This window comes from Malania oleifera, chromosome 4 (genome assembly GCF_029873635.1).
Source record: "Malania oleifera isolate guangnan ecotype guangnan chromosome 4, ASM2987363v1, whole genome shotgun sequence".
In the NCBI taxonomy this organism is placed as follows: Eukaryota; Viridiplantae; Streptophyta; class Magnoliopsida; order Santalales; family Ximeniaceae; genus Malania; species Malania oleifera.
Window position 1 is genome coordinate 72,910,123 of NC_080420.1, and position 72,089 is coordinate 72,982,211.

Below are 72,089 nucleotides of genomic sequence, written 5' to 3' on the forward strand. Positions count from 1 at the left end.
ATCCAAGGGGGAATATGTTTTTAAATTTTTATGGAAAAAATGATCTTATAATTTCTAAATTTTAACTCTTGCTTGAGAGCTTAAATGCATTCATGACATGTTTTACTAAAATTTGTTTGTGTCATGAAATTTTACATTTTAAGGGCTTTATAGTTTTAAATGGTCTTCTTTTCAAAGGAGATTTTTTTCCCCCTTTTGCTGATGACAAAAGGGGGAGAAGGTTAAATAGCAAAATTATATTTCATTCTCCTACCTTTATGTTTCAAAAATGAAAAATGAACTTTGTGCTTAATTGAGTATTTTTTTTTTAAGAAACCTTCAATATATAAACTGCGCATTTAAACCACTGAGCTTAAATGCATAACTTGGAAAATGATGAAGTCTTCATGTTTAAATTGAATTATATTGAATATCATTTTGAATTATCCATAATGTGAGGGGGAGCCTTTTCAAGCTAACCCAATTTCGCTCCTCTGTTTGTCATCATCAAAAAAAGGAAGATTGTTGACTTTTGGAGTCCGATCCCTATTTTAATTATGACAAACCACATCTCATGTGTGCATTTAATCTTTGAACAGATTTATAATGTAGAAGGTACAAATGAGAGATGGAATATGGAAGCCTTGAATGCATACCAACGATCATATTCCAAGGCGTATTCCATGGATAATCAGAGGAGCAGAAGACTTATAAACTTTATTTATTATCTTCTTAGTTATAATAATTATTTAGGTTTAATGTGTGCATGCATATCATATGATCTAAATTGAAGCTCAACCAAGACCTTAGATTGAAAATAGAACCTCCAAGTAATATGACAAACCTTTTTTCATAAAATACCTAACTTATACAAAGGTTTTAAAATGGTTTTGAAGTAAAAAGAAGGCAAAAGCTATTTTTTACAAAGGGGTCAGTCGATTGGCCAGACGACCAGACAGTAGAAATAAGCATTTTTCTCAATCCATAACTCTTTTTCTTAAAAAGTGTTAAACATGAAAGTTATTGGATTTTCTCCTAAATTTCCATTGATACTAAGAACGTCTAATTTGGAGTTGTATATAAAAATTTATGACCAAACCACTGAAAGGTGTCTGTAGTAGAAAAATTCCCTTCATGTTTCTTTTGTCATAGTGATGGGCGTTTTTCTCAATCCATAACTTCTTATCTTAAAGATTGATGAAAGTTGTGATATTTTCTCTTAGCTTTCTATTGATACCAAGAACATCTAATTTCGAGTTGTATAGACAAAGTTATGACTCAAACACTGAAAGATGTCTGTACAAAAAGCTCCCCAACGGCCGAAAACAGCTAGTTTTCAAATTAAATCATTTTTTAATACCCCAACGGCCATAAAATGGCTAGTTTCGATTTTTTCTTATAAATACAAGCCAAAAACACTTGAAAAATTGAGGAGAAACATCTTGAAAGCATATATACATAGTTTTTGTTTCTCCCTCATTTTTTATACCCCCTTTGTGCATTAAATTTCATATTTCTCCTACTCTTTCACTTTGAAAATTCTTTTTGGGAGAAACTATTGTGGGTTATTGAAGAAGCTTGGAGCATATATCTTGTAATGACCTAGAAATTAAAATAATTAGGAAGCATAAAAAAGGACATGGATTAATGGATAATAAGGAAGGATTTTAGAAGGAACAGCAGGTCTCATCGACGAATGTCCTGTCTTCATCGATGAGAGTCCTTCTAGAGATTGTCGATAAACTCAGTCCTTCGTCGACGAAGAAATCTCGAGAGAGTATATTTGAAACTCTGAATTCATCGATGAAAGTATCTTCTCATCGACAAAGTATCTATAGCAACTCGTCGACGAACCCACGTGTCTTGTCGACGAAGTCCTGCCTATAAATAGAGTTTTCTTTCATTTTCAGCAAGAATTCGCGAACTTTCTTTTCTCTCTCTCTCTCTCTCTCTCTCTCTAAAATGAACCTCCAGCCTTCTCTCTTCCATTTTGGGCCGGATTTGACCCGGTTTGACGATCCAGAACCACCACGAGGTTTGTGGGATCGTTCTCTGCAAGGCTGTAGGAGCTGATCATTGGTTTAAGAGGTTTGGGAAACATCCCAAAATCAGGGTAAGTGAATTATTTTGGGATTTTCTTAATGAATATTGTTATTTGGAGCCTAGAAAGTAGTAAATAAGTGTTTTTCTTAAGATTTGAGTCAATTGGAATTTATTTTAATTAAATTAGGATTTTTGGTTCAGGGTCCAGGTGAACGCCGTCCGTGGGTATCGGTTCGAGGATCCTACAAGCATAATTCGAAAGTTAGGTAAGAGGAAATTATATATTAAATCAGATTTTATGAAATAAAAGGTAATAAATTATGTTATATTATATATATGTTTTGGTGTGAATTAAAAAATGTCAACCATGTAAAACTATGTTTTCTGAGCCTATGACCACTTATTTAGCTATGTATATGTGGAAATGAACTGAGAAAAGTGAAAGGAATTTTCTAAGAAATTAAGGAAGAAATGAAATGTATTTTCGGCATATAAATGTTAAATGTGGGTTAACCTATTTTACAGGAATATATATATATATATATATATATTTTACTGTTAAATTGTGTGACATGAGATTTTGTGCAAATATATGTTAAATGTATGAGATGCATAAAATATATTATGGACTATGTTGCTTGTGTATGTTAATGCAATCATATAAATGTAAGACAGTTGAAAAGAGTCATGTTAGCAGATTTAGCACATTTCTATGTAGACTAATTGATGACAGCTAAAAGAAACTGTAGACTAACTGATGATGGCTAAAGACCAGCTGTAGTACGAATAGAAGAAAGGAAAATGCAATGAAATGACAATGAAATGATAATGGAATGAAATGAAAAATGTGAATGATGTAATGTTGAAGATTACGTAAAGTGAAACACAATGCAATGTTTAAGGTATGAACATGAACAGAAGCGTATGGTTGAATAATGACAAAGAATAATGTATTATGATATTAGAAGTATCTATGTATATAAAATATGTAGTGATTGGGCAGGGCGTACTCTTCTCCTGAGGGCTTGCTGAGAAAGGCGAGTGCACTAGTAGTTTCAGATGTGGCAGTAGTTACATAACGTACTAAGGCAAAGGGAACCTACTTGTATGGGCGGGTAGATTTCTCTATCCTTAGGGCTTTTGCCGATAAACTTTTGTTGAACGATGTAAGTACGAGATCAATCTAACACTTGAGGGTTTACTGAGTAAGGTGAGTGCCCTAGTATGCTTCAATAGTGACCTTTGGGTTACCTAAGTATCAGAGCAGAGGAGTGCTACTTGTATGGGCGGGTAATCACTCCTATCCTTAGGTAATCTCATGGATTAATTTTTTGCATGTGGTTGATTAGGTTCAGAGAATGATTTCAGTGTTATGTTAATGATTTGCAAATGTATTTAAAATGATATTTATATACCTCATGTTAGTCACATGCTGTTTTAATATGTATATTTCTTCTCTTACTGAGATGTGTCTCACCCAAATATGATTATTTCTTTTTCAGGACATCCTCGAGGTCAGGTTGAGGGAGCTTGAGGGTTTATAGTCTTTTGAGAATTGTAAAGAGAAAGGGTATATTTTTTATATACTATGGGGTTGTATAAAGTTTAAGTTTATGTTTTATGTTGTTATGTTTTAAGTCTGTTGAGGATGAAATGATTGTAAATACTGAATTGTTTTGGAGACATGTGTATATATGGAAATGCAGGTGATGGATGGTTAACAAGGATTATAGATAGAAATAGTAAACTCTAATATTATGATACTATGTTATATGGAGATTATGTTTAAGTTTTCCGCTGCATATATGTTGATTTATGGATTATCAGGATTTTATCAGGTATAACGCATTGGACCCGGGATTAAGGGTTCGGGCGTTACATATCCACTAGTTATTTCCACTTCAAAGGCTTCTTTTTCTTGAGGTAATTTTGAAAGGGCTTGAGCATATATTCAAGTTTATATATATATATTGCTTGAAGACCTCTACTTTTTATTCCTATTGTTTTTCAAAGATCAAATTTCTAATTTCTCCTACTCTTCTTGAAAATATTTTTGGAGAAAAATATTTTGGGGGTTTTATTTATAAAGGCTTGAGCATATATTCAAGTTTATATATATAGCTCGACAGCTTTTTTATTATCATATTCTTAAAAGATCAAATTTCTCCCATACCTTTTATTTGAAAATATTTTGGAGAAATTTATTTTGAAATTGTTTTGAAGGCTTAAGCATATATTTAAACTTATACATATATTTATAGAAAGCCTAATTGAATTTGTTTTCATAAAGGTCAATCATTTTAAATGAAAACACTAACTTCTCCTATTCATTTATTTGGAAATATTTTTATTAGAGAAAATTTATGGGTTAGTTCAAGAATGCTTTGAGCATATATATTATATTGTGCTTGAGAAGCTTCTTGACAATGACTTGAACTAATATTCACTTTCATATATTTTGTTTGGAAGCCTTATTTAAATTAAATTTCCAAAAGTCATTTTCATAAAGAAAATCATTTTCTATACTCTCATTGGTTTATTTGAAAAATATTTTAAGAGGAATACCATACTCTACTAAGCTTCATTTTAATATCATATGAGAGTGCATTTTAGTTCTTCATTGAGTACATCTTTGCTTAGTTTGAGAAGCACTTATTTGTACGCAAACTTTTATTATTGATGTTGTATTCCCTGCGTGTCGTCGGAAGAGGATTGCACTGGGCTTTAACATGCACCAGATTGGTTCAGACCCAATTAGGAGAACTAGGAACACCATATTATAAGGTGTAGTTATTGGTTGTGACTTAACTTTGAAATTTGAGCTGGAGTTTACCTCGCCCCTTAAAGAGAGGTTGTAACGGTGTTGCTCCACCCGGTAAGTGAGCAAAGGTAGTGGAATCCTCTAAATTGGTTTGGCTTGAGGCGGGGACGTAGGCAGGATTGGTCGAACCTTGGTAACAAATATTGTTCTCTCTCTCTCTCTCTCTCTCTCTCTCTCTCTCTCTCTCTCTCTCTCTCTCTCATTTAAATTTTGCACTTTAATTTCTGCATATTTATGAGTGCTTATTTATTGTCATTCTCATTTTTCATACACACTTTAATTTTTAAATGAGATTTAATGTGGTGAATCGATGAAGTTTGAATTAGCAAAATATTTTTTAAATCCCAATTCACCCCCTCCCCCTCTTGGGATCACACCATAACTCTCATAGACTTATGTTCTTGAATATCAAAACAACTTATATACCTTTTCAAAATTATAAAACATATGAAGCATAACCTACTTTATATTGTTTAAGTGTTGTTGATACAATTCCCAATTTAAAGTGTTTCTGATGTATGTGTTGACTTAAGGGTCAACAATAGGACTAAGTCACCCTCCCTCGTTCGATATCAGTGAATTCCTTTAGTCTCCTTTCCACTCACTGTAATCAAGAAGTCACTTGCTATGAACCTAAGTGATGTAGAGTAGAGGGCATTGCCCCTACTATATGGATTCATGGCTTTCCTAACAACATGTTAAATTTTGGAGTATTCTCCGACACTTGGAAGGTAATAGTGAAAATTCAAGGTCCAATGCCATTATAAATTTCTCTTGTAGTACCATTGAAGAACAAATTGTCATATTTGTTGATTTTTTGAGTCTGATCCCTGTTTTGATGCTGACAAAGTGTCTGTATCTCATGTATACATTTAGTGTGTGAACAAGTATATATTTTAACATGCACATGAGGCAAAAGGAAAATGGAAGCCAGAAGGACCTCAAGATCATACATCTTGACGTATTCCATAGGGCTTGAAGAGTAAGACAGAAGAAGAAGACATCTACTTTCAATTGTACTGCATTTTGTTTTAATTTGGTCTATAATAATTGCATGACATGCATGATATGGATGTAAGATCAAAATGACCATAGAATAACCCTAGGGACCAACACTTTACACAGAAACTCATTTCTTAAATAACTAACTAGTTAGGGTTAAATATTAGGGGTAAAACGAAGTTTACAAAAACTTCGGTTGACCGAAAGTTGAACGACGTTAGGTTTTTGGGCTTAATTAAATGCTTCGGTTGACCGACTATCGGAAGGTCATTTGACCTTGGTCGACCGAACTGATAAAGTTGACCAAAGTCAAAGCTTCAGTCGACCGAACCCTTGGCAGTATAAATGCCTCGGTCGACCAAACTGACTAGAAGTCAACATATTGACTTCGCTCGGTCGATCATTATGAAATGAACGTGTCTTCCACAGTCGACCGAACTAACACGTGTCTGACCCCCAACAACTTGGTCGACCGAACCATTAGTTCAAAACTACCTTGGTCAACCGAACCTTAAAGATTGTTAACTGAACTTTGTCTTGGTTGATCAAACCCATGAAGGGTTCAAAAATTGCCCTGAGACGGTCGACCAAATCCGTAGTTCAAAATTGACACGGTCGATCGAACATAGCAATACGGTCAATCAAACCTTGAATATGGTTGATCGAACCTCTTGGGTTGACGAAATTTTTACCATGGTTAAGCAAGGTTATTTTTCATTTAGCATAATTAATATTTTTAAAAATACCCCTTGTATCCCCAACAGTCATATTTTCACCCAAGTCTATATATACCCCCTCATAACTCAAAATTAGTAAGATGATTAGTTAGAAAATCCTCTCAAATTTTCATATCATATTCTCATCTTTCTAAGCTTATTTTTCATCCTCTCTTTGTTATTACTTTGAAAAATCATTTTCAAGAGAGTGTTTTATTTATCTTGGGAATTTGTTTTACAAAATAGAAAACTATTTACTCTCATATTGCATTTATTTTTCATATCTTATTTTTAGAGTATTATTTTAGTTTCTCTCACTCATTTCATTTGATAAAAATTTTTAAAAGTTAATATCATTTTCTTGCGAATCTTGCACATCCATTGCAAGATTCAAAGGCTTATTTTCTTGTACTTGTGAAAATATTTTTGAGTCATAAACCCTAGATTCTCCTGCACCTTATTCAGAAAAATATTTTTGGAGAAATTTTTTATTTGGGCATATAATCTTTGAACACTGATCATACATATTTTTATTCAAAGATTATTTTTGTGAAAATCACATTCACACATTGAGCTTATTTGCATATCATACGTGAGTGTATTTGTCTTTATTGTTGTACACATCTGCTTGTAGTAGAAGCATTTCCTTGTACACAAAAATAATTTGAATATCTGTTGTATTTTCAACAGGTTGTCAGAAGAGGGAGACTAGTCCTGTGAATAGTCCCAGACTTGCTCAGACCCGGTTAAGAGAGCACCAGACTGGTTCAGACATGGTTAAGAGAATTAGTTGCACCATCTTGGTAAGGTTTTGTAAACGGTGTTACTTCACCCGTGAAGTAAACAACTAGTGAAATCCTCTTACTTGTGAGCTTGAGGCGAGGACGTAGGCAGTATTAACCAAACCCTAATAACATATCTTGTTGACTTTGGTGTATTCCCAAGAGGAGGGTGAATTGGAATTTTAAAATTTCTTCATAGGTTATGTTCAAATCATAATCAGTATTTTCTAACCTAAGGTCTTTCTAAGCATGAACAAATTCAGCAGAAATCAAATTGAGCAAAAATGTAAAGCAATTGAAGCGATCTCAGTAATTCCGAAACATTCACAGTAATTAAAATAACAACATTCAAGTGCATAAATTTAAGTGTGGAAATTAAAGTTGACACAAGAAATGTTATCAGGGTTTGGCCAAACTTACCTACGTCCCAGCCTCAGCTCACAAGCCTAAGGATTACCGCTATTGCTCACTTAATGGGTGGAGCGACACCTTATACAATACCAAGTCAAATTACTAGGGCTGGCATCAACATTTACAAGCAATCCTTACGAACTAGATTATCGCCCCTTCAGGCCATGCCTGGAATACAATAGATTCACAATATAAATTTTGTGTATAAAAATACGTGCTTCTCCAATAAGCATATTTGTACCAGTATAACCAATGCACAACGATATGATAGGATATGACAAGCTTAATGTAGTTTAATTGTTTGCTCTCAAAATAATGCAAGTATAACAATCAAAGTGTGAGAGTGTATGTGTTAGGATCTTTGAATCAAGATAACAATATCAATCACAAAGTGTAGTATCAAAGATCTTAAGCACACAAGAAAATATCTCAAAAATGTTTTTCTCAATAATCAACCACAAGAGATATTTGAAATTGGTTTGTAAAAAATATTTCACAGACAAGCACAATACAAGCTCTTGAGTTTTGCAACAATAATGCAAGCCTCACAAGCTCTAGAGAGCTTTCCCAAAGAAGACTTATTAATAAAGTCACAAGGGAAAAACTCAAAGTTTACTCTCAAATAAAATCAATCTTAATCAAATACAATCAATGAGATTGCAAGCTTATAGTATGATCTTTAAAACACTCTTACTAAATGATTTTAACAAGGAGGATGAGTAAGAATGGAAGTAGTAAGCTTGTATGTGAAAAATGGGTATTTGAAATATTCAAAGAATATATTGCTAATGATGTTTGCTAATCCATTGCTAATTAAACCAAATGAGGGAGTATATATAGACACTCAAAAAAATATAATCGTTTGGGACCCATTTGGTATTTTTGAAAAATTTTAAGTATGGTTAATAAAAAATAACTCCTATTTAACCTCGGTAAAAAATAAGCAACATGAGAGTTTCATTTGACTATATTTGAGGTTCAGTCGACCATATCACTAAGTTCGGTCGACTGTGGCATTTTTGAACTAAGGTTTTGGTCGACCGTATTAAGGTGATTTTGAACCCTTTGAGGTTCGGTCGACCAGGGTAGGATCGGTTGACCATATTCTAAGGTTCGGTCGACCAAGTTAGATTTGAGCTAGTCGTTCGGTCGACCAGGTTGTTGGGAGAAACCCATGTGTCAGTTCGGTCGACCGTGTAGTGCAAGTTCATTTCAAAATGGTTGACCGAATAGTCAACATGTTGATTATGCTAGGTTTGGTCAACCAAGGCTTCTATGTAGGTTCGGGTTTGGTCAATCGAGCACACTTAAAATGTGCATTTAAGTCCTGATTTCATTTGGAGTCACCCCTGTTCACATAATTATAACTTCTAAGTTATAGGGGAATTTTCATGTGATGTTTAGGGACCTAAAGTTAATTTATGACCTTGAACATTAAGTCCAAAAAAATTCGACGTCAGTCGACCGAAGGTGATCCCAACGGTCCTGTGGTTCCTTATGGTCAAACTATGGTCATTGAGGTTATCTATCCTATCATGCATACAATGCATTAATTATTACAGACTATGATTAATATTATAGACCCAAAAAATAAATGCAAATGCAATAAGCAAATGGTTTTTGTTCTTTTTGTTCCTCAATCTCTTTGCTCTTCAAATGCCATATGTGATGTGATCTTTGTGTTCCTTATGACTTCTTTGTGTTCCTACCCTCAATGCACGCAAAGGATGATCCTGTTTCAAGAGTTCGATGCACAGATAAGAATCATTGGATTTGTCATAATCAAAACGGGAAGGACTCGTAGAGTAAACATATCTTGTGCACATTTTTCAATTTCTTCACTTTATATTCCTGTACATGTATGTTGTATTTGATATAATGTGAATGATGTGTATGATTTAATTTCCGCATATTATTTTTATCTACACAATTGGTATATGCTTAGAAAGATCTTAGATTGTATATTACTAATATCTGGTTTAACCTAGGAAGAAGTTTTAAAATTCCAATTCACCCCTCTCTTGGGAATACACCAATTCTAAGAATATTACTTCTTCATATGTGAGACTTGTCAATTCCCAACCTCCTCAAAGTGGAACTCAAGCATACATTCATACCAGACAAGTTATCAATAAAAACTCTAGAAACAATCATTGAATTGCACTTGACTGCAATATATAGAGGATTCACGTGACCACGTCCTTCTGGGAGATGTGTAAAAAATTAAAGGTAGCTCAATCAAACAAAGCACAATTGGAACAAAGATCTAAGCATAAAATCAAGCTGGAAGTTCCATTCAGCATAGGGCATTGCACCTAACCATACAACATGTAACGACCCGAATAATAATGGGATTTAAATAATAAAGAGGAAGGGAAATGGAGACAGTAACAAAAGGAGGAAGTCGACGACATTGCACTTTGGAAGGAATAACCGGGGGGAATCATCAAGGCTATGTGTATGATTTGCTAGCGTGCGGGCTGTGCTATGATATGATTTCTAGGAATGTGAGTATGATACAGATTTTCATAATGGAAAACCGGTGTACGGGCAGAGATTTTTATATGTTTTGCCGGCGTACGAGTCGTGCTATGTGTATGATTTGCCAGCGTAAGGCTATGCTATGGATATATTTTGCCGATGTACGGGCCGTGCTATGGACGTGATTTGCCAGCGTATGGGTTGTGCTATGATATGATTTTCTGGCGTATGGGCCGAGCTATAGATGTGATTTGCCAGCGTATGGGCTGTGCTATGATTTGCCGGCGTACGGGTCAAGCTATGATAAAATGTGTAATACTGGTGTACGGGTCGATGATTTTCATGATATACATATATATGCAAAATGATATGATTGATCTATTAATTAATGATATGAGATATTCATGTATCACAGTTTCAGTATATATATTATATGATATCAGAACCTAATTGGCTTGGTCTAGGCTAGCACTTGCACGGTACCGTTGCTATGTGTCCATGGTCTTCGTGATCATGATATCTGTGTTAACGCCGTTGTACAGAGTGGTGTGAGATTGGATGGTCGATATGGTTTATAAGAAGTGTGAGATCGCCCCTGGTGTACTAACCAGGTCAGGCAGACCCGTCGGACTTACAGACTGTACTTTTGACTTGGCAGTGGTCAGCCAACCATTGTCAAGTCCTGCCTTTGGGCCACACAACCTAGTCATGTGGGGGTAATACATGATAACAACCGGCTAACCTACCATAAATGTTTTTGTGTTATTATTATTATATGAGATGAGATATGTTTATGAAAATGCACTATGTTCTGCCATGTTTTTTTATGATATATATATGTTTTCCCAGATACATAACAGTTACTGAATATGTTCTATATGATTTATGTATGACACGGAATACTCATGTTGCCACACACTAGTATTAGTTTATTTCCTTTACTGAGAGGTGTCTCACCCCTAAAGTTTATAAACTTTTCAACAGCCCCAGATAGGAGAGCGGGAAAAGCCCCGCTGATCTAGTGTTGTTTATTTGCCCTTTTTAAAGGGTAAGTTTTTGTAGGGACAGTTAGATTTTGTGGGAAATGTCCCTAGATCTTATTTTTGGGAAGTATATACTGAGATACTGTGGATATAGTGACTCCGGTATTTGTGGTAATGAGATGAATGTTTTGTGTTTATAATACTGTGATTATATGTTTCCTGCTGTTTAGGCTTTCGTATTGTGGTCTGATGTATCCCTGGTACCCACGGGTCCAGGTGGATTATGATCTACTAAGCTGGAATATGAGATATTGATTTTGTTATTATTATAAAAAAAATATGGAAATTAAGCAGGTCGTCATAGTTTGGTATCAGAGCCTAGGTTGCTAGGTTCTGTAGATTTTAGAAAGCAGCAGAAGCAATATTAGAGTTTAGGAAATGATTTGAGGTTTTGTTCTACAGTCTAGAAGTAGGACTTCCGTAGTAGTTTCTGTGTTTTTCCTGGGGTGACAATTTTATGAAAACCATAGTAAGCTGTTGTCGGGTTATGTTCCTAGAATGTAGGATTGGGGATTAGAAATGAGTTTGAAATGTTGAGATAAGTGGTGAGGATAGGATTTCTGAGTTGTGTTTGTTGTTTTCAGGATGGATCCAGGAGGAAATAGTACCCATGCGAGTGGCAGTGATGGAGCAAGGCCATCAGGTGCAGCTGGGATCGACTCTAATGCGGTATTTCGTAGCGCGGCTCAGCAAGTTATGGCTGAGATTGCTAGGAGCTCGAGGGAGCAAAGTGATTCATCTGCAGGCTATGGGTGCACTATAGAGAAGTTTACGAAGATGAATCCTCTGACATTCTCAGGTGGAGTTGATCTTATAGCCATTGAGAACTGGATGCAGGAGATTGAGAAAATCTTGGTTGTATTGCAGTGTACTGAGGAACAGAGGATCCTCTTTGCCACCTATAGACTGATAGGAGAGGTCGAGAGGTGGTGGACTGCGGTGAGACTATTGGAGCAGCAAAGGGTGACTTCGATAGCCATGACATGAGACCGGTTTAAAGAATTGTTCTTTAATAGATATTTTCCAGGTACTGTCAGGGAGGTTAAGATAGAAGAGTTCCTGAGTTTGAAGTAGGACAACTATCCGTCCAGTAGTATGCAACACGTTTCATCAAGCTCTCTCGTTTCGCCCCGTATATTGTTCCTAATGAGGTGAAGAAGGCGAGGCAGTTTGAGAGAGGCTTAAGGTGGAGTGTATTTAAGCAGGTAGTGGTGCTGCGGATCCAGGACTTTGCTGAATTGGTCGACAGGGCGACCTTGGCAAAGATTGGTGAGCATCTTGATACAGAGGAGCAGGGACAGAGGAAGAGATCTGCATATATCGGCTGCCAGCAAGGTCATAGACTGGGGCAGTGGAGGAGAGAAAATCATGGCAGAGGGCGGAGGCAGGAGATGGGAGGACGCGAGGTGCAGATAGGGCAGGGTCCTCCAGTCTGTCAGACTTGTGGTAGGAGGCACTGGGGGGGAGTGTCGAGCTGGTGGTGTGGTGTGCTATCGCTGCGGTAGATCAGGGCACATGGTGCAAGACTGTCCAACCCCACTAGATGGTGGTGTGGTGTGCTATCGCTACGGTAGATCGGGGCACATGGTGCGAGATTGCCCTACCCTAACAGATGTAGTTCCAGCTCCCAGACTATACCGGGGAGGTTATCAGGCGCCACGTGGGGGCCAGCAAAGGAATACGACTCTAGTTAGGGTGTTTACTCTAACGCCAGGTGAGGCTGAGACGGCAGGTGACGTGGTGACAGGTATGGTGATTATGTGAGACTGAAACACAAACATTAGATATTGAATTTTTGGTATCTACACCGACTGGGTTAGTAGTGAGGTGTAGTAGGGTGCTTTGAGGTTGTCCAGTTGATATTTAACGAAAGGCTTTGTCTGCTGATCTGATAGTGCTAGACATGCATGGGTTTGATGTTATATTTGGCATGGATTGGCTAGCAGCTAATTTTTCCGGCATAGATTGCCGAGCACGAGAAGTGATATTCAGATTTCTGGGGAAAGCAGAATTCAAGTTTGTAGGGTCGCGAGTGCAATCCCCGCCTCAGCTAGTTTTAGCTATTCAAGCTAGAAGACTACTGCTGAGTGGTTGTCAGGGGTTTTTGTGGCTGTTGTGAAGGAGATGTCGGAGAATGAATTGAAACTTGCTAGCACGCCTATAGTAAAAGATTTATAGATGTTTTCCCAGGCGAGTTACTAGGCTTGCCACCCGATCGTGAGGTAGATTTTCCTATTAATCTACCTTTCGGTACAACACCAATTTCTAAAGTACCTTATCGGATGGCGCCAACAGAATTAACAGAATTAAAGAATCAGTTGCAGGATCTGCTTGATAAGGGATTTATACGATCCAGTGTCTCTCTGTGGGGAGCTCTAGTTTTATTTGTGAAGAAGAAATACGGGACTATAAGGATGTGTATAGACTATAAAGAGATTAATAAAGTGACAATCAAGAACAGTATCCTCTACCCCATATCGACGATTTGTTTGACCAGCTCCAGGGTACGCGGGTGTATTCGAAGATTGACCTCAGATCTGGATACCATCAGGTGAAAATGAAAGCAGAAGACGTCTCGAAGATGGCCTTCAGAACCAGGTACGAGCATTACGAGTTTCTTGTTATGCAGTTTGGTTTGACGAATGCTCTTGCGGTATTTATGCACTTGATGAACAGAGTCTTCCACCAATACCTAGACCGGTTTGTTGTTGTTTTTATTGATGATGTATTGGTCTATTCGAGGAGTTATGAGGAGCATGAGACACACTTGAGGCAGGTTTTGCAGACACTTCGGGAAAAGAAGTTGTACGCCAAGTTTAGTAAATGTGAATTCTGGCTTGAGAAGGTCGTGTTTCTTGGGGCATGTTGTATCTGGCGACAGTATTTCTGTGGATCCTAGCAAGATTGAGGCAGTAATGAATTACGCTAGACCGAGAAATGTCCAGGAGATCAGGAGTTTCTTGGCGTTAGCTGGCTATTACAATCGTTTCATGGAGTGATTCTCAACTTTGTTAGGACCTTTAACACGACTGACGAGGAAGAATGTCATATTTGAGTGGGACAACAGCTGTGAGCAGAGTTTTCAAGAACTGAAGTAAAGATTAGTCACGGCACCAGTATTGGTTATCCCATCAGGGGGTGAGGGGTATGTTATCTACAATGATGCGACCTTGAAGGGACTTGGCTGTGTGTTGATGCAGCATGGCAGGGTAGTGGCGTATGTGTCCAGAAAATTGAAAGAATATGAGAAGAACTACCCTACACATGATCTTAAATTAGCTGCAGTGGTGCACGCATTGAAAATTTGGAGGCATTACCTGTATGGCGAGCAGTGTGAGATTTTCTCCAACCACAAGAGTTTAAAGTATTTCTTCACGTAGAAGGAACTGAATATGAGGCAGAGAAGGTGGTTGGAGTTGTTTAAGGATTTTGATTGTACCATCAGTTATCACCCAGGGAAAGCAAACGTGGTAGCTAATGCGTTGAGCAAGAAATCCAGGGAACCAGTGTTGGCGGCTATGGAGATCCTGTATCCGATCAAGATGGATCTAGAGAGATTCGGCATCGAATTAGTTTAGAGTGGTTCTCAGGCTCATATTGCCAGTTTAGTGGTGTAGCCTATTCTGTATGAGAGAATTAAAGCCACCCAGAAGGAAGACCCAGAATTAATAGAGGTGATGGATAGAGTGCAGAGTGGTCAGGGGGAGGAATTCAATATTCAGATGACGGAGCTTTGCGGTTCTATTCCAGATTATGTGTTCCTTCCGATACATAGATCAAAAAGACTATTTTAGAGGAGGCTCACAGATCTTTGTATACAGTTCATCCTGTTAGTACGAAGATGTACAGAGATCTGCAAGAGTTGTACTGGTGGAGTGGTATGAAGAGAGAGATCATCGAGAATGTAGCCCAGTGTTTGACGTGCCAGCAGGTGAAGGCTGAGCACCAGAGACCGGCAGGATAGTTGCAGCCGTTATTTATTCTAGAGTGGAAGTGGGATCATATATCTATGGATTTCTTGTCAGGACTACCAACGACGGTACATGGCCAGAATGCCATCTGGGTGATTGTTGACCACTTGACTAAGACCGCCCACTTTATACCTATCAAGATCAGCTATCCCCTCAGCCGTTTAGCAGAGATTTACATTCAGGAAATAGTTTGTTCTCATGGAGTGTCAGTATCGATTGTGTCAGATCGAGACCCGCGTTTTACGTCATGTTTTTGGAAGAGTCTGCAGGAAGCTTTAGGGTCTCAACTATCTTTCAGCACGACATTCCATCCTCAGTCAGATGGGCAGATTGAGAGGACAATACAGACATTAGAAGATATGCTCAGAGCATGTGTTTTAGATTTTGGGGGTAGTTGGACTCAGTTCATGCCACTAGTAGAGTTCGTATATAATAACAGCTACCAGTCCAACATTGGCATGGCACTGTTTGAGGCACTATACGGTAGGAGATGTCGTTCTCCTTTGTTTTGGAATGAAGTGGGTGAGCAGCGAGTAGTGGGGTCGGAGCTTGTGCAGCAAGCGCGTGATAAGGTTCGACTTATCAGAGACGGGATCAGTGCAGCTCAGAGCCGATAGAAAAGTTATGCTAATAGTCGCCGCAGAAATCTGGAATTTGATGTGGGTAATCATGTGTTTTTGAAGATAGCTCCGTTGAAAGGGGTTATGCGATTTGGAAAGAAAGGTAAACTTAGTCCTAGGTTTATCGGTCCATTTGAGATTCTAGATAAAGTGGGGCCAGTAGCCTACAGGCTAGCTTTACCACCTGTGTTGTCCAGGATCTATGACGTATTCCATATTGCTATGTTGAGGAAATACGTCCCATATCCTTCTCATATCATCAGCTATGATGAATTAGAGCTTAATGATTCACTGGTGTATGGGGAGGTACCAGTACAGATTCTGGATAGAAAAGTACATGAGCTACGTAACAAGAAGATTCCTTAGGTAAAAGTTTTGTGGAGGAATCATGCTATTGAAGAGGCTTCTTGAGAATCCAAAGAACAGATGAAGTAGAGGTATCCGCATTTATTCCAAAAAGTTTGATTGGGTAAAATGTAAATAGTTAGGTAGTATTTATTTTGCAGGTACATGTAATGGTTTAATTAGTGTAGTATTTTAGTTTTGGGAGAAATTTTCTTTTGTATATGTAATCTCCCAGGACTCGGAATGTAACCACGGTATTCCTATGCCATAAGTGAGGGTAAGTAATAAGATGAGTAGCCCTCTTTCTTGTTAAGGGATGACGAGTTACGTGAACAGTAAATTTCGAGGACGAAATTTTATTAGGAGGGGAGAATGTAATGACCCGAATAGTAATGGGATTTAAATAATAAAGAGGAAGGGAAATGGAGACAGTAATAAAATGAGGAAGTCGACTTCGTCGATGAACGTGAAACGACATTGCACTTTGGAAGGAATAACCGGAGGGAATCATCAAGGCTTCGTCGACAAATACAGGGGAATCATCAAGGTTTCGTCGACGAGGGTTTAAGAGAATTCGTCGACTAATACAGGGGATTCGTCATCGAGGGTTTAAGATAATTCGTTGACGAATACAGGGGATTCGTCAACGAAGAAATACTGAGAGAGGTTTGAGCCGACTGAATTTCGTCGACGAATTTATTGAAGGATTCGTCGACGAATGACATGGTTCATCGACGAATCTAGTTCTATAAATACTAAAAATCCAAATTTTTGTTACTTCATAACTAAGCAACTCATTCTCTTTCTCCCCTTTGGTTCTCTCTCTCTCTCTCTCTTTCGTTGATTTCGGGCCAGATCTTCGCCGAATCGACAATCCGAAGCCACCACGACGCTCCTAGGGAAGTTCTCTCCAAATCTGCCAGAGCGGATCGTTGGTGAAAGCAAGGTAGAAACCATCCCAAATCCAAGGTAAGACTTTCTACTCAATATTTGGATTTTTTATAGTATACGCTTAGAAATACTGAACTTTAGTTATGAGAAATATTGTTTCCAGGGTGTTAAGTTGAGAACCCTGCGGGTGTGGAGCAGATTTTCTTAGGGGTTTTTCAGGAATCAGGTAAGGGGATAAACTAAGCTAGTATTTTATGAAAATATGTATACTGTTATAACATTTGATTTCAAAAAATAAATATATTTATATATTTGGAAAAATACTATTGAAAATGATGGTATGTTGAATATGTGAAAATCTGTTCGGTGTGGCATGAGTAGAATTGGTTATGAAATACTGTTTTCTGGGAATGTGAGTACGATACAAATTTTTATAATGGAAAACCGACGTACGGGTCGAGATTTTTATATGTTTTGCCGGCGTACGGATGCTATGTGTATGATTTGCTAGCGTACGAGTTATGCTATGGATATATTTTGCCGGTGTACGGGCCATGCTATGGACGTGATTTGCTAGCTTAAGGGTTGTGCTATGATATGATTTGCTGGGGTACGGGCTGAGCTATAGATATAATGTGCTATGATTTGCCGGCGTACGGGCTGTGTTATGATTTGTCGGCGTACAGGCCATGCTATAATAAAATGTGCAATACCGGCGTACGGGCCGATGATTTTCATGATATACGTATATATGCAAAATGATATGATTGATCTATTAATTAATGACATGAGATATCCAAGTATCACAGTTTTAGTATATATATTATATGATATCAGAACCTAGTTGGCTTGGTCTAAGCTAGCACTTGCACGGTACCGTTGCTATGTGTCCACGGTCTTCGTGATCATGATATCTGTGTTAACGCCGCTGTACGGAGTGGTGTGAGATTGGATGGTAGATGTGGTTTATAAGAAGTGTGAGATCGCCCCTGGTGTACTAACCAGGTCAGGCAGACCCATCGGACTTACAGATTGTACTTTTGACTTGACAGTGGTCGGCCAACCATTGTCAAGTCTCACCTTCGGGCCACACAACCTAGTCATGTGGGGGTAATACATGACAACAACCGGCAAACCTATCAGAAATGTTTTTGTATTATTATTATATGAGATGAGATATGTTTATGAAAATGAAGTATGTTCTGTCATGTTTTTTATGATATATATATGTTTTCCCAGATGCTTAACAGTTACTGAATATGTTCTATATGATTTATGTATGACATGGAATACTCATGCTGCCACACACTGATATTAGTTTATTTCCCTTACTAAGAGGTGTCTCACCCCTAAAGTTTATAAACTTTTCAATAGCCCCAAATAGGAGAGCGGGAAAAGCCCCGCTAATCTAGTGTTGTTTATCTGCCATTTTTGAAGGGTAAGTTTTTATAGGGACAGTTAGATTTTGTGGGAAATGTCCTTAAATCTTATTTTTGGGATGTATATACTGAGATACCATGGATATAGTGACTCTGGTATTTGTGGTAATGAGATGGATGTTTTGTGTTTATAATACTGTGATTATATGTTTCCTACTGCTTAGGCTTCCGTATTGTGGTCTGATGTATCCCTGGTACCCACGGGTCCAGGTGGATTATCATTTGTTGAGCTGGAATATGAGATATTGACTTTATTGTTATTATAAAAAAAAATATGGAAATTAAGCAGGTCGTCACACAACAACTCATAGTTTTACTAGAAAAAGTAATTTGGGCACAATAAAAACAACTACCAACTATCCAAACCTACAACATTCTTGTTTAATTGTGGGCTTCTAAACAACCCCCTATAATAACGTTTGTTTCTATTCTTTTAAAAAAAATGTGAGCATATATAGTTTGAATACTTTTAAGCCATAAACCATGGGATAGGATGACAAATCAAGTGACAAAATGCACACGAAGTATTTGAGAATTTGTCAAAGAATAGAACAAATGAAGATGTAATGACGACTTCAACAGAGCATCAAATAGGCATAGAGAGGAAGGAAAAGAAGGCCAAAATTTATAAACAAAGTAAAGGCAACAACTGCCATTACCATTTGATTTGCTTGTTCAAGTGCTTGTCAAAGGTGAAATAAATAAGCAAGAACAATAAAAAGAACAAATAGCAACTGACAAATGCTGACATGATCTATTCTAGAATTTGTTCATGGTCATTTTTTATATTAAGAATAATAACAGGATCAATAGTGAGTCTTTTCATATTGGCAATGTACAAATATTTGGACAAAATATTGGAAATTAGAATTTCACATATATAAGATGGAAGTGAGCTTAAAAAAACAAGTTTAGTCATCCATATTCTAGCATATACCAAACATATACATAACGAACAATACACACACAAATGTTATAATGAATGTGTACATGCAATAACATTTGTCTCTTTAATGCAAAATCGCAAAGTTAAAGCTATCAATCACTATCTTAAAGATAAAAATCACCCCCTAATTCTAAATGGAAGAAAATGAATACAAAACTCTCTAAAGCAAGTAAAAATTTGGTCAATTTTTGAAATTTTGATACAAAAGGCTTCTCCAGGCCGGAAGGAAATCTCCACTCTCTCACATGTTGAAGGTTTTATGAAAGATATTCAAAGGAAATATTATTCTTTTCGAAATTGTAATGTAATCATCTATGATATTTTACCTTTACAAAATGTTCTTATATTAGATTTAGTTTATATTTGTTGAAAGATAAAAGACAAATGGGTTACCTTATTAGCTTTACTCTTAAAAGACTCCCACCCATTTCCTTTTATGAAGCTTCCATTTGGTCTTGGCTATAATATGAAAATTAAAAAGAAAATAAAGTTATCACTTAATTTTGTAATATTTTTTATTTAAAAATTTATAAAATTTCAATTTCATTCTAATTATATTTACTAAGTTAGGGAGCATGCCTATGTACTAAATTATAAATAAATAAATAAATAAAATTTTAAAAATAAATATATTTAACAAATTATTACTTTAAAATAATTATAAGCAGTCATAAAATATTTTAAAAATATTTATAGATAATTATAGCGATATTTTTGAAATATTATAAATAATTATTAAAAAATTTTAAAAAATATTTATTCTACATTTAAGAGCATGAATTTCAGACCTTAAATTTGAATTTAAGTGGATTTGTACAAATTTCAAAATAATTTTGTATTGCATCTTATTCAGATCAAATATAAATCAAAATCCAAAACTTCTCCAAACATAGGATTAAGAATAAAACACCCCTAGGGTGTGGTTCAGGTGGTAGTGCGAGCTGCGGGAGTGTCTCTCACGAGATCAGGTGTTCAAATCCTCCCGAACTCGTTTTCGCTCCTGGACTCCTGAATTTACCCTCCCTTTGGAGTTGTGGGGTCAACTTCAAGGGGCGCAAGATTAGTCACGTGGACCGTAAAACAGACACGTGGATACCCGGTGCGTAATCCAAAAAGAATAATTAAAAAATTATTTTAAAAATATTAAAAAAGGGACCATTCCCTTTTTATTTTTCCTAAACCAACCATATATGGAAAAATGCAAATACGCAAAGGTAGTATTTAAGAGCATAGATTTCAGAGTTTGAATTTAAATTTAGGTGGATTTAAATACATTTTAATATAATTTTATATTATATATATTTTTCAAATCAAATATAAAATCAAATTGCTCAGGAAAATAAAAATAAAGAGAATATTTGAAAATATTAATTTTGAACATTGAATTTGAATAAATTTTTATATAATTTATATTATATTTTATTTAAATTTAATACAACTTCAAATTTAAGTTATTTGAGACGTAGGAAAATGTATTTAATTTTTTTTAATTAATTATTTTGGGATGGGTAGCTGGAGTGAAGAGGTAAAAGTCTAGTAAAAAATTGAAGGGCTATGAAATTTTAGCTCAATCCAACGGGAGTTTTTTCCCAATTTATCATTTTTTTAAAGACATATATTAAAAAATATATTATTTAATATATTTTTTTAAAAAAAATGATAAATCGGGAAATAAATTCTTTTGCATAATAAATCGAGAAATAAATTTTTTTAATATATATATTTAAAAAAATAATAAATCGGAAAATAAATTCTTCCCATACTTCATCATTATTCTTATTTGCTCTTTCATAATATATAATGATTATAAGATAATTCAAATATTACGATAATGATTATAAGATAATTCAAATATTAAGATCAATTATAAAAATACAAAATTAAAACAATATATTATTTTAACATGAAACTGAATAAAAATACAACCTTACTATTAATAAAGAAAGTCCGTAGGAAAATCATATTTGGAATTTACTATTTCATTAAATATTACCATTAAAATATATAATATAAATAATATTTTGGTATAACTTTTTTTATGTGTTTTACTAAGATTAATTGTCATCTATATGTAGTTCAATGATTAATTTTAATAATAATATCACAATTTAGCACATTATCTTATATTATTTGTTCAGTATAATTGACAACTATTGATAAATTCATATGAATAATATAATATTTATAAAAATTGCTTGTTGTATGAAAAACTTCAATAATATTATGAACATGTACATATGATATGAATTTATTTACGATTGAAAAATAATAACTTACTTATAATATATGTAAACAAAAATGTAATACGGTATATATATTTCTATAATTTTGATAAATTTTAATTAAAATTAATTTTATGATTCTTGTGGAGAAAAATTATATTGTATAGTATATATTTTTTAAATTTTAAAAATAATTTCAAACATTTTTACCCATAGCTGATTGTTGGAGTAATAAATTCTTCTAATGGAATTCCCAGAATGACATGTGGCAAATCTCTCTACCATAAAATAATATATTTCCCGATTTATTATGTCAAAGAATTTATTATGTAGACGAATTTATTTCTTGATTTATCATTTAAAAAAAAATATTTTAAAAGAATTTATTTCCCATTATTTCCTAATTTATCATTTTTTAAAAAAATATATATTAAATAATATATTTTTTGAGAAAATAATTTCCGAAATGATACGTGCCAAAAATCTCGCTACTTTAAGAAGCGAGATTAGATTAAAGTTATTCCGGGAATTATTTTCCCAAAAAAGGTATTATTTAATATATTTTTTTTTAAAAAAATAAATTGGGAAAAAAACTTATCGGACGGTCCAGGTGGCAGACGGGACCGTACCTCCCAGGCCCCAGCAGCCGGGCGACTAATCCAACAAGCAACCGCATGCGATTGACGTGGCATGCTGTTACTGGACAAGACGCCGTTCAAAAAATAAGAATAGCAACGAAAGCGACAATTACATCTTACTGGAGCCAGTCAACGGCAAGTATAGTCCAGTCCCTTTGTCTCTCCCATGGTCCCCCAGGGGTGACATCCTGAGATTCACTGTACAGCCAGAGCCACCCTAGTCCCCGATGTGTGTGTGTGTGTGTGTGTGTGAGAGAGAGAGAGAGAGAGAGCGAGCGAGCATGTTTGAGACGACGATTTTGCTGTTCTAGTTATTGACGGGGAATGAGCAAATGGAGTACGAAAGGATCGAAAAACCTCAGGTTGTTTGGCCTTTCATGGCTTTATTGTGATGTTGTTAGCTTTCTCTTCTTTTAAAGTTCGTCATCAACGTTATCACATGTGTTGCGTTGTTGTTTCTGCGTTTGCTTGGAGTGCTTGCAAAACGCGCTTTGATTTGTCAAATCTGGCATCGTACAAATCCAAAATTTATTGCAGAACTATGTCGAACCCTAACTGGAGTTTTTTGGTTTGGATTTTCTTCACTTCTTGAAGATTTGTGTGGTTTTTGGGTTGATTGTAGGGTGGGGGATTTTCTCCGGGGAAGCTGAGGGCAATGTTGCTGGGAATGGAGAAGAAGAGGAAGGAAGAGGAAGAGCCTAAATCGACCATTTCTTTGAGATCTCAGCTCCCTGAGGTCCATGACAGTGGTACATTTGAGCTTAAATCCTTCATCTGGTATACTGGTTGATAAGAAAATGCTGTAACCTGACAACAACTGAAATATTGAAGATTAGTTTTTTTTTTTTGGTGTAAAACAATTGTTCTGCTTATTCTGTTTTCCTCCCCCGCTTTCCTCACTCTCTCAAGGAGTTTGATCTGTTTTTGTTTTTGCCGCAATTCATCTACAAACATTAGGTCATGTTTGTTTGTGAAAATGTTACTTTGAATCTTAGATTCCTAGAAAATCGAGGACAACTGATCATGTATCTACTTTATCTTTAGAATGTTTTATTTCTCACACCTGAGGTTAGATTCATTCCTGGGAGAAATATTTCCCCTGGAATCTTTTTAAAATTCAGAAGAAACGGGACGTTTCATTTTCACTTCTCAAATTTATAATTTTTGTCAGGATTTGCGATGGCCTAATTATCAGAGAATGGAATTCTTTGTGAAATTGTTTTCTAGGTGGCAGCTCTTTCGAAATTTGCAAGGATGTTGATGTTGTCAGCATACTTCCTGAATGTTCAACTTCTACAATTGCTGATGCAGTGGGTTTGGGGATGGTTAATGAGCGACCAAAGGATCACTCTTTAGGCAATTTGAGGATTAGATACCAGGAAGATTGTACACCACTTGATTACGATAGTGGAAATGATGGCTTAAGTGTTACATCCTCTTCAATTTTTGAGTTTCAGAAGGCAGAATGGGCCCCACAAAGAGTGCCTCTGTCTCCATTCTCCAAACCAGCACCTTCGAAGTGGGATGATGCACAGAAATGGATAGCCAGCCCTACTTCAAATCGGACAAAGATGTCTCCGATGCATGTTGGGCAAGGGGTAGGATTGCGAAAGCCAGCTACTCATGGTTATGGGAACCGGCAGCCAACTACAAAGGTTGTTGTTCAAGTTCCTGATCAAAGGTTGGTTGCTCTTGAAGAACCAGATACTAAACAGATTGACTTGACCCAAACCAAGAATGAAAGTGAGGGACAGAAGTTTCTTAGTTGGGAAACTGATCCATACCCAAATGCAGATTCCTATGGCAAGCCTGTGCTCATGATTGAGAACTCTGTAGGAGAGTCAGCGAGTAAGGAATTTTTGTTCTTGTGACTGTTACTTGACATCTGATGTTTAGTTTGGAATCAAATTATTTTCATTTTATTATTGATTTTCTATGAATTTGTGCTTTTGAACTTTAATTTCCTGAATTACTATCAATTTAGACCCATATGAGTTCGTTCTTTGTTTAACAATGTTATATTATTGCTCTGATTTATAATCCTATTGATGAAGGCCTGCTACTGCCGCTTAGGCTACTTCTTTGGCACTCATATTCTAGGCATGAACTTTGGCAAATAGGATTCATGTGTTAAATTAATTGCTCTAGTAGTTTGTTATTTAGGAGTTGATTTGTAAATGCATGTGTTAGCGAACTGTAGGATGTCTAAATATTGGGTACTTTTGTTGTGGGGCTTTCAGTTGATAATTTGAATCACTTAGAATTTCCCCTCTTTTTCTCTACGTACAGCACATCAGCACCACTTCTTTTCTATCTCCTTCTTTTCCCTCTCTTCCCCCATTTCTCTTTCCTCTTTCCCTCTGTCCTCTTCCATCTCCCTGCTGTCCTACATCAAGTTTGGTATCGAAGCAAACTTCGATCACCTGTGCTGTACCTTTCTCCATCAAAGAATCAGCACAGTTCCAAACCATCCTATGCTCATCAACCATCATTGACACCCGTGAGGCCATGATCATTGTCTCCATAAAAAGGGGAGAAATTGCAGAGACACTTCCAGAAATCACTCCATAGTTCTTTGTGAAACTTTGACAATTGATTTTGAGCACTTATCATTGGAGTTACTTTCTTTCTTCTAATCTGTCAGCCGCCAGAAGATCATCACCTGAAATTCCTTGCTGGTGGTTCACGTGCCACTGCATTATATTCAATCAGACTTCTATGCCTTCTGGAATTGTGAGAAATTGACCCAGCCACAAAATTTTGACTAAATCTCAACTGTGAGATAGTGGAATGTTCACTCCTAGTACCATATTATATTGGAGGAAAATTCAGTTGTGTCAGCATCAAGATTAGGTCTTTGAGGAATTCCTTTGAGATGTTGAAGAATATTTTTGTGAAAATCAGAGTTTCTATGAGATAATGAGGAAAAACTGTGAGTAATTGAGAATAAGAAAAATAGCAGGAACAGCTGAGTGTTTAAGTGTGATTGCAAGCTTTTTCGTAGGGTACTTGTTAGGGTAAGAAATTCTACCCTAGAATTCGATCAATTTTTTAGATGATCAGGAAATGTAGTATAGCTATATTGTTCCATGTTCTTGCTTGCATTTAAGGGGAGAAAAACATAAATCAGGATAAAAAAATGCAGCTGCCACTTTTTCACATGAACGACTTTGATTGATTGTTTTATGGCATCCTTGTTCATGCCATTTGCCATTTGTTTGTTGCATAATGTACAGCTATGATTAAGCATTTACTTTTATTGTGTGTTTGGGAGCATGGATTTTGGGCCTTGATTTGGATTTTTGTTGATATGAACAAAATGCAAAATTATATTAAGTTTTGTCCAAATCCATACAAAACCAATTCCAAGGCTTGAAATCTCTGGTCCCAAACACAACCTTAAGTTCATTGCTCTTGTGTATGTGCACATTGTAGTAATTTTGGGATTCATATTTGTAGTAAAGTTTAGTGTTCCGTAGTCACCCATTTTATTACCTTTTCCATCATCACTAATAAGAACAATGAATCCATCCCATTGAACATTTAGACCCTCTCTTGGACTCTTATGGACCCAAATTTTGAGCAACTAAATGAACACTTTGCATAAGTCTTAAAGTTGTTGGATATAAACACCCTATAGTGGAGGAAGACCTATAGTTAGTTACGAAACTCAAGAGTCTCCATATTCCATAGAATTGATATATAATATTCTCCCTCTCCTTGCTGCTTGAGTTCCTATAGCTCCCAATAGGGTGAGTTAAGCCCTTGGAACTTCCAATACTACACCTGCTTAGGCTATCCAACCTCAAGTCAGTCTAGAGTCTAGGGTTGAAGAGGGTAATTTTGATAAGGTTGACCATGCAAGGTAACAACATTATCCTAGGTATCTTCCACATCTAACTAGATATTGTCAAGAGGATTTTGAAGATATAACTAATGGGGTCAAGCGTGATATTTGCTCATATGATGGAAAATTAGATCCTAGTGCATTCTTAGATTGGATTGAGGAGATGAAGCACTATTTTGAGTGATATTGCATTATTGATGAGTGGAAAGTTTATTTTACCCTATTAAAGCCAGCCGGACTATCCAAGAAATATTGGAAAAATATTCAATAGAGCCACTAGTGGTGAGAGGAGTCCCTTGTCACTCAGTGGGAGATCATGAGATAGAGATTGAAGGAAAGGTACCTTCCTCTACCATACCACATATGCATAATTCTAGGAGATAATATTCTACTCCAAGATCTATAAATTAGGGATTTATCTTTGTTTGAAGAATGTAATATTTTATGAATTTAGGTTAAATTTGATGAAAATGTTTTTACAATACAATGATTTTAGGAACAACAACAATGATTTCCCAAATCAACCATAGGCACATAAACATGAAGCATAAATTAATTTTAGGATGTGCGCTTTGCATCATGGATTCCATTGTTGAGGTTGGAAAAGTTCCGCAAATGTTTTCAAGGAGAGCTTACTACCCTCTTCCCTTCTCTAGATGCGTGACTTGATGGGCAACCACATTAAATTAGGGGAGGTCTTGGTCTCTCCTTGTTGCTTAAATACCAATATAAGGAAACTTTACCCATCATAGGCTCCTTGTGCAACCAAGGTTCACACATACCAAAATCCCATAGACTGGCGCTTTAGGCGCATAACCAAAATATGATGCTCACTTACCATAAGATTTATTAATTCCATGTTCCTAAAATGTCCGACATTCATTTAGGCTATGTAAGTTCACAAAAGTTTTAACAATCCCCCACTTAGACTACATAGCTAAAGCTTTATAAAGAAAAAGAAAGTATTCTTTAGACTAAATCACACAACGTGTCACCACAACGAAGAATGTTGAATGTGAGCAAGCAATATCAAATCACAAAGTTCCATAATAAGATTATGCATATCTAACTATGCAGAAAGTCATATTTGACAAGGATACTAACATCATGTGTCAAAACATACATAACCTTGTGACCATACACAGAGGCCTAGAATGAAATCATGCATATCCAACAACAGGGGTATTCAAATCCGAAGGGGTACTAACATCACACTGTCAAAACATACACAATCTTGTGACCATTTGTGCAAAATGGGAGTGTGATCAAAATAACATTACAAAATGTGATCAACATGCTTGTTTTGTAAATGGTCATGACATTCCCCCAATATGCTCAAGCTTCAAAGAAGTTTATTGAGACTAAACAGAATGTTTCGATACATGACCAAAATGAGATTTGGCCAAAATGTCTCCAATAGTTTTAACATCCATCAAGACACATGTTTCTCACAGAAGCCAATCGAGACCAATACCAAAATGTCTTTGCAACATACCATAATGAGACTAAATCATAATGTCTCAATGTTTCACAAATGATGCTAAACCAAAATGCCAATTGAGATTAATATTAGAATGTCTCCAAATACATCATAATGAGAAAACAAATCTCAATAATCCACAAAATGAGGCTAAACAAAATGCCTTAACATATGCAGTTCATAATATAACCAAAATCAAAATTTACATCACAATATAAGCAATAATCAAATTGATCAATCCACATGATTTTCGAGGATAATATAATCATCAAAATACAATTAGCATTGAAATTAGGATAGCTTTCCCAAGAGGGGGGTGAATTGGATTATTAAAAAATTTAACCTTTTTTCAACTTCTTACTTGTTTAAATGCAACAACAAGAAAGTAAATCAAATAGCTTATAATCACAGCCAAATCACACCACACAACACTGAAAAATTAAAAACACAATCCAGCCGACCAAAGTATAAATTAATCAATCATTCAAGAATTTCTTGCTTTTTGGTAGCAACCCTATAATTGTTTGCAAACCCTGCTTTGAATGGAATTTTATTGTGCTTCTCTTAATCAAGATTTCCGCAAATTAACCAATGTACTCCCTTGTGGGTTTCCGAAAGCGATTAATTAAAACGTACTTTCTAAAATCAAGAGTCTTCTTTGAATTTGGATTTTAAGCCCTGCAACCTGCACTTGGCATACACAAAATATATGGTGCAGAAAGTAACGAATAAGGAAGAGAGAGGAACACCAAGATTTTACGAGGTTCGGCTTATTCACAGCCTACGTTCTCGCCTTTTGGCAAACCACCAAAGGATTCCACTAGCTTAGTTCCTTTACCGGGCAGAACAACACCTTTTACAACAACTCCTTCGAGTAGGCTAGAGCCCGCTTCTCCAAACGATTTTCCCTCGTTCGGTCAACGATCCAACAAGCTTGGAATTGTCCAGTAACTACAAGAGAAATAGCAAGTAGATGTGTACAAAGAGTGCTCACACACAGAGCTGATTAGTACAATTCAAATCTATATACTTCAGAATATAAATATCAAAGATGAAATACAATTCGAAGCTCAAGATTAGAATTCACCAAGTCTCCTTTTCTCCAGATGAGAAATCAGTATGTAGAAATCAGGGATTGATGATCAATACTTTCTAAATATCAGCACTTTCAGATTGCAAGTGGTTGAGCAAGTAGTGATTTTGAATGCAAGAGAGCTTAGAACAGATTTTTCAATTCTTGGTGTATTTCAATTTGTAAAACCATGTATTTATAGGCCAATAAAATGAGTTTCGTGCTACCCAAGATTACTTGGAGTGTTTCCCAAGTTTTAGGAAAATTTGGAGCACAAGAAACCAATTTAAAACATTTGAAATATTTAAAAAATTTGACCGTTAACAGTGTTCAGACAACTGAACCTTCAGGGCCAGTCTTTTGAAGTTCCTTAAAGTTTTGAAAATTTTGAACTGGACACAGGGTCAGGCGTCTGAAGTTAGGGTTCAGACTTCTGAAGTTTCGGGTTTAGACGACTGAAGTCAGAGTTCAGTCTTCTGATGTGCTTTTTCTAGTTTCTGTGTTTCACTAATAAATCTTCAAATGACTGAGCTTAAACTTCAGTCTTTTGAAGTTAACACTTCAGTCTTTTGAGTAGTAACTTCAGTCTTCTGAGTAGTATACTTTCTGGTTTCTTATTTCCGTTTCAAAAATAGGTTTTGCTCTCTTTCTTTGTTCTTTTATAAAATATTTTTCGGGATTTTTAAAATAGGTCTCTAAGTCCATATATTTCCTCTAACGAGCTTCAAATGATATTTCAATAGATATTCAACTTTGAAGTACTTACATTGCTCATCCTAAAACCTTATACTCTAAGCTTAAAATTTTCCATTTCATGCTCACTTTGAAATCCCTTGGACTTTAGCTTGAGCTGGTTTTAGTTTCCCCATGCATTGATCAATCTAGTGTTGCTTTGAGCTTCTCTTGGATCACTTGTTAATGAATGTAGCTTGATGGTCCATAATGATCCTTGTATTATTGTCAAACCTGAAACATCATTACTCAACCATTCCAAGTTAGATTATCCTTTGTTTGTTATCACCAAAACTGATTGAAAAGCCCAGTTAGGCCAACAAGCATATATCATCATGAATGATGCACTCCCACTGGCTTAAAACATAAAAAAGTTTTAACAACACCCATGCTAGTTACATGTTTTTGAAAAACTTTAGGAGTTAATCTTTTAATTGATGGGTCTTCAATCATATGCTCCATGGGTATGTGCTCAATACGTGTCTGTCTATCCCACATCCTCTCTCTAAAAAACAAGTACTTGATATCTATATGCTTTGAGTATGAAGAACTCTTGTTGTTTTGAGAGAAGCAAGTAGTAGCAATATTATCACAGTATATCAATAATGGTTTTGCAACGGAATCAACCATGTGGAGTCCTACGTTGAAATTTTGTAACCACAAAGCCTGACTTGTTGCCTTGCAACTATGAACTCTGCCTTCAATAGCTGTAAGAGTTTATATAACACTCTTCTATGACATCGCTCATCTTGCCGTCATAAAAAGTAGGGCTGCAAATGAGCTGAGCCCAGCTTCAGCATGCTCAGGCTTGGTAGAGTTAGAGATCGGCTTGGGCTTGGGCTTGGGCTTGGGCTTGGGCTTGGGCTTGGGCTTGGCTCGGTTAGAGTATAGAAAGTTGGGCTCGAGCTCGAGCTCGACTCATTGAGTTGCTCACAAGCTAAAATGAGCCGAGCTTGGCTGTGCTCACACTCGGCTCGTTTACAAACCAAGCCTAAAAATTGGGCTTGAGATTCGCTCATTTAGATAATAAACGAGCCCAAACGAGTCCTTATTGAGCCGAGCTCTCAACCCGCTTGTGAGCGGCTTGATTTGTTTGTAGCCCTAATATATAGATAACCGGATGTGAATTTCCTATCATCCACACAGCCTGTATAGTCAACATCTTAATACCCAATCTGTAAGTGAGCATGTAATCCTTTTGTGCCTAGCAAATATCTTATCACTTTTTTGGCAACCCTTACAATTATTCACCCTAAGATCACTCAAGTGCCTACCATGCACACCAATTGGGTAGGAAATATTAGGACGTGTGCATACTTGAGCATACATAAGACTACCAATAGCTGAAGAATAAGGAACCTCTTTCATATATTTTCTATCATCGTCATTTTGAGGACACTAATTCCTTGAAAGTTTTTGATGCAAGGGTACTTGAGCATACATAAGACTACCACTAGCTGAAGAATATGGAACCTCTTTCATATATTTTCTATCATCATCATTCTGAGGACACTAATTCCTTGGAAGTTTTTGATGCAGGGGCAGCATCAAAGTTCTGTAGCCATGGAGAAATTAGAAGAGGAGGAAGGGGAGATACCAGGGGGGGAACTCACGTTCACTACAATTAAAATTCATCAACAACTGCCTACATCATGACTTTCACACACTATTTATAAGAAAACCTTTAAACATATGAAATTACACACATACCCCTAAAACTATATTACATTACAAACATACCCCTAGAATACACAATTACTACAAACAAGCCCCCAACATAAATAATCTTAATACAAGCAAACTAGACACACATACTTAAACAACTAAATAACTAAGCACGTTTGGGTTTCGGACCCAATAAACCATCACCCTATTCTTTGACATAGGCCTCCTAATTGGGTCGAAATGATCCATTCAAATAGCCGCTTCTCATCCTACATCAGTTTCTCACTCTTCACTAAGGTGCTGTACATGATGGACAAGACTTCATGTTAAATCTATTCAAAACTCTTTTAATATAGGTTCTCTAAAATATGTCAAGAATGCCCTAAGATCTATCATGGTAAATTTTTATGCCTAGGACAAAAGGCACATTACCAAAAATTTACATGTCAAACTATTGTGACAACATTCTTTTAGTTTTATTCGAAAGGTCTCCATCATTGCTTGCAATATATCATTCACATAGAGTACCAGAATCACAAATTTACTCTCATTCATCCTTAGGTATACACAAGGATCAACTGCATTTTCCTTTAACCCAAAGGAAGTGATGATTTCATTAAAATCCATGTGCCACTATCTCAACGCTTGCTTTAATCAATGGATGAACTTCTTCAATTTATATATCAGGTGTTCTTTCTTGAATTCCTCAAAACCATTGGGTTGGTACATATATACATCCTCAAATAGATCTTCATTAAGGAAAGTTGTTTTAACATCCATCTGGTGAAGTGCTAAATCAAAATGAGTCACTAGGGCCATGAAACCACGAAATAAATCCTTCTTGGATACCAGAGAGAAGTTCTTTATGATCAATACCCTTCCATTAATTTTAGATTTTTAGCAGCCAATCTAGCCTTAAATATTTCAATCTCACCTTTGGAATCATGCTTGGTTTTAAAAAACCATTTACATTTGACTGCCTTGCATCCAATTGGTAACTTCACGAATCCCAGTCTTGATTATGATGCATGATGGCTGTACATATAACATCCACCAATTGATGCTCAATAGCTATCCACTAGAATTATCTAACATTACATGTTTCCGAACTCTATGGGATCCTATTAATGGAGGTAGTACGATTTGATTCAATCACTCTAATATTGTAGGAAGGACAATACAAGAATATATATTCCATCAAGCAAACAAAAAAATGGTAATTAAGTCCACAATAAACAAGAGAAGTCATGGCTAAAGAAAGCTATCACAACAATCCCCTAAAGAAATGGCGTTTGAAATTAGATGTGATACAGTTGAGAAGAGTTCCAAATAGATTGAAAAGAGAACTTTCTAAATTGTACGATCCCCAATTTCCCTAAAATAAGAATGAGCAAGCCAAGAACAAAGATTTCCTAATAAAAAAAAAAAATCCTTACCTTATTCAAAAGATTCCCACTTTCCTAAAATAACAATGAGCAAAGTAAGGTCAAAGCTTTCCAAATAAAAAAACAAATGAACAAAATCATGCTTAGCTTATTTATAATATTTCTACTTTCCTAAAATCACACTAAACAAAATAAGGTCAAAACTTTCCAAAAAAATAAAGACAATACAACTTTCTTTATTCAAAAGATTTCAACTTTACTAAAATAAGAAAGAAAGTAAAGCAAAATCAAAATGTTATGTACGAAGAGGAAATCTTTTCTTATTGGTTACTTTTAATTTCTTTTATTTTTTATTTTTATTTTTTCAAATAGAAAACCCAATCTATGAAAACACAAAGGAAACCCTAGAACCTAAAAGTAAATCATAGAATTTTTTTTTAGGAATTTTCTTTGATTTTATTTTATTTTTTTAAATTTTTTTGGTGAAAAATTAATTCACTAAGAAAACCATAGTAACAATAATAATAATATATAATTATTTTTAATTAATATTTGGATTTCAATACTATACTTTGATTGTTTTTAAAAAATTATAAACTAATAAATAAAGAAAACACAAGAAAAATAAAATTTTTAATAAATAAAAAATTTTCCGTGCTAGGTTGTTCCCCTTTTCCAAAACGCTAACACAAGTCATTGCTTTCTAAAAAGCTCTTCTTTTCTAACATACATCAAAACTTTTAAAATCGCTCAAACAAGAAAATAAACCAATCCATAATCCTTAAAAGAAAAACAAAACTTTTAACAAATTTGGACCAAAAAACATATGAACCTAAGAAAGTGAGTCATTCATATGTTATGCCATTCTAAACAAGAATCAATTTGAAGGGGAGAAAAGATGGAGACATGTATATTCTGAAAGTAAAAACTGTGAATCATGTTAAAGTACAAAGCAAATGAGGGTAAGAGATGGCGGAATAACCATACCTTGCAGGCTTTTAAACTATGTTTCCATAGCGCAAGAGAGAAAATCCCAAAAATGTAGATTTCCCCAAGTGCTTTGAGTTCCTTCTCTAAGCTCCCTCCAAAAATACCACAAGAATACCAAGAAACCCTTCGAGCTTCTTCTCCCTTGTATATTTGAATGTATATGATGTCTCCTCCTCTTAAGATTTCTTCCTTTTATCCAACGTAAAATCCTCTTGTTTTTTAGGGGGTGTCTCTTAATTCCTCCCTTCAACTTTGTATATTCTCTTGAACATGAATCCCCACATTTCCCTCCTTCCGTAGCTCCTTTATAAAGAGCTAGGGTTAGGGTTTTAATCAAAAGATCTAGGCTTTCCCAAAATGCCCTCAAAATGTAGTCTTTCTACCAACCCACCAATGAAGAAGAACTTAGACATAGACCAAGCCCACATTGACCATATGTTATTAGAATTTAGCCAAAAATTAACCCAATTTGGGCTTAGAGACTGACAAAAATATCACAATTCTTTAAAATTTAAAAATTGAGGTCTAGATTTAGCCAAGACAAAATTGGGTGTCATTACCACCCATCGCAACAAGAGTTAGAGGACCATGAATATCTGTAGGAAACGGATTAATCAAAGTTAAGTATCAACTGAGCGATTTATACACCATTTAGTAAATCAGCTAAGGTAATGCATGGAAATAAGGCTAGAATTCCAAGATTGACTACCAAGAGGCATTAACAGTTTCAATCACAACAGTTAATCTGAGACAATTGCATGGTATTACTCTAATTCAAAACCATTGTAGTGGTGATTTTCATGCTATTACCCTTTAAAAAGTACCTATTTTCTTATTTAGCAAGGACCCCGATAATAGGTAGCCATTTCTAGTATTCAAATGTACAATGACGACTTTCATGCTACTACACTTTAGAAGACACCTACTTTCTCATTTTGTTAGGACCCTGGTAATAGGTAGCCCTTTCCAATATACAATTGTTTCTCTCTTTTTATTTTATTTTTTTTCTTTTCTTTTTGCAATTGATCCTTGGCTTGTTTCTCATTTTCATTCGCTTCAAACTTTTTTTTTTTTTTCTTTTTTCTTTTTTCTAAGCCATTAGGATATGGTTCATTAAAGTCCTAAATAACTGAAGTGTATTGCAACCAATAACGACCTAAGGTAGTCTTTCTAAGTATTCTAACCTGTGTTGTGTGTGTTTTAGCAAAAACTTTTAACTTCCTTCCCTTGGTTAAAACTAAGTGAAATGGATAAATTTCCCTTTTGATTTAAACTCTGATTTGCACTACATCCTACATGTTCCATGTCCTCAAAAGAAAAAATTTTAGCATGTAAAGTTCACTAATATGGAATTTAGTATGCTCTGAGTTCAATACTAGCACTTTCCCAAGGTGGATCAAACTATCTAACACATGCAAACATCACATCAAAGCTCTATCACATGGCAACACACAATTGCACATACAAATGTTCTCCCCCCAACTAAACTAAGCATTTTCCTCAATGATTGAAAAGAAAAGAAAAAGAATGATACTAAGAGAAGTAGAAGAGTACCTGGGTAGAGAGTAAAGGAAAAAAAAAACTGAAACTAAAAGAAAATGTACCTTCAAACAAACTAAAAATAAAACTAAATAAAGAAAAATGAAAATAAAGGAAAGTGAAGCATCATAGTATGTTCGAGGGAGGCACGGGAGGAATTTCATCTGGTGGGTGTAGGTTTATGGGTTGAGATGGTGTGTTCCAAATTTGAGTTGCCACAACAAGTCTGTTTTGTTACCTGCACAAAAATTAGCCTAAAATAGAACAATGCTCTCTAAGGTATCAGTCAAAACATGTTCAAATTGACTTTCTTGTTTTAACCAGAAATGATCTTTATCAAATAAGGATTCCAAGAAATTCACTTCTCGAAGAACCAATCTTTGAGGAACAGGTGTTAGAATAGTTACCTTTGGTGGTTCAGAAACATCAACATCAAAATTTTTACTTGGTTCTTTGAAAGTAGAACTCTCACCATTCTGAACAGCTTCTTTATCTGGTGTAACAATCACCTTACCACTGCGGAGAGTTGTTGCGGCATTGCAATTCTTGACATTTACTCCAGTAGAGGGTGAAGGTTCTATGGCTGCAACCTGCACTTGAGTATTTAGCTGGGCTTGGGATGGGGATTCACCTTTCTCTAATATACTCAATGTTGTGTTTAGCCTAGTCAAATTGGTCCTTATCTCATTGATGGCTTGAGAAGTTTGAGTGTTGATCATATTTTGGCTTGCCATGCATTGCTGAAAGGTGGCAGCCATCTGAGCAACTGTATCATCCAGTGACTTCTTAGGAGGTTGAAAAAATTGCTGATGTTGAGCCACTGGGTATTGCTGAAATGTTGCCTAAGTAGGTGTATCTGGCTGACTTGATTGCCTTGAATCATTTCTCCATGAGAAATTAGGGTGATTTCGCCATGTTGGAGTGTAAGTATTCAAGATTGGTGGATTCTGAGGTCGACCCACCCAACTTACATTATGAGGTTGTTTTGTACTATTCTCCTTTTTCATCTCCATAGCATCTAATCTTCTGGTGATTGCAGCCAAGCGTGCTTGAACATCAACGTCATCCTTCAGTTCATATCGCCCTCCACCAGGTATTGCTCTCAATGGTTGAACTGTAATTGGTCTTCTGTCAATCCTGGTAGTCCACTGCTGAGCCTTTTCAGCTAAATAGTCAAGAAATCCCAGTGCGTCATTAGGCTCCTTGTTGAAGAAATCCCCCGAACACATTTTATGGATGAACTGCTTCGATTCAGGAGTCAAGGCAGTGTAGAAGTAGTTCACCAATCGCCATGACTCAAATCCATGATGAGGTCACATGTTAACCAGCTCTTTAAATCTCTCACAGCTTGCATGAAATGTCTCATCATCTCTCTGCATGAATTGGCTAATCTGTTCCTACAAAGATTGAGTTCTCCGTAAGGGAAAAAATTTATGCAAAAAATTCTTTTTGCATGTCAAACCAGCTAGCAATAAAGTTTGGCCTAAGAGAATTAAATCACGTCTTAGCCTTATCTTTCAATGAAAAAGGAAACAGACTCAATCTAATTGTCTCATCAGTAACAACTCTATTCATGAATGTAGTATATGCAAGCTCAAAATCAGTTAAATGCTGATATGGATTTTCAGACTCTATCCCATGAAATTGAGGTATCATAGATATCATGTCATACTTAATGTTAAAGTTCTGAGCATTCTCAGGCAATACGATGTAAGATGGTTGTGTGGCTCATTTGGGTTGTAGATAATCCTTAAGTGTCCTAGGAACTTGTTCAACCATGTTATCAGCAGGAAAAAAATTTTCTAAATCAGTCTCAGAACCATGATCAAAGCTAGAATCCAATTTAACACTTGAAAAACTACTACTAGGACCGTGATGCACGCGATGCAATCTATTTGTCTCGTCCCTAGCCCACGATCAAACATGAGTGCCACAAAGATGAAATGTCTCAAAACAACTGAAGCAGGATAAAATGCAAAACAAGGGGAAAAACAAGAAAATACTAGCACTAATGATGCATATAAGCAGTATAAAATCCAAACAAAGAAACTGAAGAAAGAAATAACAAAAAAAACAGATAATAGGAAAATTCAGAACTAAGCAAACCGTTCCCCGGAAATAGCGCCAAAAACTTGACTTGACTCTAAAAACACTTTAGAGATTAACTCCCAAGTATAAGAGTGTCAGCAAGTAGTAATTAAGGGAAGTCCCTAAGTCATCTCCACAAGGAACGGTATATGTATATTCCAAATTTAACTGCTATCCCAAAATGAGAAGAATTAAAACACTATAACTAACAAAAATGTACTTACAAAGAAATGGGATTTCCGGACATGATCCGAAGATGGTTCTTTTTGATGTTTTGTATGAGATGGTAAATTACCTAATCAATGGACTAAATGAAATTAAAACGCAGCATGTTCACAACCCAAGTAAAACATAAAATATGATTACGTAACAAGTTTAAAAATTCATGCGCCAATATTCGTGTCACCAACACTATTTTTGTCCCAAAATTATAAGAAATCGAGGATGTGTGTTGAATGAATAGTGATTATCCTTGCTTCGAGGAGGTAAACCACATCCAACAACATCATCTAGTCCACTATTTCTAACAATAAATGGCCAAAAATGGTGTTCATGCTCTAGCGGACAATTTATCAAACACTTTATGTGCAACCTTGTTACTTAACCAAATCCTTGTTTCCTTGTGTTTTAAAACATCCCATAAAACACAAATTAAACTTAAACCACTATACCAAACTAACACAACCAATATAATTCTTTCAATGACTCATTCAACCAATCAAATAAACAATAATGAAATTAAACGAGCAAAATAACCAACCCTTTATGCATTCAAATAATGAACTAAAAATGAAGACTTCATTAATCTAATAAAAACATTCAACAATTAAATAAACTCAACCCAACAATAGCTTAAACAAAAATAGACTCAATCCAATAATAAATTCAAACAAGGTATTGAAACAACAATAAAGTAAAAAAAAAAAAAAAAAACAAAGGAGAGGAGAGAGGGTGAGAGTGGCCGAAGGTTCCAGCCATAGCCTGCGCACACACAGCAGCTTTTAAGTTGCTGTTTTGCCTTGCTGCCCACGGCTAGGGTCTTCTTTGTTTCCTCCTTTGCGCACAGAACAGCAGCTCAATAAAGCTGCTGTTTGTCTCCTTTTCTGCTCCCTAATCACCAGCCCTCTTCTCCCTTTTTCTGGTATGCACAGCAGTAGCTTAATAAAGCTGCCACCTCCCCCTCATGGAACCCTATGGCTGCCCCCATCCTGGTTCAGCGCACAGCCTTCCCCCCTAAATGCTTTGCCCATATTAAACCCTACGGCCTCTTCTAATAAAATGCATGGCCCATGCATTTGCATGGGCCTTTCTCCAGCTCACGGCCCTATCTTTATATATGAATTAAAACCCTTTTCTTAAGCATTCCAGCCCCCTCTTTTGGCATAAAATAACCCACTTTAATTTCAGCGCATGGGCCTCTCATTCAATGGTCCATGCATTGTTTCTTTTCTTTCAATGATATTAATGGCCTTCTTTCAAGTGCATGGCCTCCTAAGTTGTTGGCTGCAAGTCCATAGCCGCTTCTATCAGTTTTTTATATTGTTTTTAACCTTCTCATTTAGTTCCCAAAAATTTCCCTGCAATAATTAAACAAGAATATTCGTAAATTTACAGGCAAAGAAAGGATAATTATCTCAGTATCATCAATTGAGCTCAATGTTATGATATTGCACATAAATAGACATTTAATTAAAATTGCAATAACCAATTACCGCATTTAAATATCTAATTATGCAACTTTGACGCATAATCACCGCTAACTCCTTGGATTTATCAGGATTGGGTGCACAATCCGTGCCATCAATACGACCCCAAAGATCTTTTCCCTTTAGGAAAAGTTCAAATTGAAAAGCCCACGTAGAATAATTGTTGCCCATACTTGGCGCACACAGGTGTGGAGTCCATGCTAAATAAAGGAGAAAATTGAGAAGCCCAAAAAAAAACAGACTGCCGAAAGAAAAAGACTGCCAGGAAATCTAGAAGCCCAAAAAAATAAATCAACGCAGGTACAAAGAAAACAAAGAACAACCTGCCTGCACTAAAAAATAAATCTTGAACCAAAAAAAATGCTGTGCTGAGAATCACAAGGACAGAGAAGCTCCAGAAACAGCGGCAGAGAACCAAGACCAACCTTCCTGCACCAAAAAATAAATCTTGAACCAAGAAACCTGCTGTGCCGAGAATCACAAGGACATAAACCTGCTGTGCCGAGACAGAGAAGCACCAGAAACAGCAACAGAAAGTTGTTGCCTGCACCAAAATAAGTTGCAAACCAGAAAACCTCTGAAACCGAGAAGACAAAAAAACATTCGAAGGGGAAACCTGCTGTGCCGAGAATCACAAGGACAGAAACCTGCTGTGCCGAGACAGAGAAGCACCAGAAACAGCAACAGAAAGCTGTTGCTGCACTAAAATAAATGGCAAACCAGAAAATCTGCTGTGCCGACAGCCACTCAGCCACAGAAATACTGAAAGAACAGAGAACAAAAAAATTCCAGAAGAGAAAAAAAAACCACAACAGCCACAGAAAAGAGACACCTATGAAACCGAGAAGACAAAAAAATTCGAAGGGGAAAAAAAAACTTAGCAGTCGGCTGGCTCTGATACCATGTCAAAGTATTGTGTGAATGGACGAATGAGTTTGGCCTTGAGTTCTGTATATTATATATGGACTTCACAAGAATGCTATACATGGAAAGTAAATAAGTTTTAGCATGATTCTAGCACTATACATGTAAACTAAATATATGCTAACTCTGCAAAATAATGAATAGAGAAATAAGGAAATAATTGTGGGCTCAAGAAAGGAAAGAAATCTTTTGCTCTGCTGTTTGCTGTTCCATTGACATCCTAGACCCCTAATGGAGTGGGAGCCTTGTGCACTGGGGGTTACAATTTAGTTTTTAAATTTTATTTAATTATTTTTTGGTTAATTTATATATATATTTTTTGTTACTTTGTTGTTATTTTTACATGTATATTTATTTTATCTTTAGTGTTTCTTATTTGCCTATAAACATAGGTTTTTGAATGTAAGGAATTAATTTGGATGATTAATTGAATTTTCCTTAAGCTCTCCCTCACCCTCCCCCTTCTCTCTATGTCTGGTCTTCTCTCTCTCTCTCTCTCTCTCTCTCTCTCTCTCTCTCTCACTCTATACGTCTGGACTCCTTTCACTCTCTCTCTTTGGTAGAAGCAAGTGGGAGTCATATTGTTATTTGTTGGAGAGCTGATTTTCTTGTTTTGATGTGATATCATAAAAATCGAAATCCATAGTGCATAAAATTATGAAGGTGCAAAAATTAGCTATCATACTTTATGATTGTGATGTATATTGCAGTCATACGCTGTGGGATAATCATTCCCAGATTTCTGCAGTTTGATTTGTTGCTTATCTTTTGCACTAAATTTTATCCATAATAGCATTGCTATGTCATTGTGTTGGGAACTTAATAACTCTATGCATCTTGCTTTAAGTGCAGTTAATCTGAGTCAACATGATTCATCTGTATCAATCCATAGTGCCACAACATTTATTCCGCCTCCTTCAACAGCTAGATCTGTATCAATGAGAGATATGGGCACAGAAATGACTCCCATTGCTAGTCAAGAGCCTTCAAGAACTGGAACTCCTGTCAGGGCAACAACGCCCATGCGCAGCCCAACATCTTCTAGGCCATCAACTCCAGGCAGAACTGCTCGAGATTCATCTCCTGTGGATCCTCATGACCATCTGGATCCTAACAGAAAGGAGTTGTCTGAAAAGGAGATACAAAAGAAAACTAGGAGGGAAATAATGGCTCTTGGAACACAGCTGGGTAAGACAAATATTGCTGCATGGGCTAGCAAAGAGGAGGAGGATAATGACGCTTCTACTTCACTAAAAACAGTAGCAGCAGAAAAGCCACCTAAAAGTGTCATTGAGACACGTGCCACAGCTTGGGAGGAGGCAGAAAAAGCCAAGTATATGGCCAGGTTATTTCAAACTGAACCTCATTGATTGTTTTATATTGATTCTTATTATATATTCCTATGCATCCACATGTTTCAAGTGCAAGGTAAAATTTTAACTGATTTATAGAGGATTATAAGTGAACTTGAATACGGTTGAACTGAAGATTATTTAATTCATATATAATCAAGCATTGTGGTGCATGGAATCAATTAGGACTAATATAATACATGCAAATGGTGTTATGGAATGTGCCACTATGTTTTGCATTATGATTTTGTACCTCTTTTGAGCTTGAAGCGGAATATGGTAATGAGGCTGATAAAGAAGTCGTGTCAACAGATATGTTAACGTATGTCTAAAAGGCAGGGAAATAAGAGATGAAAATTGTGCGCTGGCACAAATTAGTGGATTCAGAAAACAACAGCTAACCCTAACAGAGGAGATCGGACTTTATATAAGTTTGGTTTACATATGGTTGCCATTTTTAAGTATATGACCTTAAATGATAAGTGATGATTGCAAATTTTCAGGTTCAAACGTGAAGAGATCAAAATACAAGCTTGGGAAAATCATCAAAAAGCAAAAACGGAAGCTGAGATGAGGAAAATTGAGGTATAGTATATGGATATCAATGAATTGGGTACCATGCCAATTAAACTATTGACAATGGAAACTTGTAGTTAGTATTCTGGTTTCAGGTGGCACTCTCTTTTTTGGGATACTTTTTGTGGGCATTTCACATTAGTAAATAGTAATCGTCAGTCACCAATCTATATTTCTTTTTTGGGGCATAAAGTGTATTTAAAATAATAGTTTTATAAAATGCTTTGTCTTTTATCGCTGACTCCTCTCTCTCTCACACGCTCACACACACACACACACACACACACAGAAAATATTAAAAATTATTTTAATGTTATATCACTCATCCACCTGAGATGAGAATGCTATGGTGGATGAGCGGTATAACATTAAAAGATAAACTAAGGAGTGATCATATTTGTGGTAAGTTATGTGTAGCGGAGTAGAAGATAAGATACAGGAGGGATGATTTAGTTGATTTAGGCATCTGCAACATTGGCCAAATAGTACGCTAGTGAGGAGGAGAGAGCTAGTTATTGTGAGGGCAGTAGAAGGGGTAGGGGTAGACCTCAAAGAACTTGGAATTAGATAGTAAGGATTTAATAGCCCTAAATTTGTTGGAAGAAATTGCCCATGATCATGTAAATTGGCAGAAAGGATTCATTTAGCTGAACCCACCTAGTGAGACTTAAGGCTTGGTTAAGGTTGTGATGCAACTGGTGCCCTACCTGCAAAGGGATTGGATTGTAGCTCTTTTGTAATTGTTTATGTCTTTTCTGTTGTTTCTTTGGAGGTCATCCTGTTCTCCTGTATTTGTACTTTGTTTCTCTATTAATATAGTTTCTCTTATAGAAGAACAAAGGGTGATCTGACTTGGAAAAATGCAAGTGCTGGACTTCTGGAATCCTGGATAGGACTTTAGTGATGAAAATTAGGACCCACCTGTAAGTGTGGTAGCCCCAAGCTAGAAGGAAGTGTTAATAGTCAAACTATCTTAGCAAGTAGAAACTACATTGGCGACACTACACCGAGATACAGTCTTGCCTCTTGGTTAATAGTCCAGTGGGCATTTGAGTAGGTATGAGAGGCTGAAGTAGTGAAGGAAATAATAAAAACAATGCCTGATTTCCTGGGCCATCGGAAATTTTGCAGGAAAAATCATATGATATAATGTTTATTACCATTCTGACAGTCAAACAGAGCACATCCACTGAATATAAATGTAAATATAATCTCATGATGTGAGGATTATGTATGCGAGAAAAAGGTGTTTTTAAGTCATGATATGCATCACTGTTTGACAATCTGAACTGCATTTAATATATGGCCTTAGAAAGAGGATCACGGGCTTTTTTATTCACTAATATCTGCATGTTCATTTAATGGGACTTTTCCAGATGCTGCAATACTTTTTATATGGATTATAATGGAAGAAAGGGGTGGACCAAAGATGCCATTAATATTTTTTTTGAAAAAAAAAAAAGGGAAGGATTCTCTGTTACATGAGAATGTAAGACATCAGGTCGCCCATTCTATTAATTAATATATCTCATGTACATCAAAAGGAAAATAGTATCCTCACTAACAAGTCCAGAACATATTTCCCCTGTCAGAAGACAATCCTCACACGAGATTTAGATTTAATTCCCTAGAAGTGGGTTCTGGCTCTTTATTCTGGAGTTTTTTTTTTTCTGTAAAAACTACTTTAAATGCTTTACAATATCATGACCATACACAATCAGTTCCTCGCACATGATAGAATGCAGAATGATCTACCATACCATACATATCTGAAGACCAAACTCAATCACACCATGCTTTGGGAGACTGCTTCAAAATGTACAAAATTCTTTTTTGGATGACATACCAACCTCCTGAAGATCATCATGTAAGAAGTTGACATCCAACTGATGTAGTGGCCAATGACATGATGTGGCTAAAGAGATAAAGATAAGCAGAGGCATGCGCTTGGCTATTGGAGAGATTGTGTTTAAATTGTCCAAACCATACATCTGAGTATGCCCTAAAGCTACTAGTCTTCCTTTAAAGCAGACAGCAAAACTGTCTACGTTTAACTTCATAGTATGCACCCGACAATGCTCAAACCATAGGCTTATCAGCAGGAAGTGGCACAAGATCCCAAGTGCCATTCATCTACAAGGAATGCATCTCTTCAATCATTGTAGTTCTTCACCCAGAGTTGGACAAGGCTTTACATATATACTTGGAAAGAGGTATGGTAAAGAGGTGATAAAACAATAATAAGAGGATGAAAAAAAATTACATTGCACAAATTTAGAGTTAGGCTGTTGGGTACACTACAGGTACATTTACCTTTCCAAACAGCAGTAGGAAGAGATGAAAAAAAATTACATCGCACAAATTTAGAGGTAGGCTGTTGGGTACAGTACAGGTACATTTACCTTTCCAAACAGCAGTAGGAAGATCAATGTCACTGGAAATAGGATCATTAGATAAAGGAGCTGTAGGCGCAGCACCAGAATTTGGAAGGGTCTCTCCTCACCTGCCTTGAATTGTTGCGCAGACAGCTGCAAACTAGGACAATCTAGACCACCAAAAGGACTCAATGGACGTGTAGGCTTAGGAGGATGACTAGGCAAAGACAAAAGCCCAAACTGAAAAGAGAAGGGAGAGTATGTAGTGGAAAGGACTCATGAAGATCTCTGGAGCTCTATGCAGAAGGAAAATGATGATGCTTTCCCGACTGACATGACTCGTACTCTGAATTAGAGCCATAGTTGTCAAATCGAGATTCACATCATGAATTGAAAATCTAATTTTAGGAATTGGGAATCGAGAATCGAATCGTAAGTTTCAGTTCAAGTTTCTAAAAATAATTCTAAAAGACATGCGTGCATGGATGTGCAAACACCAAGGAAACAATAAAATAAAAATAAATTTTGACAACAGTAAAATCATATTTCATGTGTATGCTTTTCCTAAACAATTGAAAAGTAAGGGAATGAGTCAAGAAATATGGATTAAAAAAAAAAATGAAATTTATGCTGTTTTAGGGAAGGAATCAAGAAAAAAATAATAAAAAAACTGACCTTTTTCTGTTTATCAACAGCTATAAAAAAGATTATATTTCATTTATATTCTTTGAATTAAAAAGAAAAAAATAATTAACCTAGAAAATTTATAATAGTTAAAAAAACTACTAAAAAACTGAATTTTGAATCTTTAAAACACAACGACACATGAATACCACCACCTTGTCCGATAAGTGTTCTGTCCCTTCGCAATGGCAGAACACTATACTCCTCAAAGAGTATAGAATGGTTTATTACAAAACTAAACTTGAAGGCAGCACTAGCCCTGAAGTTCTATTTTATTCTCTTTAGTACAAAACTAGCACAGACAAGGAATGGGAGGCACTTGTGTAAAAATAAAAGCAATAAAAAAGATGTTCTGTTTTGGGTTTTAAACTTCTCAGGTCTGTCAGGATATGATAGGTTCAGAACTGCGTGAATCAATAGATTCAGATCGATTAGTTAGATTCATGAGGTGAATCCACAAATTCAGCAACAATTCAGTTGTTTTTAGATTCACTAGTAATATTTAAATTGATTTGGTGTGAAATTAATAGTAACTGTATGAATTGTATCGCGGATAGTAAGATTCTAACAGCTATGCCTGGAACCAATTGCTTTAATTTTCCCAAGGGATTATTGAGACAACAGTGAATTTGAAAATGATGAGGCTGCAGTAGCACAGGTAGTGGAAAGTCGTGTCATGCTACTTGACGTAGCTTGGTCTTTACTTTATCATATGCATCTTCTCAAAATGTTTTGGGTTGATGCTATCCTGATGTTTATGTACTTCTTGTTTAGCCTTGTGTTTTTGGCTATATTTGTTTTGTACAACATGCTAGACAGGACAAGTTGTCTCCTTGTGCTGTTAAGCATGTCTTTCCAATGTATATGTGATCTTCTTTGAGGGAACAGCTAAGCAGAGGTTCTCCTTGTGTCGATCGACCCAATCCTCTGGTTTTAACCCTCATACCTCTAGGATATGTCTGTTCCTGTTGATATGCCTACTGTAAAAAGAATCGTTGAACATATATTAGCATCGTTACTAATCCATGGGTATCAAATGAGTGTGATCATTGTTAGAAAGTAGCTGAATTTAATCATCTGGCTTTCTCTTCAGTCGTCCAGTATTTTGAGTTCTAGATCTGGAGGTCCTCCTCAATTATACTTTTGCTTATTGCTCATTGGGAAGTACTAGAACGATTACTTAGAAGTTCTTTATCACTTATCCTATGTTTTTGTACTTCATATTTCTCTTGCTAAGTAATCTTATTTTCTTGTATATTACCTCTGTTTTTTGCCCCTTCTTCACTTATTGCTCTTGCAAATCCTAGGTAGAAGTATGCAATGGATGTAGAAATGGAGGTCACGGCTTCTTGATTGACATGACTACTTCTTGGTAGAGAGTTACATGTTGCTGGGTGCATACCATTAATTATCATCCAGATGGCTCTCTATTAGAAGGCTAAAAGGCCATCTGGTAGAAAGTGTTATGCAAATACCCAGACATATCATGTTGATTACTTTAACATCTCTCCTATATTTGGTTGAATTCTGTTCAATTTTTTATTTTTTTGGGTCTTTAACTTTGATTGGCCATTATACCAGCTATATGTTGAAAATGCTTTCTTACGAGGGGACCTGGAGGAAAAGGTGTTTATGTATCACTGTAGGGTATGTTGCTGAGGAGGAGAGTAGCATGGTTTGCGTGTTGTTTAAGGCCATTTATGGGCTTAAGCAATCTCTCCCATTTGGTTTGAGTCTTTTGACAAAACTGAGCTTGGTGGTATCTGCCTTTGGTTTTATAAAGTGCTATTCTAATCATCCTGATCTTGTTAGGGAAAAAAAGGGACAGGTGTGGTGCTTCTGGTGGTATATGTTTATGGTAGCATCATAACAGACAGTGACTATCACTTCAGTGAGATTGCAGATGAAAATGTTGGCTTCTGGAGCAATTCCAAATCAAGGATATGGGAACTCTTTGGTATTTCCTTTAGATTGAGGTTGTGTGGTGTAATGAAGGCTTAAACTTGTTTTTTTTGTGGTTGCTCTAGACTTGCCAAGTGTGATTGCTACTGCTGTGAGAAACAATCAGATACTCCCATGGAGTCATGGACATTAAAATGAAGTTATCCGGAGATCAAGAGCCTAATTTTGAAGACAAGCATCAAGAAGTTGGTTGTAAAGCTGTTTTATATGATCCTCACTAGACTGGGAATATCCTTTTCTGTATGGGCAGTTAATTGGTTTATAGAGAATCAGAAGCAGGCACATTTGTTGATGAAATTTTAATTATCTTAAACAGTAATGCAACCTCGGATTTATGTCAGACTGCATGAGAAAGATAATTAATGGGGGTAAAACATGCGGAGAGACAGGGAGAGGCACACTTGTATGGCAAGCTTGCATGAGTACATGATTTGCATGGTGAGCTAGCACAAAAGAATAAGAAATATTACAGTGCTAAGTTAACACGAAGAAAGCTCTATCAAATTCGCTCAATTCAGACAAGCAACGTGTTTCAGGTTTGATACACATAATAGTTTCTTAAATTCTAATTATAATTAGAAAAATTATCAGGTAAACTTAATCTGTTTGTTTCATTGGATTGTAATTCTCATGAAAAATTTGATGATCTCTTTCTGTCATTCCACCATACATATGTTTGCAATTGAGAGAATGTAACTAACATAAAAAAAAAAATATTATCAGTCCATTAATGTTTTGTTGATTATGGTTATTCGAACTGTATAGTAAGAAGAATAGTATATTACATGAGGACATGACTTTATGTTACACAAATCTCAAAATCTATGACTAATAAATAAGTGTTATATTGAGCTCAATTTTACTGTAGTTCTGAAGTTTGTTAACTTTATTATAAAATTTAATAGTGTTTACTGGAGTTAATGCAAGAATCATTTCATAGTTTTAGCATGCTTTTTTAAAAATGATTTATATATTTAGAAAACAATTTAATAATTGTCAACATAAGAAATAATAGTTGTTATATCGAGCTAAATATTACTGTAGTTCTGAAGTTTATTAACATTATTATAAAATTTAATTGTGTTTAATGGAAATAGTACAATGATTATTTGTTATGTTGACACAAGGATCATAGTTTGAGCATGTATATCTTTAAATGGTCTATAAATTTAGATTTTTTTAAAGATACGATAATAAAAGAAAGTGTAATGACTTTTTGATACAATTTTTTTCCTTACGTAGTTCCTGCCTTGAAATAGAAGACAGAACAGATGTCATAAAATATTTTTAGCATTAATTAATATTTCTTTAAAAAACAAGGTATGTGTGTGTGTATGTGTGTATTTTGGTGGGTAGGGGTGCATATTTGGCATTTTTTGGGGTTCTAACATATTCTATATGAAAGAACAACCATTATGTTCCTGCATGAAAAAACTATGAAGTACTTAGTGCAGTTGAAAAGACTCGAGCTAATTGCTCTTGTTAAGTATTTTCAAGATTTCCAGTTAAGAGGAGACAGAAGAGGGGATGTTTATTTTTGCTTTAGATTATGGTCTTTATATTTTTGTGGTTAAAGACATTTTGAAAGTAATCATCCCTTGCTGGGAGACGCGATTCAATTTGGGGTTGGTCTCTTACTATTCATATATGTTGTGTAACTTCTTGAGCCTTTCTTAACCTCCATCATGATGGACTACAGACTAATATTTTTAGGCCCTATCATCATCAACTCAGTGAACATTGTTGTCTTTCGTTTTCAAGGACCTGCAGTTAGATTGTGAAGTGGTCATCATCAGCGGTTTTTGTTGTTGGGCTTTCAGGGTTACCGTACAATAAAACATAAGAAAGTAGTGGTTCTTAAGCTTGGAAGTGTAAGTTTTGCTTATTCTTGCACCTACATATGGAAGCTTCAAGCTTCAAATCAAACAAGAATGCTCAAGAACCTGGATCATTATGGATGTGGAGGTGCTGCTATAGTGATCTGTAACTCCAGGGTTGGATTGTGAAATTTGCAAGTTCCCTTGGTTTCTTGCCTGAAGAATCCTCTTTCAAGGGAGCAAATAGTCTCTACATATTGTAACAATCTTGTGTACCATAATTTTTCCTCCTTGGATAAGCTAATGCACGACATAGGGCTCTACAAAATTAGTCATCCTGGAATATGTTCTTGTCACAATGCCATGATCTGACATCTACATGGTATGCGTTTTGGTCCTCTCAATGGTGAAAATATGTGCCAAGTTGGGGATAAGAACTACTTACTACTTTTATTTCAAGATATGGGTCATCTATTGCCTAGTGATTTAGCATTTCCTTCATTATTCCTGTTAAAGCCCTGGCATATTATCAAGCTATCAGCCATGCCTATTTGATTTGAACAGCCATTTGATCGAGCTACATTGGAAAATTTGACAATATTATATTATTTTCTGATTTATTACTACCATGGTATTGCACTAACATTTTTTATGCTTGATTTAAAGTTGCTTTTGATACATAAGTTAATAATTTCTCAAAAATTTCACTAAGAACTTCAATTCTAAGAAGCCAACTCTCTGATCAGCCTCCCCACGATTGAACAGTTCTTCGCCCATGGCTTGCAGGTAGAGGTGGAAAGGATAAGGGGCCGCGCCCATGATAGGCTGATGAGCAAGCTAGCAGCAGCGAGGCACAAGGCTGAAGAGAGGCGGGCAGCTGCAGATGCCACGAGAAACAAGCAAGCCGCAAAAACTGAGCAGCAAGCAGAGTATATTCGCCGCACTGGCCGAATCCCCCCATCTTTTTCTTGCTGTAGTTGGTGTTCGTGAAATGCATACATTTTGTCCTCTTGCAATGTGTGGTTTTTACTCTTCCATTCATTATCCCACTTGTATTCCGTGTTACAAATTCTTTACTTTTGTATGGGTGAGTGTGTTGATATGTTTCAGTCATCCTCTGCTTTGAAGAGCAAAGATGGTTCATGTAAACGATTTTATTCCACAAGTAAATACGGGAAGGATAAGGATATTTTTTTACCGCCTTTTTTCTCCTTTTTTATTTGCTGATGTTGTATTTTAGAGTATGAAATTCACACTGTATATTTAATTATTTGAATTTGGATATTCAACGGAGTGGTAGAATTAGTAGGGTAAGAAGACTTTGTTGAGTTTGACTTTAGTCCGATTTGTGAAATGTACTTGAGATGTATAGGGTAAGTGGGAGCTAGGAACGGCATAAGTGAAATATTACTACTTTTAACGTTATTTTATTTATTTTGTTGCTCAAAGATGTCTTGATGTTGGAAATTCATTTGTGAGAATTGTCCTACATTTAAAAATTAGAAGAGGATGAGTGACACTTGTATACATGAATGGGTCTAAGACCTAATAGCTTAAACTTTGGGGTTAAGCTGGTATTTGCTCATATATATCTAACCCATGTAACACTTGAAATCCATTTGTTCAAACACTAGCTAAATTATTTGATATACTAGTTGGTGCCTCTTAGGGAAGAATGGACTTTGATACGATCCTTATGAGGAACTTGGAAAATTTGAGAGAAGGAAAGGAAAATATGGAAGGATCGACTTTTTCATGTTCTGGTTATGAAGAAAGGTTAAAGCAATGAGTAAAATTTTAATCTTAAGCATCGGTAACTAATTTTTCTTAATTTTTAATGAAATATTTTCCTGTTTAGTATTATTAAATATATAGAGAAAATAATGGATAATGAAATTTTTTTTATTTTCCTTTCTTTTCATTTTCCCCCATCAAGATTCTTGATCCGAACGGGCTGTTAATAGAATGATCTTGGAGAGCAGCAATAGGGGTAGCAAAAACTAATTAATGGGTTAATCTTAAATGAGTGAAACTTAAATGGGTTGGATTCAAATTGATCTATTTATAAATGAGTGAGTAAGATGAATTTGAATCTATCAAATTGATTAACAAGTATCCTCTAATAAATATATAAAAAAAATTATTTAAAAGTTTTTCTTTTATAATATTTCAATAAATATGAGTTAGAATTTTTAAAAAGCACCTATTTATTGTTTCTTTTTATCATTTCTACAATGTGAATTAAATTTTTTTTTTAAAAATAGCATATATTTTTACTATTATTATTTTTCTCATTTATGTCAGATGCGGCATAATGAAAGTTTTCAATAGAAAATTCTAGCAAAGGAGATAAAGTAATGAAGTGGCTGAGCATCATTCGGACGTCGCCCCCATGCTGTCGTTGGTTCCATTCTTCGAGCTTTGTTTGAGCCCATCTCCGGTGCCTATACATATGTGATCTAGATCTTGAGTTCTTCAAAGCATCTAAGATTAGTCAATTAAATCACAAATTGAAGGCCTATGATCTTTTGATGTTAGAAAGATTAAATCAGACCCGTCTTAATGATTATTTTCGGCGGCAATTTCTAATTTCTTGATTTAGATTGACACTACATCCAACGTTCTTGTACGAGTTTTCATTTGGATTTGGCCATCGCGCACCATAGTAACAAAGAAATTTGACATACCCCCAGGATGTGGTTCAGGTGGTAGTGCGGGTTGCGGAAGTGCCTTTCACGAGGTCAGGTGTTCAAACCCTCCCGGACTCGTTTCCGCCTTTGGACTCTTGAATTTACCCTCCCTTTGGAGTTGTAGGGTCAACTTCAAGGGGCGCAGGATTAGTCACGTGGATCGTAAAACGGACGCGTGGATACCCGGTGCGTATTCCAAAAAAAAAAAAAAAAAACAAAGAGACATCTTGACCTTCACCCTCCGCCCTATGTTCTCTTCCCTCTCTCACTGTTGTCTTGGTGTTCTTCACGGTGGTTTCTTGTACAAGTTTCTTCATCATCTTGCAGAACTTCTCTCTCTTTCCTCTTTTCTTTTTCGTCATTTGACTTGTCTAATTTGAAATCTTGAGTTATATACACACTCCTACTTCTTGGATTTTATTTTCTTAGAAGTGAAGAAATAAAATCCTCAACTTTTTTTGATCTTTTATATTTTTCATCTCTCTAGAAACACGAAATTTAGAGTTTTTCCAGAGGATTGGGTCAATATAATTTCGACTAAAAATACGCAAGGTTGCACATTTTATCTCAAGATCGTGCTCGAAAAGAGCATCCAAGTTTGATCAAGGTTACCATGAGTGAGGGGGCGTGAGTCCAATGAGAGGTTATGTCAACACTATTGATTACTTAACTCCATCGCCAATCTTGAATTTGGATTGAAGAATTCTTACAATCCCTTGTTATTTCAATATTTTTTGATTGATTTTCTTTAGCAGTATCAAAATTTCGGTGCCAAAGGGTACTTAAGGTTGTATTTTTCAGTCAATCAGCTGTCATTGTCCTTCAATTTCTGCCATTGGTGAGATCTCCTCATCTCTTTTTATTTCTTTTTATTAATATTATTACTATTTTTTTTTTCCAATTGTTGGTTAGAAGAGTACATTTTTTTATTTATAATGTGTAGACTTAACATATACATTTTTTGTATTTTCCATTTGAAAATCTTGCAATGTACAAATTTTTTCAAAAAGTACTATGACATGAGTTTTTTGAATTTTAGTTTAGCTTGGATTCACATGCCAAAATTATATGTTTTAGATTTTTCAAATGCATTGTGTTGTTTGTGTGGTTTCCATTGGTTGTAAAGTATGTTTTAGAAAATTGTCCATGTGAAATAAGTTTGCAGTAAAAAAAAAAAAAAAAACTCAAACTTATATTTTGTTTGTGTAACACAAATTTTCTTTGCGGTCCTAAGCCCAGATAAAGGAGCAGAGTTGTGTTATATTGCTGATAGCCAACACAAAACTTTATCAGATCTTTGTATCATGAATTCTTACCAAATCCATTTAGGTCAAGAGAATTGACCAAGTTAGTATAGAATGGAGAGGGTTAAGAAGTTAGCACAAGAGACTAGGATTAGATTAACAACTTGAAATATATGGACTCTTATGGACAAAGGTATGGGAATAGTGGAAATTATGTTTAGAAAGAAAATTAGCTTAATTTTTTGCCTTCATGAGACGAAATGGGTAGGGGAGAAAGTGAGAGAAATTGACAAAGTGGATTTAAACTTTGGTACATTAGAAAAGAGAAACATAAAAATGAGGTGGGAATTATTATAGACAAAGACCTAAAAGATAATGTGGTAGATGTTAGAAGAATAGGGGATAAGATCATTAAAATTAGGATAACTCTAGGCCTAGAGATAGTGAATGTCATTAGTCCGTAAGCTCCCAAAATAGGTTTAGCAGAAAATATTGAAAGACATTTGGAAAGATTTGGATAGTATTTTACAAAGGACAACAAAGTCTAAAAAGACATTAATAGGAGCTGATTTGAATGGACACATTTGAAAGGATAATACAAGCTATGAGAGGATACATGGAGGCCATGGATGTGGAGGTAAAAATGAGGCTGGTGATACAATTTTAAAATTTTCCATGTCTTACGATTTGATTATATTGAATACTTTATTTATAAAAAGAGAAGAACATTTAATAACTTTCAAGAGTGGGCATAATAAAATCCAAACAAATTTCTTCTTAACTAGGAATGAGGATCGTCTATCTTGTAAGGAGTTATCCCAGGTGAAAGTTTCACTACACAACATAAAGTTCTATTATTAGATATACATACTAAAAAATGGAAAAGAAAGAGTAAGATAAATTAATACAAGAGGACTAGATGGTGAAACTTGAAGAGAGTAATATTCAAAGATAAAATTATCAAAGAGTGTGATTGGATAGGTAAGGTAGATGCAAATATTGTTTGAAATAAAATGGCTAACTCTATCGTAAGGATAGAAAAAGAGATTTTAGGTGAGTTTAAAGGATGTTGACTCTATGAGTCTTAATCCTGTTTTGATAATAACAAATCACTTAGTATCTTACCAGTGCATTGAGCTTTTGAGTAGACTCATTACTTAGCACGCACGGATGGTAATGATGCTAAGAAAGCCATGAGGAACTTGAAGTGCATACAGCTTGGCTTAGTTCATGGAAGTAGAAGAGAAAAAGGATGAAGACAATTCAGCTTTTCAGTTGTAATTTGTATTTAGTCTTATTTGTATTTACATGTCTCATAAGATATGATAGGAAGCTCAAAATGGCCAATAGACTAACCCTACGATGCATGTTTTTCATGAAATATTCATATACACTTGACCTAGGTTGGATCTACATTTTAGAAGGGTAATAGGGCTCAAAAATAGTGCACTCGTCGACTAGTCCCGTAGCCTCATGGACGAGCAAATATTGATACCCTAATTTTCTCAGATAGACCACTCGTTGACTAATCTCCTGGTCTCGTCAACAAGCGAGTGAAGGACTGTAAAGCCCCAAACCCACCAAGTGGGGCCTGGGGTATTATATGTTCCATTCACCTATCTTTGATACCATAAATATCATCCAAGCAGCGGAAAATGAATAAACATCCACAAATAAAATACCATAGCTCTATAATATCACCAATATAAGCATCTCTAGATAACGTTATAACGTTATTACAGTACAAGGATTTAAAATAAAATATAAAGTTCCATATCTTACATTCACTCACAGTCACAAAAACTAAACCCTGCCTAAGCTTTCTAAGCTTGTTCTCCACAAGATCTTGAAAAATGAGTTGTATAATGGGGTGAGACGCTTCTCAATAAGGCGGAATAAATTATAACCGTGTGTGACAGATGAGTTTTAGTGTATACAAAATATAACCGTTTGTTAATCAATAACATTTGAGAAGACATATGCAGACTGTACTCACACATACATAAACATTTATAAGCGAGAGTTTCCAAGGATTGGGGAGATTACAAGCCCATAACATCTAACGCTCCTTTGCTCTGATATTGTTTGTAACTTTTCCTTTTTAATTTGGGTGTGGTTACAACTGATACTTATCAGGGCACCCACCTTACTCAGCAAGCCCACAGGTGGAGAGTCTTACTTCTCCATAAACATTCATGCATTTTAATTCACTTAAATGTACTCACACACATTCAACATCAATCATACCCCAGAATCCGCATACACGTGCTTTACATAATACCACAGCATATCCAAAATCACGAAAAATTCAATTCACAAACATGTACCCACTCCCAATAAATGAAAATGAGCATTTACTTCACTTCCCAACACTTTCCTAATTTCTAGGTATCCCTCCCCATCGTTCCCACTACGTACTGAGCATCCCTCCCCATCGTCCTCAGTACTTACTTCATAACAAACAGCTGTTACACTTTCACAATGACCTATTTATGGCAAATCAGTAAAATGACCTCCTCGTGTCACTGCCAACGTTTTACCCCCTTTATATAAATGATAATATAATGAACTCCTCAAATCCTGCCAACGTTATATCACGATTTATATCCAAGGCAATATAATGAACTCCCCATGCCTGCTAACATTATATTGTGAAATACATGAATAACCACACAAAACAATCCCCTAAACAAATCAATTCATTTACCATAGTAATCACAACCAGTTTATTATGAAGAATTAATCTCATGTCACACGGTTTGAATGTCATATCATACCCTAATAATTTGACAAGAGAAATTATATCACATAATACTCAGTTTCCCTAAAATACGTGTATAACCACCAAAACTATCAATTTCATACATATATTACATTTAGAAAATATCATATGTTGTTCCTGTATCCACATGCTCAATTTTAATTGCTTGGATTTTGAAAATACAATTAGCATAATGTTTCTAAAATCATCAACTCCAATTTAATCGGTTCAAATTTAATAAAAAGTTGACATAATTTATTCCCCTTACCTAATCCTGAAAATATGCCTAAAACGATCGGGAGATGAAAACCCTAGCTTTATGAAACTCACTAAGGAACGGGAACCTTTGAGCTGAGAGGAGGGAGAGAGGATCAGAGAGCATGTGAGAGTGATCCGAGAGGCTTCGGAGAGAGAGACATGAAGGAGAGAGCCAAAAATCTAAAACCCTAGCTTTTTAAAGAGAGAGGAAAACTATTTTTCTAAAATAAAAAATGAGCTCACCTCTATTTATAGAATTTATGTCCCGCATGAAATCATCGATGGTTTGGCCTGTGCCAAACCCAAATCCCCTGTGTACTGCTCTCGGTAGTTTGGACCTGCACGAAAATCGTGGTTTTTTGAAGATTCCTCAAATCGTTGACGGTTTTGGTCATTTCCCAAACCATTTTCTTCCTTTTCTTTTTTTCTTTCTCTTCTCTTTTATTTTATTTATTTATATTTTATTTTTTGGATTTGAGTCTCTACAAGGACACTCGTCGACGAGTTTATCAGGCAAACCTGACGCTCCAGCACTCAACAGGAAGAATTTTTTAATTAAAATATCTTTTATTGATCCAATGGTTAAAAAATGTCCATATGCAAAGAATGCCTATAAATATTAAACCCTAAAACTTATTTTACACCTTTTTCCAATACTCTATCAGATTCACACACTTTTGGGCATTCTCTTAGTTTTCAAAGGGCATTCACTCACATCTCTTGAAAGCATCTTTGGTATTGAGGTTTGATAAAGAAAGTATTTTCTTTGGGCATTCAAACTTCATCTTCAAAGTTTTTCTTCTCTCATATATTTAAAATCTTATTGAGAGCAAAAACCCTAGTTTTCCATATATCCTTTGTTTGAAAAATATTTTGGGAAAAAGTTTGTACTAGGGCTTGAATCTTTGAAGCATTCACTTTCATATTTTTATTCAAAGATTACATTTTTGCAAAAGTTACTTGAGAGCAAACCCTAGGATTTCCAACACATATTATTTGAAAAATCATTTTTTGGTGATATATTGCATTGGGTTTAGATCTTTAAAGAAACTCATCATACATATTTTTATACAAAGATCATATATTCTTTTATTACAAAAAATCATATTGAGATCAACACATTTACTCCATTGAGTATCTTTATACAAAAAAAAGAAAATAAAAAGAAAAGAAAAGAAGTGATATTCAAAATTGTAATAACTATCATGGAATTAAGATTATGAGTTATATGATGAAATTATGGGAAAAAGTAATTGAATAAAGAATAAGACTAGAAATAAGAATTTCAGAGAATCAATTTGGTTTTATGATTGGGAGATCAACAACAGAAGCTATTTATCGTTCAAGAAGATTAATGGAAAAAAGTTTAGGGAAAAGAAGAGAGACTAGCATATGATATTTATTAACTTAGAGAAAGCATATGATAGAGTACCTAGGGAAGTTCTTTGGTGGGTCTTAAAAAAGAAGGGGGTTTATACTAGATATATTGAGGTCATTAAGGATATATATGACTAGTGTTAGAACTATAGGAGGGAAATATGGAGACTTTCCAGTCACAATATGTGTACATTAAGGTTATACTTTGGATCTTTATCTTTTTACTTTAGTGATTGATGAACTTACTAGGAATATCCAAAATGAGATCCTTCGGTGTATGTTGTTTGCAGATGATATTATGTTGATTGATGAATGTAGGCATAGAGTGGAACCTAAGTATAACTTTGGAAAAGCATATTAGAGTCCAAAGGCATTAGGATATTATGGAATAAGACGGAATACATGAAATGTAATTTCAATAACATAAGGAGTAGTGGAGAGAAGATTAAACTTAATAATCAAGAAATTATTAGCACTAATACATTTCAATATCTTGGATTTATTATGTAAGTGGATGGAAAAATTGAAGAAGATGTAATACATATAATTAAAGCAGGTTGGGTAAAATGAAGGAGTGCGTCAGACGTGTTGTATGATCATAGAATACCCTTTAAATTAAAAGGAAAATTTTTATAAGATGACTATAAGGCCGACTATGCTTTATGATCTAGAATGTTGGTTAACTAAAATATAACAAATACAAAAAGTAAAAGTTTCCCAAACGCGAATGTTAAGGTAGATGAGCGGTACAAAATTAAAAGATAAAATATAGAATGAGCATGTATGCAATAATTTAGGCACAATATTGGTTAAAGACAAGATAAGGGAGGGGGTGGCTTATATGGTTTGAGCATTTGAAACGAAGGTATAGTACAACATCTGCGAGGATGGGTGAGTTAGTTATAATTTCTGGCGTGAAAAAAGGGTAGGGATGTGCCTAAAATAACTTGAAATGAGGTAGTGAGGAAGGATTTGATGGTTCTTAATCTATTAAATGAAAATATTCTCAATCGGGTAAATTTTTTAAAAAAGAATTCATATAACTGACCTAACCTAGTGGGACTTGTTGTTGTTGTTATTGTAGTAGTTTGGGCTTGGCTTACATTGTGGGGAAGTATCAAGTGAGATGGGGTTTAATCAGGTAACTCAATGAGTGCCCATCTCAAACTCACTTAAACAGGTTGGGTTTGGTTAATTGTAAATGTGTCACTATATTTTAGATTCAAGCCAAAGATACAAATAACAGGTCACTAGTTGGACATTGACCATTTTCCCACCTAAGCACTGATAAGCATATGCTAATGGATATACCTTTTTCTTGACTTAATATGGAGTCTCCTTTTAAAACATGCTTCTTGAAACATATAACATTCATGTAATAATAAGTATCATCTAATCACCATCCTAGTCTGCTATCCAAGAGCAATATTGAGGAATTTTAATTAGTGTATAGACCCTCTTAAGAACTTTAAAAATATTAAAAAAAGAAAATATGAAAAAAATCCATTTTATCATACTTTTTAAAGTTGTGTTCTACGGGCTAACTGTAGGGGTATTTAATTGTGAAAATCAGTTTTGATATTTTATTTTAGGGTAAAAGACAATAATCTTTCTTGAGGTTCAATAAAAGGACATCGACAACTCTTGAGATTTCAAAAATCCCAAGGACCTCCTCTATGGTTTCAAAACTCCTATAAACCTTCTTTGAGGTTTGCTTTTTGGGTCACTTACACTCCTCAAAACTCATACGTTTTTTTTTTTTTTTGGCAAAATACAAGAAGAACTCATTATCTTTTTAGTAAATTTGAGGGGAGGTTAGTGAAATTCTTAAAACCTTAGGGGAGGTCCTTAGATTTTTTTGTAACCTCTGAAAAGGTCATTGTCTTTTTCCTAAATCTTAGAGATTTGTGTCTTTTGCCTTTTATTCTACTTTCTAAAAAATAATTATAAAAAATGTAATTAATTTTTTCATTCTATAATACTATTATATAAATAAATAACAACAATAAAAAATTAGAATTATTTATTTATGCAAATAATTTTATTATTTATTTATAGTTTTTTCAAATAATTAAAAAAAATATCACATTCAATTTTCTAAATTTATATAGAGAGGTTTATGTTTAGATTTCTAACTTCTTACTATGCATATGAGAGCACAACAAGAAAAATTATGAACCCAAACACTACTTTATATATTGAATGTCATTCATATTCACATAAATCTAAATTCAAACCCAAAATCTATGATCCCAAACACTGCTTTATATAATTTTATTTTGGAATAAAAAAAATCAAGTCTTTTTTTAATTATTTTGAAATTTAGAAATAAAAAATAAAAAAATTATTTTACACAACTAAACAAACTCTTTATTTTTTTTAAAAAAATTATAAATAAAAATCTTGAAAAACTAGAAAATATGATAAAATTTTATAATTCTTTGGGAAACTAAAAGATAAGAAATAAAAAAATGTTGTCCATAAGTAGTTAATCACATCCATTTACATAAATTTATTTTTGTACCCAAAGGGAGGCCAAGATATCTTGTGTTGCCTTTCAGAAACTTCAAGATTTTTTAAAATATTAGGGCCACCGCCTCCAATCCATGATACATCACATATGATGGTCTTGGAATGTGTAGCGAATATGAGGAATTACTAGTCTAGGCTTATATAGTGTTCTTCCTTTAGTTTTGGTCAGTCTCCTTTCTCTGTGACGAATGAATGCTTCAGTTTTGTCTTGTCTCGAAAAACTAGAAATATGATAAACTTTTTATAATTCTTTGAAAAACTAAAACATAAAAATAAAAAATATTGTCCATAGTATAAGGAAAGACTCCTCAAATCAAGCTTCCAATCATAAGTTCTGATTTATAGGCTGACATTATGTTTGTAATAAATATTAAATATTCTGTGCTGTAAATGTGAGGTTTGATTTTAGTTCTCTTGCCTAGAATAGAGTTTGTATACATGTATATATGCTGATTCAATAAAGTGAAAAAGTGTGGAAGATTTCTCTATTGACAGCAATAAGAATTTTTGTTCATATTTCTCAAAACTTCATCATGGTATCAGAGAAGCCAACCTCCACCGAGCCTTCGATCCCTTCCTCTGACAATACCCAAAACCCGATTGCAACCCCATCATCTCCAGTAGACATTCCCTTTATTGCTCTCAATATCACTGCTCAGATCAAAGAAAAACTCACTCCTTCCACCTTTCCTCAATGGTGTGCCCAGTTCGAAGCACTACTCATTGGATATAATATCTTTGATTATGCTACGGGCGATAAGCCCTGCCCTAAACCCAATGATCCCTCCACTTCTGCTCATCAAAGAACACACTGGATAAGACAAGATAAGCTTATCCTCAGTGCCATTCTAGCCTCTACGACCACCACTGTTACATCCTTCATCTCCATTACCAAAACCTCCTAAGAAGTATGGAAAAAATTACACACAATGTATACAATCAAGTCTCGGACTAGGGCAATGCAACTTAAGAAGGAACTTAGTTTGATAAAAAATGGAAATCAGTCAATTCAAAAGTTCCTCCACACAGTCAAGTTTCTCGCAGATGCAATCTTCCCTATCGATCATCCAATCTCTGACAATGATCTAACACTTTACATCCTCAACGGTCTAGGTGCTGATTTTTGTGAGATCGCGGCTCCTATTCGTGCCCGTGAATGCCCTCTCACCTTCGAGGAGTTACATGACCTTCTTGTAGGTCACGATGTGTACCTCCATCACCTCAAAGTCACATCCCAGCAGCTAGTCACCTCCGCAAACTACTCTACTCGGCGATTTGACTCTAGTTCATCTTTTGGAGGTCACTTTTCCATGGGCTTCTCAAAACCAAATGGTTCTAACCACAGCAATGGAGCCCTACAGAACCACAACTCTCAGGCCCAATACCAAAAAACCAGCGACCCACGAGACAATAGGAAGCTTAAGCCCAATGGTCAACGGCGTTACACACCCAAATGCCAACTATGTAAATAGTTGGGCCATATTGCTAAATATTGTGCTCGTGTCCAATTTCCTGCAGCAACGACCAACTGTGCCTCCACTGTACCCACCCCAAACACAAAGTGGCTTATAGATTCTGCAGCCTCCTATAATATCACTGATGATTTGGCTAATTTATTTGTCCATACTGAATATGATGGCACTGACGAGGTTGTCATCGGTGATGGTTTAGGTTTGCATGTCTCTCACATTGGTTCATTGGTTCTTCACTCACCCACACGCTCTTTTCATTTAAATGATACCCTTTGTGTTCCTAATATTTGAAAAAATCTTATCTCTGTTCATCATTTTATCACTCACAATCATGTTTTTGTTGAATTTCATCCTTTTTTTTGTAACGACTTAAAATTTCATACCATATTTTTTTTTTATAAATATATTGTAAAATAAAATACTTTGATACCCCTGATAATGTCTGCTATAACATCTCAGGCCCTAGGGTGGGTATCGAGGAAATTCGTGTTCACGGAATAACAAACCTTTGCTGTGGGAAAACATAAAGTCATATATCCATATTGCAACGACCTGCTTATCTAAATATAAAATGAAACATACTAAATAGAATAGTCAACCCGAACTCGTGGATAACAGGGATACCTATCAATCACAGTGGAAACCTAAGCAGTAGTAAATATAAATCACATTCTCAGAACCATAGAATACATAATACCAGAGTCTACTATAATCCCATAATACTGTGTTTATATACAATCTCCAAAAATGCCAAAATAAACCTAGGATCATACAAAAAAAATCTCCTGATCCTGGTACAACACTTACCCTCCTAGCGGGGTAACTTAATAACTCAACGGCGGCCACGACCCGCCGATCTCTCAGGGTTTTCTGAAAAATTAATTAAGTTTGGGGGTGAGACACTTCTCAGTAAGGGAAAATAAACTACATACAACTGTGTGGCAACATGAACATTTAATGATAATATAGATATACAGTACATTCTTCATACCAGAAAACATTCACCATTTAATAAATGTAAAAGCGTATACTTTCATATTTTATAAATCATACTAATAATAATTGTCTGGTATAGATAATAATACTGAAAACATACCCAGGATGAATAGCTAGCTGATGCCATGTATTACCCCCCATGACGGGTTGTACAGCCCGAAGGCGGGACCCGACAATGGCTGGCTGACCATTGCCGAGTCAAAAATGTCTGTAAGTACGATGGGCCTGCGACACCCTGGTTCGGACTGCCAGGTGGACGTCTACACTCTACCCTCAAAGCCACATCAACTATCCATCTCCCACCCCCTCGTAGGGTGGTTAGCACCAATTTGATCATAGATATCTGATCTATAAGCTACGGCACCGTACTCCTGAACTGAACTAAACTAACATCCGGGTTCTGATAACATATAATACTTGATAATATAACGTTTAACATAAATAGATTGATAGCATTTCTATAATTTCATAAATATGGCCTCCTGCCAAACATTTCATAAATACGGCCTTGTGTCGAACATTTCATAAATACGGCCTCGTTCCGAAATCATACATAAAACACGGCTTCGCATTGGCTATCAATCACGGCCTCGCACCAAATATCTTATACATATCATTCTGGATAATAAATCAATTATCATGTATTTTCAATATCATTTGTACTGTAATAATTTTTATTCCTGAAAACATGCTTCATTCATAACATTGTCATATCATAATATCATTCACATAAAGCAGTATTCATGCCACACATTTGCTGTATTAAACCATACTTCATATTCTAAAATCATAATTTCTGGGATCTCATACATATATATATACATTTCAACATAATAGCAGTATTTTCTCAAATATGCATTTCCTTCGTAATATATAGATATAATACATGCTTTCCTGAAAATAAATTTACTAATAAATAATAATAATTTGCATGGAAAAATCATTACTTTAGTTTATTCCCTTACCTGGCTACTGAGAAAAGCCCCTATAAACTCTAGTCTCACACTTGTAGGATTTCTTATTCAACACGTTAAAATCGAAAACTCGCAGAACTAAACTTCAGTATTTTCACTTGAATATCATTTCTTATAACTGTAGTAGGACTAAATTCGGCATAAAAAGCCTTACCTCAACTTAGGGATGATTTTTAACGGAGTTCTACCGACAATCCGCTCTGGCAGATATGCAGAAAACTTCTCCAAGAGCGTCGTGGTGGCCTCAGATTGTCGATCCAGCGAGTGACGGAGCTGAAATCGAAGAGAGAGGAGAGAGAAATCGAAGGGAGAGAGAGAGAGAGAGAGAGAGAGTGATTTTTTTCTCAATTTTTGCATTAAAAATCTGAGTTTTGCTATTTATAGGACCGGATTCATCGACGAGAAATGTCACCTCATCGACGAGTCTTGTAGAAAGTTCGTCGACGAACCTGCACCTTTGTCAACGAATTTCAGACTTCCCCAAAATCCTCTCTCGGTATCTTCTCATCGACGAAACTTAGCTTCGTCGACGAGGCCCTCTTATACCCTCGTCGACAAATCCCATGTGTTCATCGACGAGGACCTGATGATTTCCCTCGATTAATACTCCCAAAATTGAATGTTGTCGACTTCCTCCTTCTATTACTATTTCCATTTCCTTCCCTCTTTATTATTTAAATACCATTATTATTATTCGGGTCGTCACATATATATATGTATATAATAGCAGAATCCAGTATTATCCCAAAACATGCATACATAATTATACATCATCCCACCATCTTTTACCCAAACACTCGTGAATACTACTCAAAATACAATTCGATGATAACACTTACCCTACAGATAGGGTAGTGTGGACAACTTCTCTACCTGCGAACTTGATCTTCTCATCTAACTGGATCACCTGAAAAATCTTAATTTACTAGGATGAGACAACGCTTAGTAAGAAGAAATATGCTATTACTAGTGTGTGACAATTGAGTCTACATAAATAATTTACTGATAAGTAATTGAATTGAGATATCATGTAAATACTATGCAACTCACACCTACATAGCTTAAAATACACTTGAGATATTTGAGTTTTCTATTTAATCGTACTGCTAGTATTATATTATATCTGCTGATATTCTGTAAATCTGTATTCATGTAAATAACTGAAAAATATCCTTGAAAATTTATATGTCATGATTTAACCGCTTATGACAGGGTTGTGCGGCCCGTAGGCTGGACTTAACTCTGGTTGGCCTACTAGGATAAGTCACTTGAATACTCTTCCATCCTCAGTCCAACCTTTACTGCAATCTCTCCAAAGGCATGATACGGGTATCTACCTCGTCAAACCAGCCTCCTCAACCTAGGAACCTAGGGAGACTGCAATCCCTCCATAGGCACGGTAGACAGAATCCACACACTATCTGAGATATGTGGTTGCACTCTGATCAGAAATAGTAACGGTACCATGCTCTGTTGGCTGAATCTGTCTGAAATAATTAATCTGATTGAAATAATTCATCAGAGATATGCTATTGTATAATACTAATATATATAATTATCTTGCTGTGTCATCATGATTCCAAAATAACCATAACACTATAAATCTGATATGAAATACTGTAATATCTGTCTGAAATAACTGTAATATCTAACTGTAATATTTGACTAGATAATCTGTAATATCAATCATGGAATTCTGTAAATACTGTAAATTATCTGTTTGTAGAATATATCTGTCTATATAACATCTGTCTGTAAAATATATATATCTGTCTATGTAATATCTGATAAAGCATATTTCTATGCAAAAATGATGTAAATCATGATATTTTGAAAACTACGTAAACACTGTACTGAGAAAATACCTACTCATGCCACATAAACAATAAAACTCATATTATGATATCTGTAAAAATGTATAGTTTATACCCTGTATCTTAATAAACAAATACTATACTTTACTGATAAAATTTTCTGAATTTACTAGCATAACATATTTCCCTTATCTTGGTTAACTGAACTCGTCTATTGGTTCTAACTCACGCCTATGGTGTTCATAATTCCATATTCCTAAAATCACACACACACATACACACACACACACACACACACACAGATATATATATATATATATATATATATATATATTTTCTGTCAAATAACTAAATACCTAGAATAATTTTCATACTCATATTTTCTGAATTATAAACCATTCATTATCTTACCTGATTTCCTGGGAACACCCTCTAGATTCCCTAACCTGCTTACAGTAAAAACCCCAACACCCTGAATTCACAATACCCACATAAATCATCCCAAACACCAGTATGACAACATCTACTACTAAATTTGAGTTCAGAAAACCCTACAAACCAAATAATCCTTAAATAATCTATTTACCCTGATTTTGGGATAGTTCCCAAACTTCTCAAATCAACGTTTTGCTTCGGTTAGATTGTAGAGAATCTCCCTAGGATCACCATGGTAGCTTTTGATCATCGAACCGAGGAGAATTGGAGCAGAAAATCTAGAGAGAAGGTGGAGGGTTCATTTGAGAGAGAGAGAGAGAGAGAGAGAGAGAGAGAGAGAGAGAGAGAGAGAGAGAGAGAGAGAGAGAGAGAGTGAAATGGGATGAATTTTTTTTGCTTGAAAAATGAATTTTCAGCTATATATAGATGGTTGGCCACGTGGTCTCGTCAACGAGCCACGTTGCCTCGTCGATGGGACCAAGAAGGAGGTTCGTCGATGAACATATAACTCTCGTCGATGAATCTCAGGCCTTGAAATCAACCCCCTCGGTAAGTTCTTGTTGACGAGACATGTGTCTCCATTGATGTGCCAAAGAAGACTACTCGTCGATGAAGGTTTGGCGCTCGTCGACGAGACCCTGCAGAGTCCCCCCCCCTTTGAAAATTTCTTTTCCTCCTTCCTTTTATTATTTAATTTCTATAATTATCCAAGTTACTACACTTTTTTTATTGTCAAGGATCAGACCATGAGGGCGGTTCTACTCAAAGGTGCGTGTGAAAATGGTGTTTACACTCTTCCGGAGTCAATGGTGAAGTCTTCTCTACCTATAGTTGCAAACGTGCATGAACAAACCTCCGTTGAAGGGTGGCACAAACGTCTTGGACATCCATCTCATAAAATTGTCCAACACCTTGTCAACTCCTTTTCTCTTCCAATAAAAAAGAAAAAATGTCTCTCATCTTTGTACTTCTTGTTCCATTAATAAAGCTCACAAGCTCCCATTTCGGCAAAATGGTCTTCAAAGTCATGCCCCTCTTGACTTAATCTATATTGATGTTTGGGGACACCCCAATACTATTGGCATTGATGGATCCCATTATTATCTCATTTTGGTTGATCATTTCACAAAATATATTTGGTTTTACCCTATGGAAATGAAATTTAGTGTCAGCACAATATTTCCCCAATTTAAACATCTTGTTGAAACTAGTTTTCAATCCAAAATCAAAACCATATATTCAGATAACGGTGGTGAGTTTACGACTTTAAAAAAATATTTCTCCATTCATGGAATAAGCCACTTCACAACCGCTCCTCATACACTGCAAAAAAATGGTGTTTCTGAGTGTCGTCACTGTCACTTAGTGGAAACGGGCCTTACTCTATTACATGATGCTTCTCTACCCTTGACATATTGACCCTATGCCTTTTCCACTGCGGCATACCTTATTAATCGTCAACCAACCCCTCTCCTTCAAAATATATCTCCATTTGAAGCATTATTTAAACAACCACCAAACAATTTGAAGCTAAAAAAATTTGGTTGTTTATGCTTTCCACTCACTTGGCCGTATAACACCAACAAAATGTAGCCCAAAGCAGTTCCCTGTCTCTTCGTGGGCTATTCTTTGACCCAAAATGCCTACAAGTGCCTTGATCCATCTACCAACAAAATGTATCACCCCATGCATCTTTTTTTTGATGAAACCTGAAATGGTCTCTCTGAAAAACAAGCATCATCGTTGTTCTCCGCGAGTGGTTCAGCCCTTCTTGGCACGCCTCCATTCATTCAGAAGCCCCCACCAGTGACTTCGGTAGAAGCGAACACCTTCGCATCACCCCCAGGTACCACCTCTCTCACTTCTTCTCTTCATTCCCATCATCTTAACTCTGTTTTCTCATGCTTTAACTCCCTTGCATTGCATGACATTGCGACATCATCCTCACATTCGCATGAACCCACTGATTTGAACCTTGGTCACATACCAACTACCTAAGACTTGTTTGCATAACAACCTACATGAACCCATTGCATGACCACTCAGTCGATGAATAACATCCATAAACCTAAACAACTAAATTCCATAACCAAACATCCCAATCCTAGTACCACTGAACCAACTCGTGTGGGACAAGCTCTTCTTGAACCACACTGGAGAACAACCATGTCAGAAGAACTCATTGCCCTTATGCGCCATGGCCCATGGGAACTGGTCCCTCCCCCACCTAATTGTCAACCCGTAGGGTGTAAATGGATATTCTGGGTCAATCGAAAACCTGATGGGTCTATAGATCGTTCTAAAGCACAACTTGTTGCGAAAGGCTACAATCAACGTCCTGAGTTGGATTACAAGAAAACCTTAAGCCCTGTTGTGAAGCCCGCAATAATTCAAACTGTTCTAACAATTGCTGTAATGCAGGGATGGCCTTTAAGAAAACTTGATGTTAACAATGCCTTTTTGCATGGCCAATTAATTGAAACAGTTTATATGGCCCAACCCCTAGGATTCAAAGATGCATTAACACCTAATTATGTTTTTTAGAGAATCAAAGAATTATAGAAATTAAGTAAATAAAATAAAGGAGAGAAAATGATTTTTTCAAAAAGAATATTCAGCAGGGTCTCGTCGACGAATGCAGAGCGCTTGTCGACAAGTAGCCTTCTTGGGCTCATCAACGTGAACTTGTGTCTCGTCAACAAGAACTTATTGAGAGGGGTTTAGTAGAGCCTGAAGTTCGTCGACGAGGGTTATGAGTTCATTGACAAACTCCCTTCATGGACTCGTCGACGAGATGACATGTCTCGTCGACAAATTTGTATTTTATAAATATGTCAGACTCGGGTTTTCAGAAAAGGAAATTGCATGCAAGGTTTTATCTCTCTCTAAAAACATCTCTCCTACCTTCTCTCTAGATTTTTGGCTTTGTCCTTCACCAGTTTGATGATCGGAAGCCACCACGCTACTCTTGGGAAGATTCTCTTCAAGTCTGCCGGAGTAGTTCGTTGGTTAGGCCAACTTGAGAACCATCCCAAAATCTAGGTAAGTTGGTTATTTTAAGTTTTATAAGGTATTTGGTGTTTTTGGACTAAGGAAAATGCTCTAGATAGAATAATACTGAAGTTTTGTTAGGAAAAATGTAATTTCAGGGTGTTAAGTTGGGAACACCACAAGAGTAGGTTTGGTTAAGTTTGTAGGCTTCTCAGCAAGTCAGGTAAGGGGATAAATTAAGCTAGTATTTTTCATGAAATTATTATGAAATAAACAACATTTATATTCAGGAAAATATGTATGTTATAGAACTATATATGGAAATACTGCTGTTGTATAAGGAAATGAATTAAACACATTTTATAAGAAAATATGATTTCAAAACAAGTTATGAGTTTAGAAGGTTATTTACATTTGTGTGGCATGAGTATAATATTTCCAGGAAAATTATGTTATATTGAAATATTATGATTCTTCCAAGATAAACATGTTATAGAAGTTTTTAGGAAAATCATAAAAACAGTACAGGAACTATGGTTTTAAGAATATTATGTTAATCAGTGCAAGAATTTCATGTTCAAGTATGTTATGTTATGCCGGCTCAAATGCAATGATTTTTACATTATGAATTATGCCAGCTTAAATGTCGTGATTTTACGTTATGGATTATGTCGGCATTGACGCCGTGATTATGTATGATATGTAAGAAATCATGAAATATGTTGATGTAAAATATTACTCTGAAATACGAAACGACTATGTTTTAATATGGAATGTATTATATGTTATCAGAACCCTGATAGTTTAGTTCAGTTTTATGAAGCACGATATCGTAGCTATATATTCATGTTTATGTTTATGTTAGTGCTACCACATATCTTATGTAGAGTGTGGGAGATGACAGTCAATGTGTCTTTATGGGAGTGTCATAGTTCCCCTGGTAGTCCGGCACAGATGGAATAGGTCCATCAGACTTACACACCTATGTTTGACTTAGCATGGTCGGCTAGCCATTGCTAGGTCCCGCCTTCGGGTCGCACAACCCTGTCATGTTGGGGGGGGGGGAGGGTAAGGCATGACAATAACTAACTATCTATCCTGGGCAATAATTCAAGTATGATATGGTTATATAAGATGATTTTGCAGTATATAAATTTAGTATGTTAAACTATGTTATGTTAAATCATGTTTTATTTAGATATGATACAACTGTTTATACCAGTCATGAATTATGTACTATTTATATGTATATCATGAAAAATACTCATGTTGCCACACACTGATATTAGTTTATCTCCCTTACCGAGAGGTGTCTCACCCAAGCATTACAAACATTTCAGGAAATCCTGGTAGAAGAGCGAATAAAGCTCCGCAGCGGTAGGAATTGGCCAAACTACCCTGTCAGAAGGGTAAACATGTGAGACAGGGTTAGTTGGGTTTTTTTTATTATGACCCTAGGATACTTTTTGGGTCTTTTTATGGATGACTTTATATATATGGCAGATTTAGTAGAACTCTGGTATGGTTTCTGGTGTTTTATGGCATGTATGTAATTTTATGTTTTTTGCTGCTTAGGTATTAGAGTTTTAAGATAGATATTTCCCTGGTACCCATGGGTCTAAGTTCATCATGATTATGACAGCTTAGCAGGATTATTATATATGTTATTATGTGGAAATATATATATATATATATATATATAGAAAAATAGGCAGGTTGTTACATGTTTGCAGGTTAAATAAGGCAATTTATGGCCTAAAACAGGCTCCTAGAGCCTAGTACTCGGCACTGAAAATGGCTATCATGAGTCTCGGGTTTCAGAATTCAAAGGCAGACTCATCCCTATTTATCTACCAAGAAAACTTTGTTATGTGCTATTTATTTGTATATGTGGATAATTTGGTCGTCACTGGAAGAGATCCAATTTTTTTTTTTATCTCATATCATTAAACAACTTGGAATTCAATTCTCCATAAAATACATAGGCCAACTTCATTTCTTCTTGGGCATGGAAGTCATTCCAACAACATCTGGTTTCTTCCTTTCCTAGCACAAATACATTCGGGACCTTCTTTCAAAAACAAATATGATGGGTGCAAAGGAAGTATCTACCTTGAAGTCTACAAGCATGGCTCTGAAGCTGCTTGATGGAACAACATCATTTGATAGTACCGAGTTTCAAAGTGTTATTGGAGGCCTTCAGTATTTATCCCTCATATGCATAGACATTTGTTTCTCAGTAAATAAATTGTCACAATTTATGCATAAACCCACCGTAACTCACTAGGCCGCAACAAAGCGACTTCTTCGGTACTTGAAACAAACCATTTTCCATGGCATTCATATTAAAAAAAATTCCAGCTTTGCTATTACTACATATTCCGATGCTGATTGGGCAGACAAATTTGATGATCGTACATCCACATAAGCGTACATAAGTTTCATTGGTTCTAATCCAATTTCTTAGAGTTCAAAAAACCAAAAAGCCGTTGCAAGATCATTAACCGAGGCTGAGTATCGATCTCTTGCCAATGCTGCCTCTGAAACCATGTGACTGCTATCGTTATTCAAAGAACTCAGGCTATTAATAAAACATACACCAACATTGTTATGTGATAATCTGGGTGTGACACATCTTAGTTTCAATCCTATTCAGCACTTTTGGATGAAACACATACAGATTGATCTACATTTTGTTCGCGATATGGTTCAAAACAAAATTCTCAATGTTCAACATGTCAACACTCAAGATCAGCTAGCAGATTTAATGACCAAGCCATTACCATGACAACGCATAGAGACTCTAAAAATCAAGATTGGCTTAGCCGATGGCTACTCCTTCTTACGGGGGCGTATAAGGAAAGACTCCTCAAATCAAGCTCTCAATCACAATTCCTGATTTATAGGCTAACATTATGCTTGTAATAAATATCAAATATTATGTGCTGTAAATGTGAGGTCTGGTTTTAGTTCTCTTTCCTAGAATAGAGTTTGTATACGTGTATATATGCTGATACAATAAAGTGAAAAAGTGTGGAAGATTTCTCCATTAACAGCAAGAAGAATCTTTGTTCATATTTCTCAAAACTTCATCACATAGTTAGTTAATCATAGTCATCCACACAAATTTCTTTTCATACCAAAAGGGAGGCCAAGATATCCTGTGTTACCTTTTAGAAACTTCAAGGTTTTAAAAAATCTGAGGGCCCCTATGATACAACACACATGATGACCTTGGAAATGTGTAGTGGATATGAAGAATTGTTTGTCCAGCTGACTTATATAGTGTTCTTCCTTCAGTTTCTGTCAATCTCCTTTCCTTGCGATGAATGAATGCTTCAATCTTGTCTTTATTAGTTAGTTGAAAACTCAATCTAAAAGTATCTTTGTGACTGTTCAACACGATAGATTCTATTATTCTTTGCAAATTTTTTCCCAATATTTTCTAGAATTAATATTCTTATTTCAACATCTGCTTTGCAATCATCATATTGGAATCTCTAAACTTTGGCAATGGTTGAGACATTATTTCTGCTGTGTTGAAAGAACAATCTGCAAAGGGATTTTTAGCTCCAATGTAAGGCACCATACTCAATTTAATTATTCCAACATTTTCTTCACTTTTCACACTAATGAGGTGATTTTCATAAACAAATTTTAATTTCTTATGAAATGATTATGGAACTGCCACAACTGTATGAATCTATAATCTTCCCAATAGCATGTTGAATGAAGGTGCGATTTCTAGCACTTGAAATACTATCTCAAAGGTACAATGACCAATTTCAATGTTTAGATCAATTTTCCCTACAAATTATCTTATAATCCCGTTGAAGGCTCTAACTATTGGGCCGTTTTTCCTTATTAATGATTGTAGATTCCCAAATTTTTAACAAGTGTGGAATATGGTCATACATTCAAAGTTGATCCATTGTCAACTAACACCCTTGGTGTGATCGTATGACAATGTTTCACCACTATATGCAAAGGACTCACGTGAT

At 35.6% G+C, this 72,089-nt stretch overlaps 1 protein-coding gene across 2 annotated transcripts; it reads left to right on the forward strand.

Moving 5' to 3' along the window:
• Positions 1 to 22,301: 22,301 nt before the first annotated feature.
• LOC131153512 (uncharacterized) lies at positions 22,302 to 49,739 on the forward strand. 2 transcript variants are annotated; one of them, XM_058105857.1, is made up of 6 exons: positions 22,302 to 22,712; positions 22,973 to 23,099; positions 23,578 to 24,198; positions 40,631 to 41,123; positions 41,634 to 41,715; positions 49,331 to 49,739. In XM_058105857.1, exons 1-6 carry the CDS (start codon positions 22,683 to 22,685, stop codon positions 49,532 to 49,534), a joined length of 1,557 nt encoding a protein of 518 aa, XP_057961840.1. In that variant the 5' UTR covers positions 22,302 to 22,682; the 3' UTR covers positions 49,535 to 49,739. The 2 variants fall into 2 exon arrangements, with proteins under 2 accessions (XP_057961840.1, XP_057961839.1); XM_058105856.1 differs by having other exon boundaries at positions 22,469 to 22,712; positions 49,310 to 49,739.
• Positions 49,740 to 72,089: the final 22,350 nt, after the last annotated feature.

Coding starts and splice junctions, on each gene's coding strand:
- LOC131153512 (XM_058105856.1), top strand. CDS start 22,683: ATGGAGTACGAAAGGATCGAAAAACCTCAG. Junction 24,199..40,630: donor CTCTGTAGGAGAGTCAGCGA/GTAAGGAATTTT, acceptor CTTTAAGTGCAG/TTAATCTGAGTCAACATGAT. Junction 41,716..49,309: donor CTGAGATGAGGAAAATTGAG/GTATAGTATATG, acceptor ACGATTGAACAG/TTCTTCGCCCATGGCTTGCA.